The 63,806-nt window shown below is 42.5% G+C and overlaps 1 protein-coding gene across 4 annotated transcripts; it reads right to left on the bottom strand.

Annotated features, from left to right (window-relative positions):
- Positions 1–29,952: 29,952 nt before the first annotated feature.
- On the bottom strand, positions 29,953–59,668 carry asip1 (agouti signaling protein 1). Of its 4 annotated transcripts, XM_030092123.1 has the most exons (5): positions 57,605–57,760; positions 45,272–45,347; positions 32,145–32,316; positions 31,971–32,017; positions 29,953–31,340 (listed from the first exon to the last, which is right to left on the bottom strand). In XM_030092123.1, exons 3-5 carry the CDS (start codon positions 32,308–32,310, stop codon positions 31,176–31,178), a joined length of 378 nt encoding a protein of 125 aa, XP_029947983.1. In that variant the 5' UTR covers positions 32,311–32,316; positions 45,272–45,347; positions 57,605–57,760; the 3' UTR covers positions 29,953–31,175. The 4 variants fall into 4 exon arrangements, with proteins under 4 accessions (XP_029947983.1, XP_029947984.1, XP_029947982.1 ...); XM_030092124.1 differs by lacking the exons at positions 45,272–45,347; positions 57,605–57,760 and adding an exon at positions 59,612–59,668; XM_030092122.1 differs by lacking the exons at positions 45,272–45,347; positions 57,605–57,760 and adding an exon at positions 57,909–58,012.
- Positions 59,669–63,806: the final 4,138 nt, after the last annotated feature.

A 63,806-nucleotide genomic window follows, 5' to 3' on the forward strand; every position in this document is an offset into this window, starting at 1 on the left:
TGAAGTCTCCTTTGAGAGGACTGTTTAGAAAGCTTGTTCTGGGGAGTTTGATGTTTAAATGCACCCAGAGGACAAAAAGAAACGCTGACGTTCATATCTGGTTACGCTGGAGTCCATCTGATGGATTGAAGCACAGTGCGGGTTTTTTTTCCCTGTGGGTTTGGATCTGTTTTCACCTCCTCCCCGGGGAAAGTATGTAACACTTCATCAGATCTCGTCCGGCACCAGCTGGTCACTGATCAACTTTCTGTCCAGACCTGACAGTGAGTTCAGGACGGGACATGCTTTCATAACCTCTGTGTTTTCTTTCTCTGTGTTCTTATTTAGAGCTTCTCCCATGTGTCAGAGGAAGACAGACTGTAGTTGCTGCCATTTTATTAACTCTCTCATCCCCAATAAGCCAACCGTTTCCCCCTCGTCCAAAACAAAGCGCTGCCTTGAATGAAGCGTTCTGTTTGAACACTGAATCAGGTCTTCTGCTCTACATTAACACAGTTGCACAGACAACACACCCACCTTCACACCTACCTGCACTTCAGATTCACCAATTCCGGTGAGAATGCAAAACTTTTGTAGTGTTTTGGGCGTCCGTTGACACAACAGCAGCGCTTGGCGACGCTGAAAATGTCACTTTTTGAAAACTGATCCCGAGGTGGAACTTTTGGAAAACGCTCCAACTGTCTCCATGGAAACAGGCGAAGACGCTACTTTCAGGAAACGCTCAGGCTCCATCTCCACTCAGACTAAAAAAAACAATCAAACAAACAAAAAAACAGACTCCATGTCCTCATTCTGCTCAGTAGATTTAAAATAAAAACAACACTGTAAAAAATGTCTGTAAAAAAAATACAGTAAAAACTGTCAAAAAGCAACAGCAAAGCACCGTCAATTCAAAAATTGTGTATCACCGTAGGAAATAAACTGAATTTCTGTAAATCAAGAAACAGTGCACAACTGTAATTTTACAGGTGCAATATGTAAAAAAAAAAAAAACCACAATTTTACTGTGATTTCTTCAAATAACTGTAAAATTTATGAAAAAAATACCATAAAGCCAAAAGTGGATTATAAGCCTACAGTCTGCAGTATTATTCAGTATAAATCACAGATTCCACTGATGTGTACAGGAGAAAACCATTAATCATTCCGCATGATGTACACTGTCATTTCTACAGAAAAAACATGTTCAGAATATGGTCCACATATTGCTGATATAAAGAAAACTGATATTTCACAATGACATAATATCAGCCGTTGTTATTTATTGATATCGATTGACTGTTTGGAGCGCAAGGGGAGCGCGTACAATGCATGAGCGTATCCTAAAACAGCTAGCTAAAATTGTGACAGGCCTCATGGTAGCACAGTGGTTAGCGCTCTTGCCTCACAGCAAGAATGTCCCAGGTTCAAATACCAGCTGGGGCTTGTGGCCTTCCTGTGTGGAGTTTTTATGATCTCCCTGTGTGTGTGTTGGATATCTGGCTCCCATATCCAAAAACATTCATGCCAGGTTAATTGGTGATCCTAAATTGCCTCCAGTGAATGTGTGTGAATGTCTGTCCCTATTTGTCAGCCTGCCCGGTGGCAAAATGATGAAACCTTCCCCTCTCCTGAAGTAGCTGGGATTGGCTCGTCCTGTGACTTGGAAAATGAATGAATATTCATTCTCAAATTTTTGAAGTTCCATAATAATAATATATATAATATAGTTACTGTTATGTTTATTACTGAGATAGACTGCAATTTTGACAGGAGATTATTATAAATTTTATAAACAGGTGATACACAGGTATAAACAGGTTTATGTTTTCACTGTTAATTTTACAGCAAACTACTGTAAACAAATAACAGTTCTGTACTGCAAAATTAACAGTTTTTTAATGTTAATCCAGCTGTGATTTCATTTCCTGTAAATCAATTTACATATTGTGTCGGTAAAGTTATCTACTGTGCTGCTGTATATTGTACAGGAATTATCTGGTAACCACAGCTGCCAGCGTTTTCCTGTAAAAACAAAATTTTTGTTTTTTTTTTTTACAGTGAATGTTTTCCCCCAGAGTGTCATGACTCCCAGTCCAGATCCTCCTGGTCCTGGTCCTAGTCTTGGTCTCAAGTCCATACTCTCCTGGACTTGGTCGTTTTACCAGCACACCTGAAAAAATGGAATCTCGTGAAAAAAGTTCAATATGTTTTGTCAATCATTTTAGAACGTGCAACCTAGATATTATATAGATTCATTAGATAAAGAATTAATATTTCAAGTCTTCATTTCAGATAATGAAATAATAACGAAAAAACAAAAATTAACCAATCTCAGAAAATGTGAATATTAAGAATAAGTCCAGTCTCAGAAAGTCATGTTGTGATGTGACACCATGACAAGAACAACCAGCATCTCCATGACTGGCCAAACATCATCTCTACATTGTTTTCAGATTTTCATCCACTCACACAGTCACAGTCGCTTTTTCTACGGGCCGAAACATTTAGGAAAAATTGCATTTTCTCAAAATGAGTTGTGCATTTTTAAAAAGTTCAGCGGCTCTGTCATGTGAACTGTTACTCAATAAGATTCCTTTGGAAATATTGCTGTGTAACCGAGGCTGTAGGGTCATAAGAACATCTCTTCCGATTCTAATCAGAAATATTGCCTTTTTAGATCCATACGATAGTTGATTTATTGAGTGTAAATCCGTCCCTCAGGGGCCACCCAGCCAGACCAGGACCCGAAATGAGGACTTCCTGTGTGCAAACCGCCATGCAGGTCACAACTTGTGAAATTTTGTTGTGGGTTTGCAGTTCCAGATGATTGATTGTGTCCTTGCAGTTGTTCCGGGAAAACGCTGGATTGAAAGAAATGCTGTTGTTGTGGTTTTGGTGGCGATGAGGCTGTGCAGTGTGTCTGGAAGTTCCCATCTTCACCGTGTCTCCGTGTATCTGTCACACATGCTTCTGGAACCCGGCTCTCCACCTATCACTGTGGGAGTTCAGACGAACGCGTGTCTCATGATGCCTTCCAGCGTGAGAATGATGAACTTCAGTCCATGAGCCCTTTAGTTGAGGTTAAGTTTCCAAATGTCATTATTTTGAACTTGGTTAGAAAAACTTTAGCGTGTGTTGAAAATGCATTTTCACATTTTCCAGCTGTGGTTGGTGTTCTTTAGTGTACAACAATATGTATCTCCATGTATCTCCATTTGCCGAGGACTGTTTCGAGTTCGAACGCCGAACTGTCTGACAGATTTTCTGATTTATTTATCCAGAAAACAAAAGAGTCACCAACGTCCAAAGACAACAGCTGGAAAGCATAAACAGGAATGAAGTGAAGCATCCGGGTTAGTGGATCGGGTTTGCTGTGTTTGCTGACGGACTGACTAAAGGTTTCAGTGGATTTATGTAACGGGAATGCCTGAAAACATCCATCCATTGTGAAGCCCACTTGATGAAACTGCACACACACACCACTCGCAACTGCTTTTCAGATACATTACAAAACTATTTATCAAAAGTTTTCATCAAAACATTTGGGAAATCATGTTTAGTGGTTTTGTTTCAGTTTGTGACGCCGCCTATATATTGGTGTTGTGGCTTTTGTCGGTGTCTATCTGTTCATTCATCCATCTTCTGTCCCTGTTAGTCCACTTGTGGTTAAGCTGGCAGCGTGGAGAGCAGAGGAAGGCAGACATCCTGTTATCCCCCAACATCCTAAATCTCCTTTAGGACAACAGCAGAGACTCTCAGAGTGTCCCAGGACCCTTTCAACCCACGATGCAGCTAATAACTCCTAAACTTTCAATTTTTCTGACTGGAAGAGAAAAAAGACGAACGAAAACATATCATCAAAATGTCTTGGAGCAAGAAAGATAAGATATGTGGGTCTGGTAGCACTTTATTTGAAGCCCCCTGTATAACACATAAGTACATTTATAAAGCATTATAATGCCATTATAACACATGTAGCTATAGTTATAAACATTCATAGATGATCACAATGCCAGGACCTAACCCTAACCCTAACCCTATGCTGTATAATGAGTTATAAAGCATTGTGATCATGTATGAGTGTTTATAACTACTTATAATGTGTTATACCAGGTGCTTAAAGTAAAGAGTTACCGTGTGTCTCTGTTTATTTGAAGAGAAAATCATTCAAAACGATGCAAGAAAAATATTAAAAAGTCAAGTTTGTCGTTGGATGCAAAAATCTCCAGCCACAGAATCAGGGATTAATCTCAACAAGCAGGCTGCTGAACCCACTTCTGGCTCCAGGCTGACTGCAAGCTGTCCTGTGAGTGACTGCAGTGAGATTCTGTGGGCAGGAGTCCAGAAGAGTCCGTCCAAACACGCTGGACTTAGCAGAATTACTATTGCAGCAACACATCATCAGTAGGGTAAAACTAACCTGTCTCACGACGGTCTAACCCAGCTCACGTTCCCTATTAGTGGGTGAACAATCCAACGCCTGGTGAATTCTGCTTCACAATGATAGGAAGAGCCGACATCGAAGGATCTGCTTCTTTAAGGAGCTGCACCTGAACCCGTGCAGGATACAGATCAAGCAGAAATTGACACCAGCTGACAAGGAAAAATGTGCTGCGATGTGTTGGCCATTTGAAAACAAGATGGAAGAGGATCCAGACTGTCTTGATGATGTTTGGTTCACACTTCTTGCTCTCTCGCCACGTCCGAAACAAGAGCTATATGTTTTGGGTGCGTGAGTCCCAGACGCTTGCACCACACGTCTAACCTGGGTGGCTTCTTCAAAATAGAATGTTTGTGTCCAACGATAAATGTGTCTTTTCTGCAGATAATTATTGAAATTTGGTTTGATCTGCTGTTTCCCTTGTGCCATTTTGAACAATTCTGTCTGCAGTTAGTGAGACAAAAGAGCTTTCGCCTAACTGCTCCAGTGTTGATTGATCAGCTGACGTCAGTGTCTCCTCTCTTCGGATTCATCATCAGTAGTCATCATCACTATTGACAAGGTTATCCTCTGCTGCATGGGTTGCAAGTAGTTTGAGACACGCTTTATAATCTATTAACTGGAATGGAAGAAAACCACGGCTCAGCATTTAGGCCTCATTGACACGACAGTTTTCAAGTGAAAATGCAAACGTTCTGTTGTGTTTTAGTTTTCCGTTTACATGACAACAGCGCTCAGGGACACTGAAAACAGCCGCCTTTCAGGCTGGAACTTTTTGACTCCTTTTCTGGGTAAAATGCAGCTTTTTAAAATTAATCAGGCTTTATTTCCATATAGGCAGAGGAAAATACAACTTTCTTTAATTCTGCTCCTGAACATGAGCAGCACGGTCACAGGAAACACCTTTTCTACAATAACGGTTACCAGCACTGACCGTAATAACAATCCAGCGTCTGTCCATATGAATGTATATATGTTCGTCCATAGTTAATTTTTAGAACTTTGCAACATGTTTGTGATTTCATTACTTGAGCAAACACACGACTGCACTTACTGTATAAGTGAGTGAGAATGAGATGAAAAGGCCCTAAAATCGAAATGCAATGTGGAATCTGTGAGAAATCTGTTTGAGAAAAAAAAATCCTCTTTTTTCCGTTATTTTCTGCGATATTGTTGAGTGAATAGAGGTACCATCATATTTTCAAAGTATTTCCATAATACCACGATTTAATACCATCCCCATAAAAACTTAGCGCAATGATGTAAATTTTAGCTCATATCACACACCTGTAGAATTAAGATTAATCAAGATTAATTATTTCCATGATGGTAAAATTCATATTCTTCTGCAGATATCATTGGTAATACTTACAAGGAACTGTGTTTACCCTCTGTGTTACATTTCACCCTCTAATTTATAATTCTGTAGATCATATTTTACCTCATAGGGCCATTCTGTGTTTTTTATTGAAAATAGCCCTGGACATTAAAGGTGCATTAAGGAGTTTTACAACCTTAAAAATACTTATTTTCCACCATAAATATGTTACACATTTTTAATGATGTGTACAATGTGCCCTGATATATTCATTACAAGTACCTCTAACAGCGCTAAATTGTCACTTGAAAGTTGCAGTGCCGGTCCGGCACCAGAATTTTTTTGGGGAGAATTTGAAAGGAATGACGTAATGCGCGCTCCGGCTGGTTAGGTTTCATTTTGTCCGCCATTACTCCGCCAGATGCTTAGTGAGCAACAACTGAGCAGGAGCTTCCAGAAAGTAAGAACAGACTGGCTTCTAGCACTGCCACAGCTCCACACAGACTCCACCAGGTAGAAGAAACTTACATCTTACTTGAGCGCTACTAAACGAGCGAAGACGGAGTTCCCCTCTTCCGTGCACGCGAGCCACAGGGACCAGTTTTTTACTAAGCTGCGTTACGCCCAAGGCCTGCAGGGGGCGCTGTTTCGCATAAAACGTGCAAACTCCTCAATGCACCTTTAAGAAACAACCCACTGTGTGGGCACTTTTATTTTTTCTAAGTAGGATTGTTTAAGCAGTGCTTCTTTTACTTGAGTTTACATTTTTTGCTGGTGATCTGTACCTTAACTGCAGTCGTACTGAGCTTCATTCTTCCTCCACCTCAGGCCACTGAACGGCTTCACCAGCTGCCAAGGTGGCTTGTTCAGACCGGGGCCGTCTGCTCCGTGTTGCGGCTTTTCTACTCCTGTTGTACTTTTTCTGCTTTTGTTGTGGGCTTTTTGTGTTATGGCTTGTTCATTGTGGATATCTCTCTCGCCATAATCCCTGGCTTCAGGGTTATAGTAGAACGAGTCAGTGATGAATGTGAGAAAGTTCAGATTCTTTCTCTCCATTGTTCCTGTGACAGCTGGATAGATATGTTCATTCTTTGATCTTCGACGATCTACTGTGTACTGCCATTTTTCTTCAGGTTTAACTGTCTTCACCGGGTAAGCCGAGCATCTGTGCTCACACTGGGATTCCAGTTTCAAGATAAACTGTGGCAGAAATACACACATTCATCAAGGCGGCTTAGGTCCAAGTGCTCCAGTGAAAATAAAAACTTGGTTAAAACGCTCAGTTCTTTACTTAATAAAAATGAAAAATGAGCCTTTGAACAGTGCTAAAGCTGCAGCTCTTTGAAGAGTGCAGTGGAGCAGGTGGTTGAGCCGGTCATCTGCCAATCCCAACGTTAATGGTCCGACGCCCACCACTGCTCATGGGCAAAATGGCCCCCGAGTTCTATTTCGTGTGTGTGTGTGTGTGTGTGTGTGTGTGTGTGTGTGTGTGTGTGTGTGTGTGTGTGTGTGTGTGTGTGTGTGGTGTCTGTGTGTGTGTGTGTGTGTGTTTCATCCAAGCCTTTACTTATGATTTGATAATTGATGATAATTCGGATTTATTAAACCTCACTGAAACCTGGTTAGTAGGGAAGAATAGCTTGACTGAAGCAACCTCCACTCCACATATAATGACCATATGGAGAAACGGTTCGAGGAGGAGGAAATGGCGTCCATTTACAGCTCTAGTCTCATTAGTCCAAGAAATAAAACCAGCCAAAAATCCTTTTAAGTCCCACTCTGGTCCGCATGAACTCCGGATGGAAAACACAGAAACGGGTTCTGTTCCAGGGTCGGAATCCCGTCCCTCAGTCTGTCTGTCCTGTCCTGTCCTGTTCTCTCTTTCTGTCCACTCACCACAGCTGGAATAACAAAGTCTCCTCTGAGTCTGGTTCTGCAGGTTTCTTCCCTCTGAAAGGGAGTTTTGCTTTTGTTATTGAACTATTGAATTGCGGGGCTCCTGGAAATGTCTGTTGTACCTGCTACTTTATAAATAAAGCTGATTTGAATGGGATCTGCTTCGCCCTCAGCCATGTGGCTTCCCATTCTGTCCATAAGAGAGAATCCACCCTGTTTATCAAACAGCCTTTTCTCTGAGCTCCAGCCTCCATCGATTAGCCCTGTCATAAGATGTTTGCATTTATTCATTTTCCATTTGCGATCCATCCACATATCCGTTAGGACTCTCTTTTCAGTATGTTTTGTCCATTCATTAAATTTGATGACTAATACTACGAGTTGGCTCTTTTTGTCCACAGCCTACAAAGTATTGCCAACTTCACGATGCTCCTTTGACTATTACTGAGCGTTCACGCTGAGGCCCCAGAACAGATGACAGGCAGATACTTTGACCATTTCATGAACATGTGGTTGTAATCACCCTGGGACCGTCTCAATTTCAGTGGGTTTTTTTGAATTCTTGAGTCCTCAGTTTTCACGCTTCTGTCTAAGGACGATGACTGATTTTTTTTTCTTGTTTTGTTTTCCCTTTTGTAGATTTGTGTTTTGTGTGTGTTTTGGACACATCTGAAATGAACAAAGAATTGTATACTGATACCAGTGTGGGGTCCAACATGAGCTGGAACCCTCAGTCTACAGTCTACAGCTCACATAGCACAGCTCTTTGTAAGGTTTCCCAGGCGAAGCAGCTCGGCCAGGTCGAGCCAGGAAGCAGTGGAGCAAGCCCTGTGCCCAAGGCCGCTTTAATGCACGGGCTTCCCTGGGCTGAAGCGCAGGGGCCTACCAAGTTCAGGGGCCTATCAATAAGCTGGAGAAGTCGCATTGTTTTGTTACTTGTCAAGTTTTCTGTCAATCATTTTACGCTTCACGTTTGTGGCTGCTCGGAGTGGAGACGCAGCCCCGCAGCACTGTCACTCAGTGCCGCGTTTGTTGTTGTGCTTCTTCTTCTTCTTCTGTGATATTTTACGGCAGCTTGCATCCCGTTGGTTACATTACCGCCACCTGCTGGTCATTATGATTGGAGCTTTTTTACTTGCAGGTTGTCATTTGTTTTAAGAATTTACAGAAAGAATCTGAAGTCGTCTGCATTATAATTATAAAACTGTGCAAATCGTTGCGCCGCAGCCGACATCAGCTCCAGGATTTGCACAGTTACAATTATAATGAAAGGCGACTGGTTTGATCAAACGCCACCTGGTCACATGATCTGGTCACGTGACCAGACAGCCGCTCGCGCTGCGCGCTCGTAGCTAAGCTACTCGGTTCAAACAAGACGTCAAACATGAAGCTCCAGGTCCATTCTCCACCTCTAACCTGTCAGTCACCATCATCACACAGTTTGTCCTCCAGTCCCCCGCCTGCTACGTGAGGAGAAGTGACGCAGCCGGCACGAAAAAAACTGCAAATCGTCGCGCTGCAGTCGGCATCGTTGCACTACGATTCCCAGAATGCCTTGGGGACCGGTCACATGACCAGACAGCCGCTAAGTGCTCGTAGCTAAGCTACTCGATTCAAACAGATCGTCAAAAAACTGTGCAAATGGTCGCGCCGCAGCCGCATTGTGATTTAAAAAAAAAAAGAGGCTTTTGGCCGAGTTGGTAAGCAGCTTACAGTCAAGTCGGCACCGATCAACTCGGCCACTTGAGGGTCCGTCTGTCCGTTCCCCCCCCCCACCCCCCCACCCTTCCCCGCGAGGCCGACTTGGCTTTGATGCCGACTTGACTGTATACTGGGGGCGGTGCCGAGTTGGCCAGGGCCGACTTGGATTGATGCCGACCTGACTGTAATCCCTGGATAACCCGAGCCCTAACCCTAAATCCCAAATTGCTACAAATACAGAATGCAGCTGTGAGTTGGACCTGCTGATATTGTGTCTTAATCTGTCACAAGCTGAGACCAAAAAGACAAAAAAAAAATAAAAAATTGTGCCAGTAAGTGGGCTGTCAACCACAAGACTGGATCTAGTACAGATGATATTTAGCACTGTGACCATCGTGAATAAGGCAAAGTGTCACGCAGATCACACAGAACAGCTGGAGGAGTTTAGACTAACATAGAAAGGAGGTGAAAATTGTCTCAGTTTAGCAGAGATGCTCCTGCTGTTGTGGTGAGAAACATTTTTCTCATTTGGCTCCCCACAGCTTTCATTGGTGGACTTCCTTATTTGCATCTTTGTACCACTCCTGATGTCTGAAGTCTCTTCTGCCTCTCGTGCGCTTCACTTTCCCACAGCTGTCACTTTCATACTCATCTGCCCATATTGCCTGCTTTTGATCTTTCTTTGTCCAGTTTCCAGTTTATTGACTGGAACATCAACAGTGAACTGAAACAAACTAATAGAGAAGCAACAATCTGTGTCCTGCAGATATTTTGTATTCTTGAGTAAAGAAAGTTGTGCTTTATTGATCCCCTTTTCTGCATTTACCTCATCCTATCGTTAACCTTAACTATACCACCTTGGGACAAGAGTTTTTTTTGTACATTTTGCATCAGAAGTTTTCATTAAAGTTGGCTTTATGTTGAGATGGTAGTCATTTTCCATAGTAATATCAACATTTTCATCATGTACACTCTGCTCCACAGCAAATACAAACTTTAAACTCTGAAATTAAAAGTTGCCATAGCAGGTTTTTACCGGTCCGACCTACTCAAGATGAAACTGGGCTGAATGTGGAGCCTGAACTAAAATGTGTTCGACACCCCTGAATTAGATTAGTCTGTTTAAATCAAACCCGTTTTATTTAAGCTGTAGTTATTTTTGCAGCAGTGGGTTTCTTACTTTGGCTATGATGGATCTGCAGAAAGTTCCCACAAAACCCGATAAATTTATTTCTCGGCTCTGATAATCCTTCATTTCCCACCTGGCAGCGCAGAGTACAGCGTCTATAACAAATGTGCTGACAAATGAAGAAGCAAAGGAGGCGAGCCGTCCGCCAGATTCCAACATGGCTGTTGAGGTTACAAACTAATGTACTCGTCTCAGACCATGAAATCACCTTGACATTCTAATCCCCACAAAGTCCTCACTTCAGCTTTGCATTTAGAGAGACCACGAGCCGGACGGCGGCGATTCTGGCATCAGATAACCTCGTTTGTAAGAGAAGAAGAGGGGAGGAGCAGGAGAAATGAGAAGACAACAAATTCAAACATTTCCAGCCGAACAGATTTGATTTACACACTCGATGTGTTCACAGTTCATCATGTCCAGCTGAACGGCAGTAAATCTGAGGAGGATTCTCGGAATATTTGAAAATGTTTCAGGTTCACTTTCTCAGGCTTTTCATGGTCTTTCACATCCATCACTGTGGGCCGAAAAAGGATCGGTTTAAAAGTGAAAAACGCTGCGATTTTCTTTAGTTTTGGCAGGTCGGGATCTGGATTTATCGATCAAACACTGGAAGAGGTAAACATGAACGGCATGTCACTCAAACATAAAAACAAATACTGGAGACGGGAGTGCTTCACACTCTCAACAACAGAGTGTGAATAGCAGAGAGTGGTCGCACCAACAACCTTTACATGATGCCCAAAACCTTCACACTGTGCTCCTAATGAGAAAATTGTGCGAGCGCCCACTTTTCAAAGAAAACAAATGTGGAAATCCAGATTTAAGAGCAGACAGAAACTGGACTCCAGCTGTTTATGATGGACTCTGCTTGAAGCTGTGTGGTTGTTAAAGCTTTATTGATTTTTTTTTTCCCCCCATCAGTGGGTGGACAAACATGAGGTGTTGGCCTCAATTACCACCATGTTGCTCCGACCCTCTGTGTTTCCAACATACCAAAACAAGAACTTTTTTTTATTTCTAAAAATATGCAGCAGATGTTTCACAATTGGAAGGTCTTTAATAAATGCTCAGTCCATGTGTGCAGGTGTTCATGAATACACGAGGAGAAAGCAGATCATACTGCTGAGATGAAAGATTAAATATCTTTTTAAGACTTTTTCCAGACTTTATTTTTTTTTTTGTCTAACTGGTAAAGAACATTTTTCATTTGTCAAAAGATTCCATGTATGGAATAAATTGAAAATGATTCAATTTCTGATTTATTTTTTTCTTTCCTCTTTAAGGTGAAATTACTGTTTAGACATTCAAGTGACACTCCTGCAGAAGACATATTCAGATAGCACAACTTGTTTTGAAGAAAACAGAAAACAAATCCGTGATTCTGCATCACAGGTTTCAGGCTTTACAGCCAATTTTTGTACAAAAAGTTCAAAAATTATGGCTCAGACCTCAGAGGGTTAAATACACAAATACATACAGGCAGTGGTGGAGGAACCATCATGCGGTGGGGCGGTATCTGGTACCGGAGGACTGGCCGGTATCACAGGAATCATGAAAATCAGAGAAGTATCAAGAGGTGGTAGAGCGAAGCGTCCAATCCAGTGTAAGGAAACTGGTCTGAGTGGAAGATCGAGAGTCCTCCAGCAAGACAACGACCCTCAAAGCAGACACCTGAAAGAATGCAGGAATGGTCCAAACGGAAGAATTCGACTGGTTTTGAAATGAGCAGTAATGAATTCTGATGTCAGTCACATTGGAAGTCTTTGGACTGAGCTGAAATCTGTCATTGTGGCAAAATCCTGCAAAACATTGAAAAGTTTGAACAAACTGCAAAGAAAATATGGGAGAAAATTCCAAAACCATGAAACCACACTCTAAAGAAGGGTGTTTTTATTACTGCACTGCTGTGTTTAAAATTATAATATGGAAGTGGAAAAACTGTGTTGAATCACTTTGGACCTCCAATTAAAACATTTCTGAGGACGTCATAGAGGTGATGTGAAACACGAAGAGATGTGAGCAGCACTGCACGAACTCGCTTCAGTCTGAAATCCAGCCGTATTTCAGGCTTCGTGATTTGAACCAATCCTAGAATCTGATTTCAACCTCAAACACATCAGTCGGTTTTACTGTCTCTCTGTGTCAGTGCCGTTATGCAGATGTATCGTTGATCGCTCGTGCGTCGTCCAGGTGGCACACAGAAAGTGGTTCCTGGTCCCTGTTGCGCCATAACAAAAGCTGCGCTCTGCGCTGGATTTTCAGATTCAGAACTCTGCTTACGGCTGCTCTCGGCTGGGATTTTACCTGAAGTCAGGACTCCTGCAAAAGAGACATAATGAGTAATTCATTAGCCTGCCTGCCTGTGTGTGTGTGTGTTTAATGAGTGACAGCCTGGGCCCCTCCTCCTCCCCTTTGCCATTTGTTCACATTGAGAGGTTAGCAGCCGTGTCGTAAAGCAGCTGTGTAACAGGGGCTACCGGCTGTTTATAGGGGGAATGTGTCTGGGCCATGTTTTTGTAGTAATAGTTTTATGTACAACAACCTCCGCTTTGAACTTTCTCGACTCTACTTTGCGTCTGAATGTTCTTTCAGGAGTTTACCTGTTTGCCTTTCTGTGTCTCAGGTGCAGATCACTGTGGAGGAGGAGGCAGTGGACAGAGAGACAGAGAGAGAGAGAGAGAGAGCTGTGGACAGAGACAAGTGGATAACAGCAGCAGAAGACCATCAAACAGCAGGGAGCTGAAAAACACTCACACAGGAAAACCTTTAAAACACACAGCAGAAAGACAGATTTGACACTTTGAGCCACGGGAAGATACTAAAACAGCAGGTTACTGCCAGAACACATCATAAACTGATGAGTTACACACACACACACACACACGCTATGAGATAATGTTCAAACACACACTGCTGCAGGCACATGGTAAAAACAGCAAGCTGTTGTCAAAGCACTTTTTAAGTTGACAGATTTTACACACACAAACACACACGCACACACACACACACACACACACACACAGAAAGTTCTGCCGTTGACAGCAGCAGTGTTTGGGAAAGCCGAAGTTCCCGTGCTGCCTCACAGGACTGAAAACGCCGACACGCCGAGCCCGCTGACTGAGAACTTTGGTGAAAACGTGACCTTTCAACCGCAAACTGCTGCAGAAGCTCCACAAACATCTGAGCCGCTCTTCATCTGGGACTCTGCCTCAGCGGCCCTCAGAGGGGGGTTCAGGAGCGAGGCTGCTGCTGCGCCCCGGGTGTGTTTTCACCGTGATCACTGTTTTCTAAACACTGGTGATTTCATCCGTCCATCTCTTCCTGTCTTCATCCAGCTGCTTTTTCAGATGTCAGTCTGTCCCTTCGTCCATCTTTTGTACTTTTTTTTATTCTGGGTTGCAGCCGGTCCAAAGTAAAATGGGTAATAGAGCAGCCAACCCCCCCTCCCCCTCCCCCACCCCACCCTGACGGGGTTCCATCTGTCCATCATGGCCAGCTCAGAGTGGCCACTGACCCGTACACAGAGGAACACAAGCAGAAAGACCTGGAACCTGGGATTGAGCCGGTCAGAAGCCTTTTCCTGTTACACCAAGTCATGAGTTCACCCGGTTTAAGACTGGAACGACATTAAAGGATCAGTCCCACTGAGGTCAGAGGTCAGCGCCACGTCCGGCACTCAGCGGGTGATTGACACAGTGAACGCCGTCAGGACACTCACTCCAAATTCCACTTGTCCAGGGTGCCGAAGCCGGTCTCGGCTGATTCCATGCAGAATCCGGGTCAACGTCGCAGCAGAGCAGGGTTTTTCCAGCCTTCATGACCAAAAGAACCGTTTTCCTGATTTTCCAGCGAATAAAATTTGTCTGGAACCACAAACCTTCTTTATCTGGAATCAAGAAAAGTTCGTTTTCAGGTTGCCTCCCAGAATTGTCAGTTACAATTCAGATACACTTTATTACACTTTAAAGTTTTGTAGACATTTTGTCAAACTTTGTCCTGATTTTTCCTCTTTTTTTTTCCCACAGATTTTACTCCTTTCGTCGTTTTAGCTGTTTTATCCGCTTTACCTCTACAGTCTAACCTGTACTCTTTTGTTTTTTTGTTTTTTTTACGTTTTTCTTCTTTCCAGTCTGTTTTTTTTCATTTTTCACCATGCGGCCCCTAATCATTTTACTTTGATTCGCTTTCCTGTATTATTATTTCTTGAATAAGTAATTATTTTATCCGTTTTTTTTTTTTAGGAATTCCAGCTGTTCTGCTTGTTTGACTTAATTTCCTGGAAATTGAACCATTCTTTAAAGTCAGTATGGAAGGAAAATGAAACAACATAAAAATGGAGAGAAAATGTTCATTTATATTTACTATTTTTCACATGCAGCTGCAGACCAGATCTCTGCTTTAGACTCAACTTGTCTATTTAAATTAGACGTTTTAGCATTTGTGAGTTTGTTGCTCGGATTTTAGGCCACAGCTGGACGAAGACTCGACCGACACGTCAAATCCTCTTTTTTAGCACGTTCTGATTTGCAGAAACTAAATAGAGACATCTGCAACTGCTATGAGACCAGCAAAAAGTGTGAATTCTTTTTTCTTTTTTTAACACGTTGAAAGGCCAGGTGGCACATTTGCGGGGCTGATCTGACGAACGAGCGAAGCTGTGGGAACCGAGGCTTCAGATATTTGGGAAACTCCTATAAAATTGATTCATTTCCTTTTAGTGGAGGAAGACGTTCATTCATTAAATTCGCTTCGCTGGAGCCTCACAGAGTCTGCTTTGGCTCGGCGTTATGTTGTGTGAGCTTTAAGATGCCGCTGAGGCTGTGAAAACCGCCACATTCACACCAACATCTGTTCAAGGGTTTCAAGACCAGGATGACCCACGATGCCTCCTTCCAAACCCCAGAGACCGAAAACAGAGACCAATGTTGATATCATGGTTTATTCGGTTCTGCCTCCAAGAGAGTGTCTTCTCTTTGAATCCACCTTACACACCTGGTGAAAACCACGCCTTCAGACCGACGGCGTTCAGGAGAAAGAAACGATCGAGGTGTATTCACAGGTTCTAGAGAGATTTGTAACAATTTTGAAAGAAGAAAAGGTTGAATTCAAAGAGAAATTTGAGTTTTCCACCTGTTTACAACTTGTATTGGTCGAGTGACTCTGACTTTGTCTTTTCTTTTTCCATGTTTGAGAAACCTGACTGCACTCTATCCACCTGTCCTTTATCTGTCTTTATCTGACTTTTATCACTTGTTTTTCTCATTTTTTTACTTCCCTATGAAAACTTCCCCTATAAATCATTTCACTCGGGTTGCCATAACTACTCAGATTCTTCGCTCGTATAAAGGGATTGATGTGAAGAGTGGCTCAAATCAAAATTAAAACCACAGGTTCAAGTTCTTGAACCTTTTTCTGGCGGTTGTTGAGCTACAGATCATGTGCACGGACATGTATCTCCTCCACGTTTCACCCTTTAAACCGTGAATCGAGACGGAAAGGAAAGAAATTAATGTCAGAAACATAAAGAACCGATCACTGTTCTTGTGGGGAACTCCTATCGATTCGGATTAATCGCTCCAGATTTAGCTGGTCATTTTTACAGCTTTGTGTTTCTATGCGGGGATTCTGCTTCAGACACCGCGAGGCTCCTGTTTTTGCCTGAGAAGTCGGCCGACCGCGCTCTCTCCCCTGTCCTCCTCCTCTCCCCAACCTCGCCCCCTGTTGTTCCTGTTGACTTTCTACATGCTGATGTTTAAATAGGCTTTGCTGTTATTTTTAACGACTTGTGCATACTGTATGAGGAAGCAGGCTCCTCTGTCTGCGCTGAGCTGGTGCCAGAGGCCTTTCCAAAACCTGTAAATATTCAAAATGCCAATTAAAAAAAAAAGTTGGAAATTGTAATTGTTGCCTGATGACCTCTCTCTTTCTCCTGGTGTCTCTCCACTCACACAGCCTTTTCCACATCTTCGCTGTGGCCTTTCCATCTTCAAAAATCTCCTCTTGCACCCAATAAATGTGTTACATAAACAAGTCTTCACACGCCTCTCACACATGCAAACAGTTAAGCTTCTTCTGTTCCCCAATCTGCTTTGGTTCTCGCTGAGACTGGTGGAAATGTGAAAGTTCACCGCTGTCATCTTAACGGCCTGACTGATGTACCTGCTGGACGGACCGGCGAGTCGGCTTCGGCGCATCGGACGCTTCACTGCGGCTCATTATAATTGGCTTTTTGAGGACGGAGTTCAAATGGGAGGCAGTCTGCGAAGGCCTCGACCCCAAACGCCTCCAATCCTCTTACAGTCTGACCTTCGTCTTTTATCTGCTTGCTGATTGCTGGAAATCTACTCCAACTTCACAATGTCGACTCCGTCACCCGGTGAATTCCAGAGCGCGAGAGAAGCGGATTAATGGCTGGAGCTTGTTCTCTGGGATCCTGTTGTTCTCATATGTTGTGTCGGGCCCATTAAATTGACACAGTAACTAACAAAACTAACAGTACTTTCTTAATCTTTCCCATAATAATCAATGTAACTGAGAAACAACTTCCTGTAAATGTCGGACTACAAGCCGCTACTCGAACCTGCAGCTTTAATGATGCAGATTATTGATGAATCTCTACGGTTCATGCTTCATGTGACTTTGTGCCTCAGGGTGTCAGTGGTGGTCGATATCACTCTGGATGAAGCTTTTCAGGTAGAAAGACGAGACGAACACGATGTGTTGAACGGGTGAGCGTGTGTGAAGGTAAAGCCAGCAGAGTTCATGGTGCTTCCTGTGTAGCGGCGAGCAGGAGACTTAATGACAACTTCAGCCACATTCAGACCCTCACAGACGGTCGAGGTGATTCCAGATCCGACTGAGAGCCAAAATAACGGCCGCTGAACTGGAGATGGAGAATTTTATTGAGGACCATCATGTTATCTCAGATTTGAGGAGGAAAGGCTCAAAACACTGCAAAAAGTCAAAATTTTACCAAGAGTTTTACACCTGTTTTGAGTGAAAATGTCTCAATTTACTTGATCTAAGATGAATATAAAGTAAAATTCAGCAAGATAAAACCACCTGTTTTAAGACCACTTCTATTTAATCAAGACAATTTTCACTTGTTCTATTTGCAGATTTTTTCACTTAAATTAAAGCACCTTTACCTGGAAATAAGTGAAAAAAAATCTGCCAATAGAACAAATGAAAATTGCGCAGCTCCCTCCGAACTACGAGAAAAAGGTTTCCTACGTCCTCAGGTTCACTCAGACCGAGAGAGCGAAGCATTCCACTGCACCACAGGACTTGGTCAATATGGACGAGGTTCAGACGAAGCATGTCTGAGGATGTTCAACTCCGACATGGAGAGTTTCAATCAGGGCCGGCCCGGGCTTCTCATGCGCCCTAGATGAGCCCGAGACGAGCGCCCCGTCAGAGTGGGCGGGCGGGGGGAGGGGGTTCAGAGCGGCGCGGTGCTCACACGGCACACGCAGCTTCGGGGCGCCCCGTGCACGGCCACGGCACCCCGCCCCCCCCGCCATACCCTGCGCCCTACTCAGCTGCCTACTTCGCCTATGCCTAGAGCCGGCCCTGGTTTCAATGGTTTCAGCATCAGCAGGCTGATGGTGGCGATTGACGACTTTTCTGGGAGGCTGCTGTTTTACATTTATTTTTTACTGAGACAGACGTTTGTTAATGTTCTGAAAATCCTCAAGGGCCTGGACAGCTGCACCGTATACCCAGGTGTGGTGAAATATATGTTAAAAACTTTTTTTTAATTAGTGGGTGCTGCGAATAGTCTGGTGTGCTTAATCATCCAACATTTATTCATCCATTAATTCATAAATTTTTACATTAATAAATGTAATCAAGTAGTGATTTCCATATCATTTGAAGACTACTGCCAAAATTCTTTCATTCTAAATACTTTTTTCATAATGTGTGTATTAAATCATCCCTTGCTTTCCTTGGAGATTTTCCGTTACAGTTAAACTGTATTTTATTCTGAAACAGAGAAATAATCCAGAATTATTCTCAATGCATGTGAGTTAATATTCTGGGTAAATTCAGCCAAACGAAAGACTCCACCCTCAGGTTTCTGTGGCTGTGTCCTGTCCAGTTTCTATTACTAAAGTAAAAAGTCATATATATGTGATATGAACCTGATCCTGCTCCTTTTCTTTCCCACAGTAATGCTTTTGAACTGGAGCACATCTGTTGCCGGTTCGTCCTCCTAACTGTTTCCACCTGCCGCTCTTCACAGCACCGGCGACTCGCTCCACCTTTCACGACAGTTATTATCAAATAAGCTCCGATATGACCAAAGATGTCACGCTTTCGGCCCGACTCCTGACGCCTGAGCCCCATGCCCGGCTCCTGGCTTGTTTGTAACAAATTCATAATTTCATGGCTGGGAGCGCCTCGGGTGCGGCGGATCAAGCGGGATGCGTCTGATGGTGCGCGGGCCCGAAGCATCTGGACACAATGTACCCGCAGTCGCACCGACTGCCTCGTGTTTCTGAAGTCGCAGCTTTAAAAAACTCAGTGGAAGTGGCTTCAATCAGAGTCCGCCAGGCAGGATCTGCTCCGTGCGCTGTGTCGAATGTGGCGTCCTGCGTTTGGACGCCAGCCAAAGAGTCAGCCCAGCGCTCAGAGGGAGGCTGGTTCTCAGTTGATAATCAGAAGCCATCGTTGTGCACCTTGGTGGAAGATTAGCCTTCGGGTTAAACAAGCTGTGCTGAGAATGTAAAAGGCTGTTTTCACTCTCAAACACCTCTTAAAAAAACCTTTAAGTTCAAATACTGATCACTGAAAAGTGAGGCAAACTCAGTGAAAACGGAAAACCTTGAATTCTGTGTTGAGTGACGACACGACCATGGTGCTGTTCACTGCATGCGTGTGTGTGTGTGTGTGTGTGTGTGTGTGTGTGTGTGTGTGTGTGTGTGTGTGTGTGTGGTTTCAAGACAGAAACAAACACCAGTTTTTTCAGTCGCTGTGGTCATCAACCAAAAATAATCCAATTAAATTGCCTGAACGGATTAAATCAGCACCATATAAACTCTATGGTCTGATTATATTTGCTCCATCAGATTGAAACGACGATCAGATCTGTCCGATCATTCCACGTAAACAGCACTGCATGTCTCAAACACCAAGTGTCACAGTGCAAAGCACTATGGGATTGATCCACTGACATGAATCGGGTCACATCCTTCTTTATTCTTAGTTCATGTAACAATCTGATCCTGAAAACAGAAAAAAATCAATCAGATTGACCAAAAAACATTCTATAAACTCAGTTGCTGTTTCTGCTGTTCTTGTGTAAACGGACATGGTTTTCAAAACGTTGTCATGTCGATGCAAAACTTCTCCGAAAGGAACGTTGCCAAAAACCGGCATTTCTGTCGGCACGCAGCACATTCTGATTCCAGAAGTCAGATTTGAAACAAGAACCAAAGACTCGCAGGCTTTTCTGGGCTTCTCTTCCTGATCAACTGAAAAGATGAAGCTATTTTAAACTTTGTCCGAGAGCCTGTTCTGTCTGACCTTCTCCAGCAGCGGTGAAATTAAACCACATAAACTGAGGTTCAGTGCTGCAATCTTAGCTCCCACAGACCTCTAGGTCCTGTGTGTGTGTGTGTGTGTGTGTGTGTGTGTGTGTGTGTGTGTGTGTGTGTGTGTGTGTGTGTGTGTGTGTGTGTGTGTGTGCAGGAGAGGCTTATTTGCAGTCCTTCATCAACATATGGCTTTCAGAAAGTACTGCAGAATCTGAACCTGTAACCTCGACACCTGTGCACATTTAAGAGCAGATCCAGTCAGCGTCACTCTGCACCCCCCCCCAACCCCCCCCCCCCACCACCACCACCACCACACCCCGCTGCTCTGACTCTCCTCTGTGGATCATTTGTCCACTAGGACATTAAACATGTATTTCACAACTTGAAGACCTTCTCTGAGCTTTATTTTTCAGCTCAGGGATTAACAGTTTGAACTTGGTCTCTCTGTGCTTTATTTGTTTTCAAATTCTTGATTTGACTTTTGATTTTTACCAATGTCCATTTCCAACGAATCAAAAGACGTATGAAGGACACGGGACTCTGATAGCATCAGGGAGGGATGGCCATGTCGCCACTCTATGTTAGCATCTCACCACATGAGCAGTGACGTCAAATTTTTAAAAAAAAATGCATTTACACAACATTTCAAGTGAAAAGCCTAGTTTGTGTTTTCATTGCAGAAAAGTGGTTTGGTCTGCTCTCCTGCCTGTAGATCAGTAGATGTGTGTCGGAATAGACTCACAGTATGTAGACATTCAGCAACGATTCTCTTGAAATGAGGAACACTTCTGTAGTTTTGATCCTCTCATTAGGTCAAACTTAGAACAGAAGCCAAGAAACTGGTTTGGACTTCCACACTTTGACAGTTTGTGAATGTACTGTCAAAACAGAGAGCGGATTCATCCTGGAAAGTTTTCCACTTCAACCTCTCAGAGCTTATCAGACAGTGCAAAACACTCCAAATCCCTCATCCAGAATCACGTGTTTGAAAAATGAAGCTGTGATTTAACAGGAACAGTGTCGGATTAATGACTCAAATTCATCTTTAAATCCTCTGCAATTATAAGAATTAAGTTAATCCAAAAGGATCACACCTGTCTCCTGCGATGTGGACTCATCGCTCTTTAGTGGTTTGGTTTGTTGCACCACCAGCCGCAAAGGTCTGCAGAGAGTCGAAATAAAGAAAAGTCCAGAGTGTTTCCTGCACTCAGGGCTGTGGTAAATCTGGAGACTCTGATTCTCCCTTAAGCTGATCGTACTTTAAAACTGCTCATTTTTGGTTGAATGGCCGACTTCAGGTGGTTCATACTTTTTGCTGAATTGGAAATTTCTTGTATGTCCTGATGTAAAGGCATTGACTGGACTTGCAAATAATGAATTTCACTCATGCCAACAGTCACAGAATTTTACACTTTTAGACCCAGTTTAGATGCAAAACAATTTTTTTAGTGAACATGGGGCCTTTTTGAGGGTTTTGCATGACCACGTTTAGAAAACTGACGCTCTCTGATTTGGTTGTTACCAAGTACCGACTTTTCTTTTGACTTCCAGTTGGTCAGGGGGTGTTTAAAAATGGCGCCACCCGCTGTCAGTTCAGAGTTCTGCCTGGATCAGCACGCATGGTACGTACGGGCTTCGCCCCCGATTTTCCTGGTCATTACCTTTGTAAGCTTGGCAGATATTAATATGACTTTGCTTTGTGTTTTCAGCGCACACAGTCTGGAAATAACGTCCCATCACAGCCGTGTTTTGGCGCCATTGGTCGGCAGAGTCAGGCACTGGTCACACAGGCAGTAGCTCTGAGGCAGGAACGTCAGCTGGAGCATCAGGAACAGAAGAAGAGGAGAACAGCTTGAGGTGGAAGCAGAAATAGCTGCAGCATCTGCTAAACTAGCAATCCCCCAAGCTGCAGAGTGTTGAAGTGGCTCAGGAGGGGTGAACTCTCATCTGGAAAAGGAAAACCCGCAGCCAACATCCAAATATGTCAAACTTTTGGAAACGGACAATGAACCGTCCATATTCGGTGCACAGCCAGAGGAAAACAAGTAAACTGCTCACAATTACAACAAGTCAAGATCTCAGAGGAAACAGCTTTGCCACCAAAATGAGTCTGGATAATAATGACTTAGCAGCTAAAGGCAAAGTTGCAGGGAAGCAGAGTTTTAATGTGTGTAGCTCTTCAGCAATCAGTGGACGAGTGTTCACAGCCGAATACGAAGAAGCAGTGGGAGCAAATCAAGTCTCTATTGGAGAAAGAAAATTGTTTTGACTTCTATGTTCTGGACACATGAGCAAGAATGGCAAAAGTGTAACTTGCAAAAGGTGTGGCAAAGATAATCCCACTGCACTAAACATTATGGAGGAAAGAGGAAGCACACATGCAAAGCAACTGCCAGACAGTGATGAGTTAATTTATCCAGGAGTTCATGGTTCTACAGGGGCTGGAAAGAAGTACTGTGTCCTGTCAGTCCTGCCTGTTAAAGCGATACTTCAACATTTTGGCAAATTGGCCCATTTAGCACAATTCCTTAGTCATTTCGAACAGCACACTTACTTTTTTTGTGAGGGTGAGCTGTTGTTTATCCAGAGGCGAGTCGGGGAAGGTTTTTGGGACGGACAATGGAAGTGGACGGTATTTTTGTTCCCCCTCATCAAACTCATCAAATACAAAATCCAACAACCCCAAAACACTTTGGTGGACACGTTATAATCCGCACATTCACTATGCTGTGAAATATTAATGCAAAATTACGAGATCACCTCTGAATAAGCAATATCTCGCCCTCACAAAAAAAGTAAATATGCTGTTTGAAATGACTATGGAATTGCGCTAAATGGGCCAATTTGCTAAAATGTTGAAGTATCGCTTTAAGATGGAGGCCATACAAGGCCATGACACAGCTGAGGCAGGCCGTTGCTGCAGTAAATAGGATCTCTGTTTGTGAGCTGAGGGAAGTGCTGAACAGGAAATACCTGCATGACCTCAGTGAGAGGGCATGTGAGGTCAAGAGAAGACAGCAAATTCATGGAAATTGAAAGTCAGCATGTCAGCAAACAAGGTGAAGGAAGAGCCGGAGTGGGTGTGAGATGAAAATGTCCCTTCTGATGAAATTCAGAAAGCCATGAAAAGGAAAAAGAGAGCCAAATGGGCTGAAATTAGAAATACTTGATATGGAGGTGCACAAGGTAAAACTGAAAATTAAGAAAAGTGCCTCAAATACAAATGGTATAAATGCAAAGAAGAAAGTGAAAGAAATGTTGCTGTAGACCTTGTCCTGCACGCTGTGGCCTCTCGTACATGTAACATGCTGGTGGAGGTTCGGAAGCACAGATTGATTTCAAGGGTATCAACAATGTGAATGTTACCTTGTGCAGCAATGTGTTTCTTTCCTATTCCTGCCTTCAGTTTGACTTGTGATGCTGTACTGGCAACACCCTGTACTGGCTGCCTCTCCCTTGCACAACAGCAGTTACTCTCAGTGGGACTTTCTGGTGAAATGAAGGTGAATCGAATGAGGACAATTTCATGCAACTGCTAAAGTTTAAACAAGTACATCGCTTGCAGAGTGAGGAACCCTCCAGAGAAGACATGATCGGTTTCTCAGGGGCCTGGAAAAATGCTCAACTTCACTAGATAGGTTTTCAGATACATATAACTCCTGCACCCCTCCATGAGAGTCATGCCCCCCACCCCTACCTCCAGCTTCTGCCAGAGCTCCTTCTAACAGATCGTATTCCTCTATTCTCGTCACTGTCAGCAATGAAAGGTTAACCAGGCTTCAGTCAGGAATATGGAGACTCACAATGTTTTCTCACAAATCATTTGAAGTTATCGTGTGCTGTTATTGCTCCTAAATGTTATTAGTTCCGCAGAGGCCTGCCTCATGTGAAACCGGCTTTTCAAAGTGTTTGAAATGCTGTCGTCCCGAGGCGCTCTCCAAACGGCCCCTCTGCTCCTTGCTAACAAGCTTTCTGCACTCATCGCCTCTGGCTCTCGATGTGGAGTTTGTTTCTGAAAACCTCTTCGGGATCAGACCTCCGAGCTGGACTCCACCTCTCACTGATGACTGACTGACTGAGGTTCGGCACCATATAAATCACACAGAGGATTCAGGCCTGATTCATTATAACACATGTTCAGTGTAAAGGACTGAAGCTGGTTAGAGCACACAGAAAGCAAGTTCTGTTCACAAACAGAACCATATTCCACTAAACTGTCTCTTTAAATTCTGCATTTGTTTGATATTTATCACCTTCAGGAGGATCCGTTACGCAGAGTGATGGTGATCGATGTCAAAGTGGAAACGCTATGAACCACTTGCAGCAATGGTATTATCAGAACTCCTAATCCATACACATACTGAACATACATAGTAGTGTATTACAGTTTGTTTTTTTTTTACCAGGGGAAAATGGAATAGACACGTAGGGAAATATGATAGAGAGAAAAATATAAAAGTACATGATAAATTTGATTTTTAGAAATGGTTGACTTGTTGAAAGTAGGACTGAAAAACGGTCATCATGTTCATTCATTAGGGATACATGCTATTCAGCACTTTGTTTTATATTAAATTACAGCTATTCTATTACATTAGTGACCAGTTATAACATTATTGGTTTATTGAATTTAAGAAGGATAGCTGTACTGTGTAATTGGCCATTATTACATTATTGGTCACTTAAACCAGGGATTCTGGGATGAACAGCTATTATTTTGGTAGATTTAAAGCCGATTATGTCCATCCATCCATCCATCCATTTTCAACCGCGTTTCTCTGGGACTGGGTTGCGGGGGGAGCAGCCCAGACTTTCTGTCCCCAGACTCTTCTTCCAGGTCTTCCTGGTTCCTGGTTTGGAGTTATGGGCCAACCCACTGAGTCAAATGCTTTTTCTGCATACTCAGTAAAATTGCCCTAGGTTTTTCCTTCTTCATGTGTTCAATGATATGAAGACGCCTCCTGATGTTATCCTGGGTCTGCCTACACGGGATGAAACCAGTCTGATCTTCATCAATCAAGTCGGGCATCACCTCCTCCATTCTTTTTGTTAAAATAGCTACAAATATTTTACAGTTCTGATTCAAGACGCTGATGGGTCTATATGAGCCGCATTCTGTTAAATCCTTTTGGAATTTTTGAGATGGTAGCCTGTAACACCTGCCAATACGTAATATATTTTCCACAAACGTAATAGCCGCTGCCTACTACAAACATAACACGCAATTTCCCACAAATGTAATAACTGTTACGTTTGTAGAGATTTACTACGTTTGTGGAGAAGTGAAAATCTTCAACTTTCAATGTTGTAATAACTTCCCACATATGTAATAATTAGAGCTGGGCAACGATTAAATTTTTTAATCGCGATTAATCGCACCCCAATCCTGCAGTTAATCGCGATTAATCGTGATTAAAATGGCTCATTTGAAGTCTGCCGATTCCATTCAAAATAATTTTACAATTCATCAAATATGATTTATAATAGTTTAAAATACCAAGTCTTTACCAAGATTGCCCCCCAACACACACACACACACACACACACACACACACACACACACACCAACAATAGCAGAGCAGATGAAAAATAGAAGTTTCTCATGAACGCTCACTTCCTCAAACTTCATCCTATCTCCAAGACAGCCTAAATTCAGTCACGCCGAATTTTGCCTCATACTTACCTTTATTAAACCAGATTGTGTGTTGAAGGGAAATGTACTTTATTTTGCGTGTTTTCAGCACCTGAAAAACGCCCAGCTGGCCGAAACGCTGCACCGACAAAACACGCAATTTAAGTTTCACTTTCATTTTCTTCATATTTGCGCTCCTGATTTCAGTTTGTGCCTCAGACCAGCATTTTCCTCGTGATTTTTCTGATTATTCGGCCGAGTTCAATATGTCAAATAATGAGGAATGGACTGTGATTCATCGCTAAAAGCGCGTGTGTGTGTTTTTGATGCTGAGCTGGAGCGCGGTGTGACTCTCGGGCTCGGGGCACAGGACAGATTAGATTAACGGCGACATTTTTTTTTTCTCTCGCGATAACGCAGCACTTCATCGCCGTTAACGGCCCAGCTATAGTAATAATGCAATGAATAATGGTTGCTGCTGCTGTTTGATTGTTGTTGTTCTTACCTACTAATAGCCTACTGACCATGGGTACGGAAAAGCTCTCTCTCTTTGGTTTCAGTGGTAAATAATCAAATTAGTAAACCTTGAAATTCTTGCCTAGACAGATAAGTGGTATTTTTACTAATGATAATAATTAATGATTGAATCAAATTTTCTTCTTTTTCTTTCATAGCTGATGAGGGTTAACCCTAACCTTGAAATCTGGTTAGTCAAAAACAAAAACAATGTCAAATAAATAAATAAATACATAAATAAAATGGGCCTACTGAAATGTCAAGGTTGCCACATACAACATAGCAATATAGGCTAGCTAACACAGACACACATGCCTGTAATGAATTTGAATTGAATTGAATTGTGTCAGATCTTTCCTATTTAGGCTATTTATAAGTGTTGTGTTTGCAATTCATCGAGATTTCTCAACATCTTTATTGAAAAAAATGGATGAGCGAATTATACGCTGGCGAGGGAAGGTGTCTTCAAATTAACTCCCTAAACTGTGGAGACACTCAATTAAATGTGCCGTTTGTGGTTTATTACGTTTGTGGGCATTATTACATTGGCGGGTGTAACACAGCCTCCCTCCACAATGGTGGGAGAACTCCCTCTTTTAGGATGTAATTGAAACGTTTCTCAAATAGTGCTACCAGTTGTTCTCTGAATGATTTGGGAATCCATCAGTAACCGGAGACTTGCGTGACCTCAGGGAGGAGATGACCGTACCAATTGCTATTGGAGATTTTTCTTTAATTTATCATTCTGTATTTTACCAAGGAAAGGCAGGTTCGACTGGTCCAGAAACTCTTCAACCTTGCAGGCATTAAATACTGTAGTTTGAGTATACAAAGTCTGGTAATATTTCTCAAATGATTTTTGTATTTCATTTAGTTTGTAGGTTATTTTTTAGTAATAGGGTCTCTAATTTTATATTCCGTGCTTTGTGTTTGCTGTTTTTTCAGTCGCCAGGCCTTCGAGCCTGCCTCATAATATGTCTGTTTTAAAAAAAAAATTAGCTTCCTCTCCACTTGTTGGCAGTATAGCTTGTCAATTTCTTGTTTGATTGGTCTCATTTGTTGTCCCATTTTGGGTCTTTGTACTGTGTTGTGTCTGCAGGTCTAGGAGTCTTTTATTTCAGACATAGTTTTGTTGGTTCACAGAAAAACACATTAGTGAGAAGTCACCTGAATTTAAATTCAGTCAGGAGCTGAAACTTCAGGCTGCCATTGTCTTCGTAGTGCCACTGGAAGTCCGCCTTCAAGTTGATTTTTAGATTGATTTATTGTGACAGGGAAGTCACAATACCATACGTACCTCGATATGCTTGTGACAATACAATGTTTTCCCTGAAACAGTACAATTCAGTTTGATACATAAGAGTTTATAATCCTCCACGAAGCCTCATCATCGGCTTATACATCTCATTGTTCTGTAAAAACAGTTGAAAGTCAATTTGATTAATTCTGATGTTCCACTTTGTTGCTGTTCATACAAAGTTAACATTAAAAATACACACGTTTTTTGTTGTTGTTGTTGTTTGTTTATACAGGCTAAAAACCTTTTATAAGTATTTTGTATTGAAGTTCATGCCCAAACGAAAATGTGTGATACTCCCAGAAACACAACAAAGTTGTGTGGTGTTTGCTAGGGATGAGCGAGTACACCACTATCTGTATCTGTATCTGTTTACCCATCCAAATTATCTGTATCCGTATCTGTACTCGGAGGGGGCGTGGTGTAAACCGGAAGTGGGTGTGGTTTAACTAGAAACGGCCTGGGGCAGAAATTGGTGCATTATTTTAAGTCTGAAATTGATATGAATTGCTCAGAAGTTGCTATATTGATTCTTCATTTGAAAACTATTTACAGAACAGTCTCAGTGATACAATGTACAGATTTTTGTTTTTTTTTAATTTTAGTCAGAACATGAATATTTTTAAAGTTATATAAATGATTATTTATTCACACAAAACCCTCAGAAATAAAATTTGAATATTTTTGGTCACAATAGTAAAGGAACTATTTACAGAAAAAGTATTTTTTATTGAGTCAGAACGTGAAGATTTTAATTGTATGAATGCCTCCCCCCACGATCCCCACCGGAATCTCCCCGGCGTCCAGGGAAACCTCTCATCCGCCCCTGCTGAGCTTCCTGGTCATGTCCGCGGCTGCAGCGCCACGGACATGACCAGGACGTGGACCTCGGTCCAGTTATCATCTCTCTCCCACAGATCACAGCCTCCCAGTGGAGCACAAGCCCAAATTATTATGAAAAAAGAAGAGAAAAAAGAAGAAGAAAAAACGCGAGGGAAAACGAAACTTAAAAAACCCCGAAAAAAACCCCCCGAGCGTGCACAATCGCCCGACGTTTCGACCTTATAAGGTTTTCCTCAGGCACAATGCACGCTACAAAGAAATAAAATACCGCATTTTATATTTATCAGGTCCGATTGGCTTCTCTCAAAAGGATCCTGTCGTCTCGGTGGAGCACGGAGCAGAATGAAGGACCAATGAGGATCTCCCATCAGCACGAGGACGAATAATGACGGACAATGCTCGGGCTGTACTCGTATTCGGAAAAAATGCATTATCCGTAACGAGTACTCGTTTAAAACGAGTATTCGGCTCATCCCTAGTGTTTGCCAGGAAGGGCAAAACTTGTGAGGGACTGAAGAAAAGCAGAAAAACTGTTACTGTGAGGAAAGAAATGAAGAAAGGCTGAAAGAACAACGGCCAGAGCTGAGGAACAAATCCACACAAGGTTCTGGAGCAGCAGGTGTTTTCAGGTTTGATTTACTGTCATTGCTACAGAAAGTATTGAGTTCCCTCAGAAAGTCCAAATCAAGTTATTTCCGAACGCACCGTGCCCAGTAAACTGAAAAAAAGATGGCAAGTAACATCCAAAGGCACGGTGTCAGAAGCTTCACGGCACACCTGAATGTGCCAGAGAGCATCTCCACACTCCGCCTTTGATTTGTGGACCAACATCATGGATATCAGTGGATCACACAGGATAAAGTCAGTAGAAGTTATGCGGAGCCGTCAGAAAAAAATCCACAATCCGAAAACATCCACACAGCCCGTAAAGGCAGCTAAAATGTTTGAAACCTTGATGACTCAAAGAGCCATTTCAATCAAATAAAACTTGTCTGGATACACAAAAAAAAGACTAAACATGTTCACATAATTTTCCCCAATATTATGTTGTTTTGTTTTGTTTTTCTATTTTGTGAAAATAATTAATTAAATCTTTGATTTTGGACTTGTTGGTGAATGTATTGATGTACCACTCACTGACTGGTGAAGTTCTGATCCAGTCTGCAGAACCGACGCCGTTATCATTCCAACAGCAGAACAAATCCAGCTCTGCGGCGTAAACTCAACCACTTTTGTTTCGTAGTAGGTAAATGGATTCATCTGAGTTTCTTATTTAACTGCTGTTTGACTGAGATGTTGCTTTTTAGGGAACAAACTGGATCCACACAACTCAACAGATAAGAATCAGCAGAAAGAACAACATGACCTGAAGCTTTGTGAATTCTTCTGGGATTAAGAGGAAACCATCTGGATAAGTTAGAGGCACGGACTTGTTTAATGTTGGAGTTGAAAGATAGGTCCTTCTAGTTTGGCAATTTGATCAGTGTCATCTGGTTTACATCAACTGATCTGTGTATCATCTGCATAACAATGGAAGTTAATGTGGAAAGAATGGAATTCGCAAAGTTTCTACAGCCTTAAAAGTTTATTGATGAATCTTTATACATGGTGAGAATCAGTATTTCAAAAGCAGCATTTTTTAATTTGCACTTATACAGTTTTTTATGGCTCGGTAACTAGAATCTGAAAGGAAAGCAGATATTCAAATACACTGTCAGGCAGCAGAGAAAGCAGACACAAACAACAGAGCAGAGTTACAAAGACAATGTTTACAGAAAAGAATGAGACCAAACTGGAAGCAATCAGGCAGCTGTGTAATTGACTTACTTCATAAAGTTGTTCGTGTAGACTCTTTATTGCTTTGTACTCCTACAGTCCAGACAGTTTGATCCAATTAAACCCCATCATCATCATCGTCATCATCAAATCCAACTTTGCACTGCCGTAATCAGCCAATAAAAAGCAATAGTCACCACTTAGAATCACATTTTCATCAGTGAAGAAAAGACATTTTTTCTCCATCAGCGGTCAGACAGTGACAGAAACTCGAAGCAGGAAAGAAAACAGACTATTGAAAGGCTGAACATCTGATTACACGTGATAATAACTGTTTAAAAAACAAGATAGACATGGTATGCATCCTTCTGGTTCCTAAATAACAGGAATACAGTCAGATGATGTTCGCTTTCTCGATGGACTCAGTTCCTCTCACCTGCCGACATTCATTCATGTTTACTCACCAGTCGCATTAATCTACCATAAATGAACAGAGCAGCTTGTTGATGAATCCTTGTGATTCTGCTTTTATCACCAGACTCACCGTGGATACGTCTGAGGGTTTCCAAGCCTCTGAGCCTCGACTCAAAGTCACCAAGAAGAGTTCAGAAACTCACAAAAGAGCTAAAGGTGAATATCTTCTCTTTCAGTCTCTGGTGAATTTGAATGACAGAAAAGTTAAATGCTGCTTCCTCGTTTAAAATCCCAGATCAATACATGATGATTAAATGTAGTTAAATTATACTGTTACACAGTCAGGTATTTATGTCATAAGATTGTGTATAAAATTGCTCAAGCAGCTAAATCTTACATGAGAGTGCTAGTAGTAGGATTGAAACAGCCTCCTTCAAGGCAGAGCGCTGATTAAAGCAATACACCCTGTAACGTTTTAGCAACCTTCACTGCTGCGCAGTCCTCTGTAATAAAGTGCTTTCATGCAGTGAATTTTGGTCAGAATTACAAACCAAGGCCAAGGAGCGGTTGACCTTTGGCGGTGTCCGCGGCGGGCAGGCGGCCTCGGCGTGGCGTCCAGCTGGCCGGAGGCTCAGCAGCGAGGGTTGCCCATCCGGCAGTAACAGACAGTTCTGAAGAGCCGGCACTGGCAGAAGGCGCAGTGATCGCAGCACACGTTGCCTTGAGATTTACAGCTTCCCCACAGGGAGACGCAGTTAGCGGGAGGAGGGGGGCGCTTCTTCACACCGAATTTGTTCTGAGAGAGAAGGAGACACAGAGCAGAAGTTCATCTCACATCGCTTTAACCCAACACAGGTGAGGCTTCATGAAGATTCAAATAATAAGCACAGAACGCGACTGGGATTAAAATCATTGTGAAAAATAACAGCTACTTATAGAAGAGTCTTACTCCTGTGCTTCATTTTAGTTATTTACTTATTTCACCTTTATTCTACCAGGTAGACCAATAGAGGAGCTTCAAGAAAAACATAAAAATAAATATATACTGTGTGTGCAGACCCAGATAGAGGAGTTCTGTTCTGTTCTGTGGATTTTAGTTTTCATAAACGGTTCGTGTGAATGAAATGTGACATCGTCAAGGTAAATTAATATAAAAATGAGTGTGTGTGTTGAATTTGCTTCATTCAGATCAATTAAAAATAGGTGGACTTAAAATGGACTAAACATTTTCAAAGTTACTGACATCTGTGAAACAAATGCAACTGTTAAAAGTTCTATGTGCCTGTAATTAAAAAAAACCGTACATAAAAACTGTACTTAAAAATCAAACCAATTAAATAAACTCTGCAAATTAACTGCGTGCATTTCATACTTATTTGAACACAATAATAACTGGATTTTTTTTTTAAGTGCCAAAAAGACAAACCTTTTTGTGCTTCTTTGATTTCTTCTTCCTGGTGGATTTTGGCAGCTCTGAAGCAGAATATTAGAAAATAGAGTTACAAATAAAAAACAAAATATCATCAACGTACGTGTTTTTTTTTTGTTTTGTTTTTTTTTTTTTTAAAGTGATTGCAACAGCTTACACTTACAAACTCACCAACAATCAGAACGGCAGGGGGGCTGTTTTCCAGACTCTGGGACAAGGCGTTGGATGCGATGGCCTCGTTGGTGGTGAGTCTCTCCTCGGGGATCATGTGGGCGGAGCTGAGGAAGTAGTCGGTCGCTGCCAACACGAAGCAGCCGAGCAGCAGGACGCCGTGCATCTTTCTCTGGAACAGAACGTGCAAATGTTTGTTTTAGCGCTTCAAAATCACACTTTATCCACCAGTTCAGAGAGCGGACACTTTAGTCTCCTGTTTGCTTTTCTTTCAGTGAGCAGCTCTGAACACGTCTGACCTTCTCTTTCCAGAAGCCTCTGTCTCCCGTATCGTCCTTCCCCACATCACTTACTTCTGTGTCTTTCTTCATGACTTTTTCTTTACTCTTATCTGAGATCTACATCCTGTAATCTTTCCTTCAGACACTTCCAGGTTCTCCTCAACCTGCTTCCTGCTGTCAGTACAGAACACTAACCTTGCTGGCAAGCTGAATTCTCACGGTATTTGTTCACACACACCACGAGAATCCATCTTGTACCGCTCGGGCTAATGCGCTCGGCCTTGGACTTTTTTCCGTCGGACCAATCGCGCGTCATTTAGGGCGGGACATAAAGCTTTGACGAAAGCAGGAAGCGAAGGACTGCTAATAATATTAGCATGGTTAGCGAAAACAATGGATATCCCAACAGCGATTAAATCTGTTTTGGATGAATCCTCTATTGCGTCTTTGAAAAACGATCAGCAAGAGTTTTTTTCTTTGCGGTGATTGGCTGAAACCAAACATGGTTCGGCGGGCGCACTGTGTCCTTCAGTGCAATGAACGCAGAGTTCTACAGCAAGTCCCTCCTTCCCCGAACGGATTCACCGAGTGAAATCCCAGATGGACATGATGAGCAATTCGTTGCTGAACATGTCAATATGGCTTTTGCCAGGTTAACAGAACACAATATCATCTGCAAACACCAGACGAGAGAGTGTTGTTCTCCCGTTCACGTTTACAGTGTGTTGTTCTCTGCAGCATGTGTGTGTGGTTTCATTGTATAAAAAATGACATATTAATAACGACTGATTCAGAAAATAACTCTGTTTCCAATATTTAACCAACATGACTCATAGCTGTCAGTATTTCTGTGAATGCCCGTTGGACCAACATTCCTGGAGGTTATTCAAACGACACAGAGCTGGAGTTACGCGACGAGAGCGCTCCTTTCCGGTTCTTTCTTTCTCTCCACAAATGAAGTTGAAATGATGTCATTATTTTTATGAGAGTTCCGACTTGCCGGGCCAAAAATTTCATTCAATCTCCTCTGTCAGTTCTTTTCCTCTCCTCTATCATTATCGTTTCATCAGCTGCGGGAATGACGGCGAGGCCATTAAAAGTTGGCGTGTCGAACGTAAAAACATCTGCAGGAAAACAACATATGTGCAGCTTATGTGCAGCGACTGGGAGGGAAAGTGTGAGAGGCGCAGTGAGAACGCCTGAATGAAGAATCAGTTACACAGAGGGCAACGCTTAACGCCGTTCATTTAATTATTTTTCAAAGGATGGATGGAGGAAGCATTACACTTAACTATAATATAAAATATTATGCAATCACGACTCTGTGGACGTGTGTCTGGCGCTTCAACCGAATCGTTAACAAAAATGATGAAGCAGATTAAATACTTTTTTTTTTCATGTGACTCTAAGATTCAGTTCGATCTCAGCTCGTTTCTGCCATTAACACCGTCGTATAAATCATTGACTGCAGGCTTCACAGCAGCCGTCTGAATTTCGCTTTTCCCCCCAATAAAACAAGACATAAATACATCTACTGTCACTTAGTCCCTCCAAAAGTCATGCAGAAGCTCAGATCTCCTCATCCAGCTTCCTTTATTACAAATGAACAACAGGACAACTCCGAGCGGCTTCCAGACTTCCAGAGCTATTTATCTTGGAGCCACAAAGACCCACAACAGCGTTCCGTCATCAGGCTCCCGCTCGTGTTTGTACTATTTTTCATTTTGACTCCTTTCTTTTCCGCCATTGAGGTTCAGCTGAACTAGCATCTCTTTCCTGGCTTCTCCTCTGTTTTTGAAATTAGATCATCTTAAATCGTCAATCATCTGACAGTCGAGCAGCATCTGGGTCCACTTTGAAAGCAATTAAAAAAATTGTTTTTAATAGTGTGTGTGTGTGTGTGTGTGTGTGTGTGTGTGTGTGTATGTGTGTGTGTGTGTGTGTGTGTGTGCTGCACATGTGCAGTGAGGTATGAGTAATCGGTTGTACTCATGGTTGTGTGATTATATTGTAAACATTGATGAAGTTCATGTGTATATTCATCTTTATTTACTCTTGATTTACATTTTTTTTTACTTATTTATTTACACACGACTTTGTTCTGAAAGTTGCATTATTGAAGAGTTTTTATGCTTTTGTAGTAAAAATGTAGCTCATCATGCAGTAAATGTCATCTATCATCGCTTATCATGGACGCTCATTTGGAGAAAGTCAATATATCATCCAGTTTTTACAACACAATGAACAACATGCACTTTTATTAGCTTTGGCATTTTAATAAAATGTTTGGACGGATGTTTGATTTGGCATAAAGATGTTTCCAGCCTGAGCGCTTTCCTGTTTGAGGCTGTGATCGACAGCCAGGATGATGTTTCAATGAAAACAAGCTACTGAGCATGTGCAGAACGCGCACACGTGCAGTAGCAGCGTTTCCACTGTCGTTTCTAAAAGGTTGTGTTTTCAGTGGCTTCGAGCAGCGTTGTCATGGAAACAGACAGAAAAAAATGAAATTGTTGTGTAATCGAGGCCCCAAAACAGGAATCGGGGTGTTTGAGCCAGCGAGGAATCAGCGTGACTCCAAAATCTGAGTCAGCATTCCCTAAATGATAGAAATCAAATGTGGAACACTCTCCACCGTTCTCTCAGTTCTCTGTTTGACTCCCAGCACCCGCTGCGCTCAGGTTCACTAGAACGTCTGGGCTTCTTCTTCCTTTCTCTGACCGTGCTGCGGCTCCAACTGAAATATGAATTGGCAGCATCGGCGCTGAAGCAACACATGGTCAGCTTTCGCTTCCCTCCTCACGGTGATCGATTGCTGCTGGGCCGGCGCTGTGGGGGGACGCCGCAGCGCTGTGGGGAGGGCAGCTTCAGCTTCTGGGCGGGAGAGCCAGTGGTGCAGCCAGGTTTTATATCGCAGTGGTAGAAGAGGTAGACGAAGCCCTGCTAAGGAACGTCGTGTCATTTGATGGACTGGACTGGATTTCAGGACACAACAGTAGATTAAATGACAACCAGCTCAGCTTGTCCTGTGAGGGGCCTTTCCTTCAAGGCTTTTTTTTTGAGGGGGGGTTCTTCTGCTCCGAGGCATCCGATAAATTGTAAACACTGACGTAGTCTGTGTTGAGAGTTTGCATGTTCTCTGTCTCAGCAAGGGTTTTTCTCTCTTCTGCCACAGTCCAAAGACATAACTATTGGAGTTACTGATGGCCTGAGGTTTTGGGCGTTTGGATGAGGATAAAGAGGGTCAAGACAAAGTACTGGTGGATAGTTTCTGAGTGATCGTAATGAAAGGCCTGGCTCTGTGGTGAGTCATGCAGTGAAATCTCTCCACACATGTTCAAGAGCTGCACAGCAAAGTAAAAGAAAGCTGAAATGAATCAAATGCTCTTGTTTGTCACGCTGAAAAAAGTCTAATGCAGTTATTCGGTGAATATGTCATATCTGGGAATTCCAGACATATAGGAATATATTTCTTTTCTGTCGTTGTGGCCTCTTTTCCTGCTTGTCTTAATCATTTTTATACTCTCTGGCAGAAATCTGGGTGAAACCCACCTCTGCTCAAACAACTGTGAAATGATTCAATTACTCAAAGAACACAATGGTGAATCACATTAAACAGTCCACAGCCTGTCACTCAACCATCAGGCTGACAGCTGCGGTAAAAAAAAAAAAACAAAGAAAAAACACGATCAGATCGACTCTGCATCGGGGAAATGAGTCATGTGGTTGAATGAAAAGTTACATTTGACATATCAGTTCCGAGTGAAATACACAACATATGTTTAAAAAGTTCTTGAATCTTGTTCAAAAATATGACTGAATATAGACTGTTTATGTGGATTTAATTGTTTTTTTGTGGATGAGAGTTAACACTGTAAAGCCTCCAAACCTCCCTGGATCTCTGCAGAGCAGCTGGTCTGTGTAAGTCCACCTCCCTCTACAACTCTACCTGTCTCTACAACTCTACCTCCCTCTACAACTCCACCTCCCTCTACAGCTCCACCTGTCTCTACAGCTCCACCTCCCTCTACAGCCCCACCTGTCTCTACAGCTCCATTTTCCACTGCAGCTTCACTTAATTTGGATTAATCCATCTGAGATATTATTGAATCATCTATAATCTGAATTACAGAGGCTCACGTCACAGAAAACACAAAAAGGAACAAAACTATTTGAAAGCGATGTATCCACCTCTGCCAACATCAGAATGAAGGGGGTCGAACAAACTTACCATATATCATTAAAATATGGATATGTGAACTGAATGTAATTTAACAGGGAAGACATTGAAACATTTAAATGTTGATCTTTTTCCCACTCAGCCTTCTTTTGCACCATCATCATAGTTTCTGTCTTAATCGTGCAAATAATTTGGAGGGTTTTTTTTTTATTCATTATGTACAACTAGAAAAAAAACACTAAAATTATAGAAATTCACAAGGTTTGTCACCGTTTTCAAAAGTTCTGTCTCAGGAGCTATTTGTAGAAGATCGTAGCGCCTTTATCGTGTAAACGTGTTCAAAATGTGTAACTGAGGCTCTGTTCCTCATTTCACATTAAAACAAATGCATGTGGCAAGAAATCTGAAAAACTGTGAAAAGCAGTTTTTAGGTCATAAAAGAGTAAACATGTCAAAATAAGAACATTTTATGGTTCCATTAAACATCGCTGTATTTCAGAATGAAAGCCAACAGGAAACCCGTCATTCTCACTCCTTCATTATGGTTTCATTTCCTTGTCATGATGAGAGAGAGATGTGAGTCATGCTCAATGTCTGTAAAATATCGGGGCACAAAATCAATCTTCAAGTTGTCAGATTTAATGTTTCAGCCGCAGCTACTCTGTGAAATGAGGCCAGCTGTGCTCTGCAGTAACTGGCGATCTGGGAAATGGCCTGTTTTGACATCTCATTATGTCATTAACGTCATTATGTTCATTAAGTCATTTTTCAGAACCTGCTTGGAACCCGAGTTCATCCAACTGAAAACACACAGAGCTAAGCGTAGTCCAGGAGTGTGAAAATACACACGACATGACAGTCAAAATGAAGGAGGCTGGCTGCAGCGGGGCTGTGGATCAGTAAGGAAAGGGAAACGTTAAAGCATCCAGGTGATGAAGAGTCAGTGATGATCTTCGAAGAGGGAGTTTAGTGTTGCGATTTTGGGTTTTCCTTTCAGAAAGGTTTCTCCTGTAATGTTTTGAAAACGATAGTCCACTAGATGGTGCAGTTTTTACTGTTTTTGTTACTTATCAGCGTTTCCATAGAGTACTGAGCCCGAGCGTTTCGAGAACGGCTTGTTTTCCCCCATTTACACTGCAACGGAGAATCGGGCAGTTTTCGAAAAGTTCCACCTTGGGAGCCGTTTTCATAAAGTTGCATTTTCAGAGGCTTTAAGCGTCTTTTTCACCTATAAACTGTCTTTCCAGGTTTTCAGGCACTAAGTTAGTGTCTTTGTCACTAAAATTCCATAAAATCATTCCCTGTACCTGAAACCACGGTGTTTATTTTCAAATCTGTCGGAAGTTAAATTTATTATATTTGTTCGTGAATAACACTTTTTTTGTAATGCAGCATAGATTATCTTGGTGAGGGCCCAAAGACCAGATGCAGACAGAGATGCAGTTGGTAGAGTGATCATCTTCCATTTGGAAGGTTGCAGGTTCATTTCCACATGTCGAAGAGGCCTCGAGCAAGACACTGAAACCCTGAATGCTTTGATGAATAAAGTGGATCCACCTCTTAGCAAAACCCCACTCTGATCCTTTAGCAGATGCATTCATGTGCTAATACCGTAAACTCAGCCACTCAAACCTCACAAAAATCCTTTAGCCAATTGCAAAATGTTAATTTTAAACATGCTTCATCATTCAATCAAGACAAAAGAAAATCTCCAGAGCTTTCACAGAATCTGACCAATTCCTATTCGAACACTGAAGTTGTTCAGTGTGCTCTAAGTCAGTGTTTCTCAAACTTTTTAAACCGAGCACCACCTCAGAAAAAATTAGGCTTTCCAAGTACCACCATTATGACCAAAGTACAAAAAAAAATTTTAAAAAAAACTCTTCAAATGAAGACAACACACAGGAAGCAGGTATATTTCTAATAGTCTTAGTCTTTATGTTTTTGTTTAATTCAGTCAGCCACAGTTAGCAGAGGCAGAACACTGGAACTGTCAAACACACAAAGGGGCAACTCTCCCTCTCACTTGCATCCTCACATTCTCTCTCTCTCTCTCTCACACGTGCGCGTGCGCGCACTCACGCAGCGTCGTTTGTTGCTAACGCTAGCAATGCCGGAGACGCTTCGGCTACGCTGCTTAATTAGCCACCTGATAGCCTCGTGTTCGCTTCACTGTCGTCAACTTCAGTTTCAGCAGGGCTGCTGGTTCTATTCTCCTCCTGTTCTGCACCTCTTTTCCTAATAACTCCTGTTTGGAGCAACATTTGTGAAGTTTTCGGACCTCTCATTACACTGCTGCACGCTCATGACAGTGAAGCTAAGCTAGTTTAATCGTTGATGACGTGTGTGCGCTACGTGACTGAACGCGACCACGTCGCAGTCCAACACATATTAGAAGAGAAAAACTGAATGTGAATTACAGTTGATTTGACGTGTTTTAATTTGAAATTGTTATATATTTTGGTGGTAATATTTATTTCTGAAAGTTTTGACTTTTAACTAATCTTCAAAGAATATATACATTTCTGTGATTCCCCCGCGTACCACTAGATGGAGCTCACGTACCACCAGTGGTACAAGTACCACAGTTTGAGAAGGCTCTAAGTGATGCCTGAGCTTTAACCAATTTTTGAAACAAACTGCTTGAAAAAGACTTGATGATCTCTAACATACCATGAACCAATGAATTTAAAGGGCAACTCCGGTTTTTTGACACCTGGACCTTATTTCTAGGTGTGTCATGCTCATATACTCACTCAGACAAACATCGTGCAGCAATGGAGCTTTAGCGCGGGACATAATCTCTGCAAAATCGTTCATTTCGGCTATATTTCTTCATCCATCGCCAGTGGGAAGAGGAACTCCAACGTTCCCATCCGAGCTAATTGTGGCTAAGTTAGCGAAATCTGTCAGCTGACTCACCTGAAGACGGTAGACGAGCTGACTTTATGATAACACTGGCGATGGATGAAGAAATAAAGCCGAAATGAGCGATTTTGCAGAGATTATGTCCCGCGCTGAAGCTCCATTGCCGTGGCCCCCGCTGAGTGCGGCTAAATCGGTTGGATCTAAATAACTTCTGGAGGACTCCGAGCTGCACAATGTTTGTCTGAGTGAGTATATGAGCATGCACACACCTAGAAATAAGGTCCAGGTGTCAAAAAACCGGAGTTGCCCTTTAAAGATTTGACTGAGATGCAGAGAAGAAGCTCTGAACCTCACAGGTGACGGCGGTGAAGTTCTGCACACAGGACACCTTCAGTCCAACCGGCTGACTGACTTCCGCAGAGACCTCCTCACAAAAACTGTGATTTCCCTGCTTGACAAGAAGCAGGGAGAGCCCCAAGGTCAGGCAAGCACTTCTTCTGTTATTGCTGTTTGTTGTTGTGTGATAAAAACAGTCTCTCCAGTGGTTCAGTGGTGCTGAACGGAGAGCTCCTCATATCTGTCCACAAACTGCAGAACTCAGGGAAACACATCGTGCCTTGCCAAACTTTCACGTAGAGACGTCATTAAAATATCAAAACGTTGGAGTTTTTGTCCTCTATCCAGATGTGAAAACCTCTTTTCAGTATCTTCTACCAAATTTAAACTGTGAACTTTAAAGTGTGGTAAGATTATTACCGGTTTTTGGAGTTTATAATGGGTGTGTATGGGAGAGGGCAAGAGTGCGAGAGACTCTTGATTTAAACAAACAAAAAAGTGTTTCTGTCATCCCCACGGCCACATATCTTCACAAATTATACATCAAAATGTAGGTATAATCCATGTGATTCCTAAAATGTATCAATTTTTCCTCGATCTCCAACAGTTCTCTCTCCAGATGCATTTCAATCAATCAGTCAATCAATTTACTTTTGTATAGCCCAGTATCACAACAACAGTTGCCTCAGAGGGCTTCAAGATGTTACATTGGTTGGTAAAAATAAAAACAGTGAATAAGCATAATGTTAATATGTCAAATTCACAGTAACGAGACAAAACGAAGCAACCACCGCCTTTGACCCTCACATCCGGCAAGAAAAAACTCCAAAAACCCAGTGGGAAAAGAAGAAATCTTGGGGAGAACCACAGTATGGAGGGATGAGACAATAAGAAGTAAAGCCTAGGACTATGTTGAGTACAGTCCATTGGACGGTCCAGCACAAGAACCACGGATCCCAGAAGTAGAACCGAAGCCAGTCCGCGGGCAGGACCGACAGGAGTGTCCTCCCGGTCCGGACGGAGCTTGTTCGTAGGCCCTCGTAATAATAGAGTCAGCAACTGAAACTGGAGAAGACTCCCCCTCGAAGGGGGGGGGCAACAGGTGAAAAGCAATGAACGGACTAAAGGGAATAACATTCAGACATTAGAGGATAGGGTTCAGTGCACCGTACTTCCCACAGCATTCTAGCTCCTAGGGCAGCTTTTAATAATGATTGTTTAGAGTCCATAGCTGACCTGATCATAGGCTGCATCGAAGAGAAACGTCTTGAGCCTAACCTTAAATGTGGAGACTGTGTCTGCCTCTTTGACACCACTTGGAAGCTGGTTCCATAAAAACGGTGCCTGATAGCTAAAGGCTCTTCCACCTAATGTCCATTTAGAGACCCTAGGAGTCACCAGTAACCCTGCATTTTGAGAGCTTAGTGCTCTGATTGGTTGATAAGGCGTTAAAGCATCTTGGAGATATGTCGGAGCCATCCCATTTAGGATTTTGTAAGTGAGGAGAAGGATTTTAAATCTAACTCTAAACTCGACAGGAAGCCAGTGAAGAGATTTTAGAACGGGAGTAATGTGTTCACGTCTTCTAGTTCCGGTTAATAATCTGGCGGCCGCATTTTGAACCAACTGAAAGTTTTTTAATACACTTTTTGGGCAGGCTGCGAGAAGGGAGTTGCAGTAGTCCAATCTAGTAGAAACAAATGCATGGATGAGTTTTTCTGCATCACTTCTAGGTAGAATGTTTCTTATTTTAGCTATGTTGCGCAAGTGGAAATATGCTGTTTTACAAGCCAGGTTGATGTGTGCTTTAAAGGAGATATCCTGATCAAATAAGACCCCGAGGTTCCTGACAGCAGAGGAGGAGGATACACTGACGTTATCTAAGGTGATAATCTGTTCAGATAGACACTCTCTCAGTTTATGGGGGCCTAGTATAATGACCTCTGTTTTGCCAGGATTCAGACGGAGATAGTTCGTAGTCATCCAGGATTTAATTTCTCTGATACAGTCACTGAGTCTGTCTATTTGATTAGTTTGATCAGGTTTCATAGATAAATACAGTTGTGTGTCATCTGCATAACAATGAAAATTGATATCGTGACTTCTAATTATGTTCCCTAAAGGAAGCATATATAACAGAAATAAAATTGGCCCGAGCACGGACCCCTGAGGAACCCCATAACTGACCTGGGAGCACGGTGAGGACTGTTGGTTAACGTGAACAAATTGGTACCTAGTAGATAAATAGGATTTGAACCAGCAGAGGGCTTTTCCTCTGATTCCGACCTCACATTCTAACCTCTGCAGGAGAATATTGTGGTCGATTGTATCAAAAGCTGCACTGAGGTCTAAGAGAACCAGGACTGAGACTAGACCTGCGTCAGCCGCCAATAGCAAGTCATTAGTGACTTTAACTAACGCAGTCTCAGTGCTGTGATAAGCTCTATATCCTGACTGAAATTTCTCAAATAAACTATTGTCCTGTAGGTGGCGGCAAAGCTGTTTAACCACGACTTTTTCCAGGACTTTTGAAATAAAAGGCAGATTTGATATTGGTCAGTAGTTGACTAGTATATCAGGATCAAGATTAGGTTTTTTCAGCAGTGGTTTGATTACTGCGAATTTAAATGACTGTGGCACATAGCCAATTTCTAAAGATGTAGTTATTATAGTTATGATCGTATTTAAGATAACTGGAAGAATATCTTTGAAAAGCTTAGTTGGAATTGGATCTAGGAGACAGGTCGAAGTTTTAGAAGATATCACAATCGAAGTAATCTCAGCCCCATCTACTGATGAGAAACTATCTAGTATTTCAGGTGGAGGCAGTGGCTGGATTCCCTGAACATTTATTTGAGGAGAGTGCAGAATTTTCTACCATTCGCTCCAATGCATTTTGGAGAGAGATTTTCTCACTCAAATCAAAAGGTCCCACATTTTTACAAACTCACTGTGGCTATATGGATGAGCCTACAGAAATGAAAATTTCAGGATAAATCCACGAAAGGCTTCTGATGCTCTCATTAAAAAAAAAAAAAAAAAAAAAAAAAATCAATTTCACCTTTTGGTTCTCGAGAAACATTTCTTCAACCATGCAAACTATAAAGAGTGCTCTATGGTTGGGCTTCCTTATCTGACTTGTTCCACAGTTCTACTCCACAAACTGAAATACACACACTGAACAATGAACAATGCTTTGTTAAGTCCTCTAGAGTCATAATGCCATTCACTGTCAAAAAAACATTTTTTGAATAATTCCCAGAAGTAAACTTTTTTTTTTTTGCCTCAAACATAATACAAGGACGCACCCAAAAGAAACCGGAATTTGGTTGTAACTTTTTATTTCTTACATTTCAAAATAAAATACCACCGTCGCCTTCAAAATAATCTCCATTCGCATTGATGCAACGCTCCAGCCGTGTTTCCCACTTCAGAAATGTGTCGGCAAACCTGTGTGTAATTGTGCCTTTAATGACCTGCTGCGGGTTTTTTTTTTGCACGTCCTCCACGTCTGCAAACCGCTGTCCCTTCAGCTGCTTCTTCAACTTGGGGAACAAGAAGAAGTCACTCGAGGCTACATCTGGCGAATAATTCGGATTGGGGAGGAGAGTCATCCCATTCTCCGTCAGAAACTGCGTGACGCGCAGCGCCGTGTGCGCACCGTTTTGGCAGAGACCCGGCGCAGCCCCAAATCCTGGCTTATGATCCTCTGGCAGGAACTCCAGGAGACCCTCGTCAGATCAGCCACCTCTCCAACGCCCCGGCGTCAATCTGCCATCACAGCCGCTTCAGTTTACCAGACAATTTGGGCTGTGCGGGAGGTGGAGGGTCGTCCTGATGTGGGCTGATCCTCAATGGACATCTGGCCCTTCTTAAACCGCCTGAACCACTCATGGACCTGATTCTTCCCCAGAGCATCATCCTTGTAGGCTTGCTGCAACAAGCTGAGTGTTTCTGCTGCTGTTTTTCCAAGCAAAAAGCAAAATTATAATGTTTGCGCGCTGCTCCAGCTTTTCCAGTCAATGTCGGCATTGTGGAGAAATCGCAGAGGGGCGCGGCACTCTGTTGCTATAAATAGCGCGTGACAGACGTCAGTGTCACTCTGGGAGCTCAGATTTTTCACAGATATGCACGAGGCTTACCTGCAGCACATCTGATGGCCAAAAGTCAAAACTCATTATTAGTATTTTATGACCAAATTCCGGTTTCTTTTGGGTACCCCCTCGTAAGTGCCGTTTTAAATTTGACATCCACATCCTTTAAAAAGTGTGCAAATGTGGTCCTGAAACATTCCGTTCAATCCTGATTGTTTTGTTATAGTATGAATAGTGGCTTTAAATGGCTTTTCTGTGTGTTCCTCAGACCGCCACACAGCAGCTCACACATGGTAAAACTAGTGTACAGTAAATAACATACAGAGATTTCTGCTCCAGAACTTCAGACACATTTTCAACACGAACATTATCAATCTTGATTTTAACTTATACTAGTCTCTACTATTCAACGATCTTCTACTATTTCCAAATATAATAAATTTTGTGACAATTTGAAAGGAAAAAATCTCCAATTTTTTTAAACTTGACATCTGTCATGTATGTGTAAAGCAGACTGTTGTCTCTTGGGGGCAGAAGAATTGAAGGGAATCCAGATGTCGCTGAGCACATCAGTTTAGAGGTCAAGTTGCAGAATTTCAGCTGAAGAGTCTCCACACACGGCTGCTTTCTGCCTGCAGCCTCTGACTGATGATGTGGGGGTTGAACCGGTCCAGCTGTGGTTTGCATTACCGTGACAGGTGAAAGCAGAAGAGGCTCCTGCCGTGGGGACCAGCGCTCGTGATAGGTGTGATGGAGAAACACACACTGACCTCAAATCAGCGCTGAAAGCACAGGCAGCTGTTTCCAACATAAACTCAGGTGAGTAAAATACGGTTTACCTGCAGGAGGATTTTACTCTGAGCCGTGCTAACATGCTAAAGCGTTCCAGAGATCACACACCAGCGATGCTACATGCTAAACATGATTAAAATCTGACTGGTACACTCGGCGAACTCGGTCCCGCGGTCTACAGTCTGAGTGCTCGTAGTGCACACACACTGCGCTGTGCTTGACTTCCCTGCGTGTTTTCAGCTGTGTGGAGGTGATTCACAGCACTGCATAGACCTCACATACTGTATCATTACGTTTGGAGTACTTTATGGAATTTAATAAGTATTGTACTCGGTATCTGTAAGGTTTGCACTCGTCCTTTAAAAAATAGTACTGGTGTGTCCCTGAATTAAATTGTTTCATCATGTCACCTGCAGATTTGAGTTGAGAGGCGTTCCTCTGACCCGGCGGACGAGCTCAAACTGCTGCAGGAGTTCACGCTGCTTCTGCCGGAAAGTTCCAGGATATAGAGTCTCTGGCATACGAGGCATCAAAACGATCGCGGATGACCGTGATGTTTCACAAGTGGCTGATTACCGTTCGTTCAGGCAGTTTCTGCAACGTGAGCGTCCCGGCGGGAGTCGCAGTGGTTTGTCTGTGAAGATGATCAGGTCTGTGAAATGTGAAAGAAAAGGAAAGGTGTGTGAAAAAGAGCCGAGACGAGGCAATCAGCGAAGGAATGCGAGTCTCTGCGGCTCTCTGCAGCGTCCACACTGCTGCTTTGTTGGACAGAACAGTGTTTTTATCTCTGTACTTATCCTCACATCGTGTATTTTGTGTTTTCTCTGTACAGAGATCCACTCCAGCTTTCCGCCTCAGCTTCAAAGTGAAGCTCCCTGGAGAATCGCGTTTCCTCTTCAGAAGACAACACACACTAGAAATGTGATGAGGATCTGCTGCTCTTTCTCCTCCACCGCCGGGTTGTGTTTCCCATTCTCTGAATGCTCCTTCTCTCACTTCTGCTCTGTTCACTTTTTTTCCAACTGAACTTCAGACTCCAGTAATTGACGACATGAGTTGCACGACATCGGCCGTTTTCTTCCAAGAGCAACAAATCTTCCCGAAGCTTTCCCTGAAAGCTAAAGGTGAACTCGCTGTTCAGAGAGTTGAAGCATATTTACTGAGATTTACTGAGATTCCTGCAGAAAGTGAGCTGAACTGTGTGCTCACACAAACACACCGGGCATTGGGTTTGCACCGAGTTTTGTTGGTGGTTGACGAAGAATAACACCATGTGTGACAGATATCGGACACAAACAGAAGCATGTAAATCAGGATTTCACATGATTTAGACCAGAGGTCTGCAACCTGTGATTTTCCACCAAATCCAGTTTAACACATTCAACCTTTGAAACAAGGCTCATTTAAACATTTTCAGATGTTTTTCTATCTGATTTTACTGATTTTATCTTTTTGAACAACATTTTTCAGACATGTCTCTTTTATAAGCAGTGTTGCTTGTTTTGTTAGACTTTTTTTTTTTTATTATTGGGGGGCAAAGTTCATCATTTTAGGCTTCATTAAGCCAGTGTAGCTTTTTTGACTCTAGTGTATAAATAGAAGAAAACATAATAAAATATTTTTTCTGCTTAAGCTTTGGGGAGCTGCAGCAGAAGTGCTGAAGAAATGGGGCCTCGCTCACTAAATAGCTTTCTTCGACAGTATTTCTTGTCTTGCAGCAGCTTGTTTGACCCCGTCCTCCGCCACATCTCCACCTCATCCTTCACTCTGGTCAATTACTCTCTCCAACATATGGTTTTCTCCCGGTTCGATTCCCGTCAAAATCACTCTCTCAGCCTATTAGGCTCCTCACAGCCGGGCTCCATCATGTCTTAAAGAGCTGCTCGTCCCGGAGGATCCAGCAGAACACTTGGTTCTCAGAGTGCTGCTTGCTGGAGGGTTCTAGGTTTTCTAAAAGTCGAATGGGAGGCAGAGCTGAATGATGCCTCTCATAGTGTTATCATCAAGTGATCACAATCAATTACTACAATCAAGACGACAACACCTAAAAAGAGTCACAATCCAGAAAACACATCAGTATAAAGTCTGCGAATGAAAGCTATTTTGAGCCAGCTGAGGAAACGTCTCAATAACAGCAGCTCCTCGGCTCGACACCTGCTTGTTTTCAGACGCTGTAAATCATGTTTTATCTCATACATTCTTCTAACATATCATGAGGAAGGATTCTCCCTGATAAAAGTTTCTTTTTGACAATCAACAAGTTTCTCTCAGGCGGAATTCTGGAGTTTTAAAATTTCTGAGTGTGAAAGGGCCTCGTGTCGACGCCATGCTGGATGAAGAAACCTGAGTTGAACTGATGTAGTGCTTCACTTTGCTAGAGTCTAAGATCCAAGATGCTTAACATCGTTATTATTATTCAACCTGCTAACTGCATCAGTTTCAGAACGTTACCATGTGAACGTGAAAGTTTTCTGAAACAAAAATTACGCATTTTCACTTAAAGCTAGGGTTGGCGATCTGAATTAGATACATTTTTTTAAATACTGGTTAAATTAATCTTTGTGACCCGATGGGAAGCAATTCATAGCATGTTCTTAAAGTAGAGCGGAAAATATCCGCTATCTACAGCAGGAGTAAAACAGGAAAAACAGCAACCAATAGTCTTGCCGGGACACCTTGGTTGTAAACCAATCAAATCCCTTCTTTCAACCTGCCCCCTGCCCGTACATTTCAATGCCGTGCACTGACCCTGGTTCAGTGCGCGCGTTGCCAAGCTGAGAAGGACGGAGCGTCGTTGCAGAATGGCGGAGAAGAATGTTTGGGGGTTTACTTACCGTTGAGGGCGCCATAACTTGGCGTAGTGCAAATAAAGAAAAACAAAGAAGCGAAGCGCTGAGGACAGGTTAGTACTGTAACAGCGGTGCTCGTGCATGTAAGCGGGTACATCCCAACGGGAGCTCCTCCAATGGGGTGGGAGCTGGCTGGGAGCTGGGTGGGAGCTGGGCGGAGCCTTGGGGAGATGCGACATTCGAATACATGCTAGTTTTCCAAGATCGCCAATACTAGCTTTAAAACATTGGAATGAAGGCATCAGAAGGATAAACTGTGTTTTTTTACCTCCGCCAAGGAGGTTATGGAATCACGTCGGTTTGTTGGTTTGTTGGTTGGTTTGTTAGCAACATTACGGAAAAAGTAATGGATGGATTGTAATGAAACTTTGTGTCTTGGGCTAACTTAGAATCCTCAAATTTTGGTGATGATCCGGATCACTGTCTGGATCCAGGAATTTTTTAAGGGATTCTTTATCATTGAGCGATAGGGAGTCTTTCACATAGTTGGGCATAACTGAACAATAAATGGCAAGGGGGCTCAGCAAAAAATTACAGTGTCAGTTCTTCAATGACTCTAAGAGATAGCAGCTGCTGATCCAGATCAGGAAGTATTCCGGATACCAGGATCCAGAACAGACACAAATAGGGGGATTCCGGAGTGTCAGTCACTGTGAGGAAACACACTGAGATATGAACAAGCAGCAAACAGCTTTCTCCCAGACATTGTTTGTGTTGGGGAGAAATAAAATGTTTTCTTTTTATTATATATGGTGTTCTTATTGTTGTTGGTGACTGATTTGAGCTGTGGCGGAGGTCTGTGCTCTCTGAGTGCCAAATTCTAGTTTTTTATCTTTTAACATGAAGATATTAAAGATTGTGAAAGTTCAAGAATGTATTGTGCTTTTTAAAATGAAAGAGTGTGTCAAATTTCCATCTTTGATACAAGAACTTTTCATCACTGATGAGAAGAAAAATACGAGCAACATTTAATTTTCACAGCGTGAGGACTGGGCGTTCTTGGAGAACATTTAGCAGATCCATTTCACTGCCTGCCTCTGAAAAACAACTGCTGGAGGTGTTTCTCCACAGCGACCGCTCCACCAGGCTCATTTGTCTCACACACACACACACGGACGCACACACACACGCACGCACGCACGCTCACACACACACACGGACGCACACACACACGCGCACAAGAAGCAGCGACCAACACGATGTGCAAAAGTCAAGAGTTTAGCAGGACTAAAGAAATGTATTCATTAGAAGAGGAGAGCATCAGACGTGTGTTTTAGAGGAAATGTTTCCAGCTCCTCTGCTGTGAAAAGCTCAATGAGGACGAAGCAGTTTCAGTTCCAACAGCAACACACTCTCAACACAAACTCCTGATACAATAATCATGCTGGTCACACTCGATGTTTGGCTGATAATGTGACGTATTTATCAAAAATAAAGCACGACACACCATCTGGCACCATTAGAAGTCGACACATGGCGTGGCGTCTTACAGGAGGGACTTCTAGTCCAGAAAACACGGCAATTCACGAGGAACAAGAGCAAAACCAGTAAAACAATCATGCTACTTTTCAATAAACTGTGTATATTTTCAATAACTTGTACAACATGGAGTTCAAGTCTATGAATAAAGTCAATAAGATGGAAAAAAGTCACTTTTGTTTTAATTTGTCCAGACAGTCTGACTGAGAAGCATTCTTACGTCAAGTCTGTTGAAATGAGGCTTTAGTGGCCACAAAGGACAGAAACCCTGATCGGCACCAGGTGGAAATCCAGCCTCCTCGTTTCTAAATGTATATCTATCATCTAAAGCAGCATGTGGAGGAGGCGGCGGTGGGAGAAGAACATCAGAGCGCCGCAGAATGCAGCCTGCTTCTCGTTTTGAAGTCATTCTCAGTCGTTTCCATCGCGGCGGAGGCCAGCAGTGAACACACGGGGTTCCTTTTTTTTAATCGATCTGCTCTTGGCTCCGCTCTGGCTCATTATTTATCTGCTTTTGAAAAATGAATGAAAGGCAGCGGGGAAACGCACAGACCGGCCGGCAGTATTTCACCGGGAGCCCGATCGTCCACTGAAAACAAGCAGAGTCCTAAAACAACACGGAGCGAAGCCGAGCCGCTTCCACTCAAGCAATCAAAGCACCGCCAGTCCAAACTACGCTGCAAACACGGCAGCTACACGGCTCCTGGGAAATATACTGCCGATAGACAGTAAGAAGTCACTCTTTCTGTTTATTTAGAAAAGAACAAAATACAGTCTGTTGGTGATAATCCACCTTTTTTCTGTCTTCTTCTACATTTTACCCAATAAAAACAAAATGATCTTAAGGTTTTTTTTTTTTTTCAAATATTTCAAGTGTTTGTACTTGAGCTAAATGTTTCTCCTAAATTGCAGCATTATTCTGAACTACTGTGTGGTCTCTATCAAGGAAGAAATATTGATTAAATAAGACACAGTTGTCTTCCACTTTTATTGTATTGAGCTTTGTGTTTGAACCTGATGTTAAGTGTAAAAAAAATGCTTATTTTGAATATTTCATTTTTTTGCATCCACCGTTTCCAGGATGTTTAAATATTCCTTATTGTACAAATGGAGGGCGTCAAACGGGGTCTAAAATGTTTTAATTTTTAAAAAATCTTTGCAATTTTTCAAAAAAAATAACCAGATACCTGCAGTGCTGCTCCCCTGGGGAAGCTGGAAGCCTCCTCACATTCAAATTTGTGAAAACCTCAAAGCTTCTACTAATTTCTTTGCCTTTTCATTGAACATTTGGTTTAAAAAACAGCATTAAAATGTCAGTCCTACTAATTGAAAACATTGTAGCCTGCAAAACATCAGCGAGCAAAGTTCATTAAAAACTGATTTACCTCGTTTTATGTACATTTCTGATTCATTCTCCAAGTTCGATCTTATACTAAAACAGTTTAATACATTTTTTAACAGCCTTGGCATAAAATAAAAATGTAGAAAACACGGTCCGTACAGATTAAATGCACCTGTGTGTTTGATATCATAACAAGTGAAGTCAGTTTTTAAAACAAAGTGATTTACCTGAGAAGAACTCAAAGTACTGCTTGAACCATATGGACTGACTCACTGTGGAGCTCAGTGAAGGATTATAAAGCGACGCGCGGGTTTACAAAGCGACGTTTGCCGGTGTGACCCTGACCAAATGAGATCATTTGGGACTGCATGTTCTTCCCGCTGTAGTGGAAATGTTTGGTTTGGTCCTCCAACAGGTTTAACCGTCTCACTTTAGACGGATTCCTGTTTCTCTTTAATCAAACGAAAGGATCGCCAGGCAGTAACTGCAGAAGACGTCGGTTTCACGTTTCATCTGAAGGGATCCTGAATGCAAAAAGCGTGAACATCAGAGTTCCATCAATGAAGCGGTTTCTCAGATCTGATCAGCCATCGGAACACTTTCAGGACGCTTTAACGCTGCAAACATCCAACCGTTCTGTCAGCTCATCTCTAGTGGGAAACACCATCTGCTGTGATTCCTCTTCCCTGGAATCCGGCGATGATTGACTTTCATCACCAAAAAAAAAAAAAAGAAAAAAAGAAAAAAAGTGAAACATAAAGTCGGCGAGGAAAACGTTCCAGCGGCTTCATTCAGCAGGACGCTGCGTCCACACCCAGCTGCTCTCAGATGGAAGTCTTCCTTTTGTCTCCCTGAGTTGATCAGTGGGGAAAAATGCGCCGATGGGCAACAGAAAGCCGTCCAGTTGGAAAACGTGCAATCAATCCAAAACAACAAGGTACAGCAAAGCCAGACAAGAATGAACTGCTCAAACCTTACTTCAGACGTCAATCAGTGGCTCATCCATTTGATTTAAGAAGAACGGAGCATGTTTGAGTGGCAGAAACTACTATTTACCCAAACAGAAATAACTGCATGACATCCAAATAAGTTTCTCCCAATTAGGTAAATCCAGTGAGCAAATCAAACCTGATAAACTGACGTGTCTAGATTTAGGATTTAGGCTACTGAGTGAAGGATAATGGTTGAGTTACTGAGTGTTTTCCGTCATGGTGAAGTTGTCGACTCAGCTTGATCAGAGTCTTTGATAAAGATGGACTCGTTCATCATAAGGGAGTGTAAACAGCACAGCAGTGGTTCACACCATCAGCATTCAGAGAACACGTCATTATAGTGTTTTATTAAATCTTGGGTTCACACAGTAAAGGACATCCGTTTCCATGGAAACCAATGTTGTTTTTATGTGGAGACGATCGTGCATTCTCTTGTTATTTACTTTAACACTGGCAGAGCAGCTCTTTACTCCTGCCGTTAAGCGCCTGCACGGCAGCAACATTTCAGAAAAGTTTCCGTTTCCATGGAGACGGAGTTGGATTGTTTTCAAAAAGTTGGGTTAAATAACAGTTTTTTTTATTTCCTCTTTAACCTGCATTTTTGCAATAAAGTCACAATAAATATTATATTATTACTATATTTTTATTACTATAATATTCAATCTAATGATTTAAAAGGAAAAAAAAAACCCAGACGTTGAAGTTAAAGCTTTAAACTGGTCATAGAGAGAGTTTCAGGAGGAAATCAAACCGAGCTAATATGAAAAGACAAAGGGCAGACTGATGTTTGGGATGTTGTGAAGCGTGTTGAATGTCTCCGTCACGTCGTAGCGTGGCGGACGCAGCTGCTTCGATTCAGGAAAAACACTCTGGACATCATGAGGCTCAGCTTCATTCAGCTTCACCACAGCGGAAGAAAGCCTGACTGAAGACGCGTCCCCTCAGACAAACGGATTTTTTCTTTTGACGTTTTCTTCTTGCTTCCTGAGGCTGTTTTTTCTGGGAGCTGACTCCGTCCGGGGAGAAGCTTTCATTTTTCTTCTATGTGAATTATTAAAAAAATAACTGATCTCAGTATGTTTTCATGAATACAATCTGCTACATCTTTGGTATACTAACATTTTGAAATGACTAAAAAACCGTATGAAATTAAATATCCTAAGCTTTTTAAAATCTTTAGAGTCTAGAACTAGAGTCTAGTCTAGAACTAATATTCAAGGAGAAGGATATAAATCAAGAACAAAGACTTTTTTGAAGTTTCAGGGTTATTTTCTGTGGATTTAGGGAACAATATATACTATGAACCTAAAAAAACTATGAACTAACCTTTCAATAACTCACATAAATGTTGATTTCTATGTATTTTTGATGTGTTTCTTTATATTTTCTGATTCCCTCATTAAGTTTTTTTTCTTTCATTACACTTTTTAATTACTTAATTTGTCAGTGTGAAGACATAATTGATTTCTTTTTTAGAGAAATCAAGTCTCTTTAGCTTTTTTTAATTAAACGCCTCCTTTAAAATTCCTACAGCGACACATTTTCCATCTTTTTGCTTTTCTCAGTGAAGATTTGTGAGGATTTCCTTCTTCAAATTAAAAAAATAAATAAGAAAACCTGCTTTGTTTTCATGAATTCAAATCCAAATTCATGTCTTTTTTCCATAATTTCTAAAATTAAAACAGGGATGTATAAACTTCATTTCATGCTTTTAAGTCCTTTTAAAATGCACAAAGCAAAGTGTGTTTTCATGATCACAGACTTCTGGTTTCTGCCTCCTAAAAGCTTCCAGACGTCACAGGACGGTGGTTCAATGAAAAACGCCGAACTCCTGATTTCAGGATGAAGCTGAATCGTTCCTGCGTCTCATCTGTTAAAACACTGCTGCCTTCTGAGTCACAACAAGTTTATGCTAATTTGAAGCTTCACACACTTTAATAATGTCCTGTTTCTGTGATTTTGGTTCTTTTAACATGTCGTCCAGCTCATTAAAGCAGGAACTGCTGTTATTTCATTTGCTGGACATCCGGATTTCAAATCACCTGCACAGGAAGCAACTATTGAAAATAAATAGAGACCGGCGACAGTTGACATAGTCAACCCAGAGAACGACGCTCCGTTCGACCTTCTGTCACAGCGTGGGGAGAGTCGCTGCGGTGATCCTCCACATCCAAGCGCATCAAACTGGCGCCTTCGCCCGATCTCAGCCACTTTTCAATCTGTTTAACATTTTCTGACGAATCCGTGAAACATCTCAGCTTCTCTGACATCATCCATCTGCTGCACACATTAGAGCGAGACGAACGCAGATTAACGCAGCTCTGATAAAAACACCTCGCCATCAGGATGGTGCAGGATGGATCTTTACAAGAGGAATTCAGCGACATTCTGAAGAGCAGGACAAGGTAGCTTGAAATATGGAAAACATGCAGCTGGAGGATACGAACTGTACCAGGTTGGATGTATTTTAATATATAACATAATTTTTTTTAATAAATTCATTGTGGATAAATATATAAAATACAGATTTATTAAAAAAAAAAACCCATTGTACTATCTTGAATCTGTCTGTCTATCTTTCTATGATGTTAGCTATATTTCATCAGTAATCTATGAAAATATTAAATGTATAATTACTATAAATATATTGTGAAAGTACATTGACAAAATAAATCGTTTACATCTAAGTATAAACACACACGAATAGCACATATACCTAGTTCGACATGTCTGAGAAGGTAAATAAGTTATTTAATCTGATTCCTTCTCCAATAATCAAATGTTATGATTACCCTGCCTCCTTCAGACAGTTCGCTCAATCCCACTGCGTCTAAATGACCTCTGATATGCCTTTTATGTCGGTTTCAGTTCATCTAATTTCACTAGACACTCTAAAGTATCCAGTAATTCTACACTGCATCGGTTCAGTCAAGGTTCTTTGTGAGATTTCAATGCTGGAACGTTTTCCATCCTCTTTCTCTGGAAAAGCGAAGCTCTGTCAGCTCCAAATGAACCCGTCTGTCAAACATGATCCTCCTGGACTTTCTGGATTCAGTGTAAAATGGAAGCTTTTGGTTTTTTTTTCCCCCCACAAACTTAATACAACTTATTATGACTGCTGCGTCCATCAATGTCCAGAGACATTAACGATACTCTCACTGCTCCTGGGCAGAAGATCAGGGTGTCGTCTGCATAGCAGCGGATCGAAGGAGGGTCTGAACAGAAACCACACCTGGGACTGAAACCAGCTCCAGGATCGTAGGGAGGCATGTTCAGCTCTGCTTATTATACTTAAATATGAGATCTGTGTGTGTGTGTGTGTGTGTGTGTGTGTGTGTGTGTGTGTGTGTGTGTGTGTGTGTGTGTGTGTGTGTGTGTGGTCTTTAAATGTCTGAAAAGGCAGAAGAAGGAAGGAAAAATGATGAATTACAGAAGCAATACATCAAAGATCCACTAAAACATCACAACGATAAATCAAGATTATTTCCAGATTATATAAATAATGAACCAGTTTCAAATCACCAACTCAATCATTTCTTCCAAATAAGATTAACATTTTCTGCCAGACTTGTTTTAATGTCTGCTACACACAGCTTATCTCTCACTGACGGATCAGACATGGAGGGAAAAAAAGCCTTGTCGAGTGTTCTCGAGACATTTCATGTAGAAAGAGGGAAATCGGTGCACATTCTTCAAAATGCTCAGACGCCAAAAGAACCAAAGCAAAAAAAAAAAAAAACAAGAACCACGAAGCCATCCATGGACTATCATCCAAATCAAAGAAATGACAGAAACTAAAACTGAAGTCTTGATATCAAGTTGTTCCTACATATTGTAGGATATTTTATTAATGTCTAGAATAATTTAATGCCACTGGGATCACTCTTTTTATTGTAATAATTAAGTTTTAGGTTTTTTTCATGGAAATACTAAAAGTGAAATTATTCTTGTTATTTATCAAGCAAGTCTTTTTAATGGTAAAATACAACAAAAATAGAGAAAAAGTAGAAAACATGCCAAGTCTGGAGATCTCGGGAAGAAAAGTAGAGCGTGTGCATGTTTGTGTAAAGCGGCAGACAGAGAAGAGCAACCAGGGGAAAATGTTTCTGTCGCTGTGCATCAGAGGTTTGTCCGTGAAAAGAGGCAAACGTTTGAGCCCAACTAGAGACTATAGCTATTCAGATGATAAATAACTAAACTCAGTTTAATCAACCACAAATTACTTTTTAAAACGTCATTTAACAAAACTTTTCGCTGTAATGGCTCCTTAAGGTCAAGTTTTAAAGCATGAGCAAAATGAACCACGTCAAACAAAACCCCCCAAAAATGTTAAGTTATTACCTGAAAACTGACAAATTATCCTGGAAAAAACTCTGCAGCTCAACCTTTAAATCACTTCAAGTTAAATTCTGACTCCACGGAAAAAACACACACACACACAAGGTGGGCTAATCCCAAAGAAATTAAAGGTCTTTTCCAGAGACAACTCCCGAATGACTTTTGTGTGTGTGTGTGTGTGTGTGTGTGTGTGTGTGTGTGTGTGTGTGTGTGTGTGTGTGTGTGTGTGTGCGCAGAACGAGGGAGAGAAGGTTCTACATTCACATTAAGATTTACTGTCTTTCCCAGCATGCAAACAAAAAAAGTACATTATAATTGATATAAAAACCTTATATTTACAATAAAGAATAAAAGCACACAGCAAATAAAGGAAACACAACTTTAAGGGGGCTGCAGTGACACACGGGAATTGTTTTTTTTTTTTTAATTAATCTCAATTAAACTACATAGTTTAAAAAAAAAATAAAAACTTCTATTAATTTCTTAAAAACATTGATGAAAAGCTTCTCCTTTAAATGCTTCAGAAAGCTCTGGTGTTTTTACAGTTTTGTCCTTGTGCACGCTGACATCTGCGTCTTCTGCAGAAACGAGGTTATGTAAGCCTAATCTGACCTCTGGAAGGTCACGGGAAGATCCCGGCCGCCCTCCTCCGGCTTCAGCTTCTCTACTCGCAGAAGAAACAAGTAGAAAAAGCTCTGACGTCTTGTTTGGATTGATGTGATTGTCCTAATAGAGAATAAATGTGGGTTTGGTTTTTTTGTGCCTCGGGGAGACGAATGCAGATTAAGCTTATCAGATTTCTGAGAAACGACTTCAATCAACCATCAAGTCGCTGATGAAAATGCTGTTTACTGCTGGAATCCTTCTGGCGACAGGCGAAGCCGCTGAGGGCCGCAGTCCTACTATTTACCAACCCAGCTCAATTATTCACTTAGCTGGAACTGCCTATTAATTAAAGGTATTATTTTTGACCTCAGATGTTTAATAATGCCAAGAGGGAGACCTCAAACTAAACTTTCAAAGTAACATTACAATTCATGTACTTCATTGACTCTTAATAAAATAGTTTGTTTTGTGAAAGTCTCCATTACTGCCTGTAGCTTTACAGCTTTAATGGTGTTTGTTACTGGTGCAATAAACTGAGTGATGCAGCTCGGAGAGCACGAAGCCGCTCGCTCATACTCCTGCCAGGTGTTTTTCTTTTTTCTTTATAAAATCTGCCAATAATTCCCAAACAACAGCACAGCCGGCTCCTGGAAAAAAATCTGAGGAACAGACAAGAATTCCCACTTCTCTTTGGCCCAGTTTATTTATTATCTATTCTCTTTTATATATTTATTTATTTATTTATTTATTTATTTTCCTGATGAAAACGCAGCCGATAGATGGAGCCCTGATAGCGTTGGGCTTGAGGGAAGCGGTGAGTTTTATGGACACACACGTTCCAGCATGTTAAAATGTCAAATTTACAGCGGCGCAGCGAGCCCGGGCGTTCGGTCGTGCTTTACGACCCGATCCGCCTCGTTCCAGCGTCCTTTGAAGGCGTCACGGCATCGTGGCATCTGCTCATTATGACTTCTAATTTGTTTGAGCACACTGGGCCCTGTGTTTGCTATTTTTGTTTTTTTCTTGGTAATATTTTGAGCGTGTAATTTGAAATGTACCCGTTTCCTTTTACAGGCCACAGCTGGAGGAATCCTCCCAAAGCTGCTGGCACACACAAAACATGTTGAGGAATTTCCTAACAAGCCCAAAAAGGATGATTTCCACCTAATCAGCCATTGTTTTCTTCATGCATGGCGGATTGAAGATCATTAAAAGTGAAATGAAAGACAGAAAGTTTGGCGAGCCTGGGCCGAGGATCTTTAAGTTGAAGCAGGGGCAGACGGAGGATCGACGCTCGTCTTACCTGTGGATCCCGTGCCACCGCAGGACTCTGTCACGCTCTCAGTGCCTCGCCGCCGCTTCTACTTTTTATTTCTCTCCTTCCTTTTTCCTTCACTTCACCTCTGGTTTCTGTTGCCTTTGCTCTCCTTTTTGTCCCGTTTCACGTCTTTCCTCTGCTCCCCTCCCTCGCTGTGCGTCCCCCCGCCGCCGCTTTCAGCTCGCCTCTTTCTCCACAACCTCTCCTCACCCCTTCCTTCCTCCCCTCGCCGTCTCTTTATCTGCTTCGGTAGCAGTACCTTGCCATGCGGTTGATAAAGAAGACTTACTTGGAGGATTGCACTGGAGGCGGGACCAGCGCTGTAATGGTTCCAGGGGGGCTTCGGGGGGTGGAAAAGGTCAAATTATGCAGAGGATGGACAGATAAATGTGAACCAGACCCAGGAACGAAGGGCAGCTCATGGGAGGTGTTACTCCTGTGGCTGCCTGCTATAAAACAGCCTCATATCGGCCTTGTGGGGGAAACCGCTGATGTTCTGTCACCTCATGTAATTATTATTACAATCCACCCCCACCCTCCTCCTCCTTCCCCACCTCCCCCAGCCTCCCCGGTGCTCTTTGACTTCTGCTTGTGATTTTCCACATTTCCTTAGAATAGCATGATAATCTGCACCCTGCTTCCAGACAACACCTAACTCCAAGCAGGTGGAGCGGTGACCAACGCGGTGCTGCTGAAGCAAAGCGGCAGTCCGGCCGTGCAGGAAATGAAGGAAATGGGATAAAATATACCATGTTTGGTTGTGTTACCAGCATGGAAAAGTCTAGATGGAAAGCACAAAAAAATAAATAAAAAGTCACCGCATGCTCTCACAGCTCGGCTCCATACATGTGGCAACCTTTCCTCGCTGGTCGAGGCTCTCTACTCCATTCAGATGTGTCAACCTGCTGGTGGTGCTAGAGGAAAACTCAAGGAGGAATTCCTGATGGATGGAAAAAGAGGAAAGAAACACTGAAAGCTCTCAAAAAGTCAAGTTCAAGTCCTGGACCAGAATACTGAAGGCTGATGAAAATCTCTTCAAGCTTGTTTTCATTTTTATTCTTCTTGTTGCTGCTGATGACAAATCTTGGTAGATAATACAGAGATCCTTGATCGCTGCATCCAATTTTCTTCAAAAAAAAAGTGCAAGACACAGAAAAAGTTCTTAAGATGCCACAAAATTCCCCCAAAACCTTCAGTCTGATTTACAGTAATCAGAGCATTTGGAAGCAGCCGCTCTGATTCTGTCTCCAGATAAGATGACAAATACCCAAAAATCCCGAGCAGACGTGTGCGAGGTGACCTGAACGCACCCTTCTGCCCCTCCGCTTCACCAAGCGTCGAATGTGTTCCCTTCAGCCGAGGCACAGAGAGCTGGATGCTCCGAGCCGTGCGCGCTCGCCTCGCAGCGCTCAGCCACACTGATGGGCAGATCCACCAAAGCAAACACACGCCTCTGGGAAAAAACCTCTGACCTGCACGTCCTGACTGCTCTTTAGACGGAGGGAAAACGACTTGGCTCAGAGGCCGGGGCTCAAAATCCCGAGACTGAATTCAACTATCAGACAAACAATCAGCCCGACGATGAGACAGCTGCTGTCCTAACGGACGAGACCCGGACAACCTGGAAGAACTGAAGCAATTAACAGCTTATTGGCTCACTACAAGACAACGTCTTCTCAAAAAGTTGAAACAGAGTTGTTGGTGGACCTCAGTGTCTGAAATGCATCCAGCATTCAGGAGGTGCAGCAGGTGGAAGAGTCTCCGCCTGCTCAATTCACATTTCCAACCACGTAAATGAATAGCACCATCGCTGAGAGGTTGTGTTTATGTGTGTGTGTGAGTATGTGTGTGTGTGTGTGTGTGTGTGTGTGTGTGTGTGTGTGTGTGTGTGTGTGTGTGTGGTTTTTTTCAAAGAAGTTAAACACAGCTCTTTACAAACTCCACTCTCGTGCTGTTCCCTGAGCTCGGTGTGATTCAGCAGGTCGCCCCTACCTGTGATCCTGCGGCTCCATGGCTTCAGCCGGCGGCCGTCGATCATCCACGTTTCGCTTCAGCACGTCGTCTGGTGGCCGAGCAACGGCAAACGCGTCTGCCTCTCGCCGCCCCCTGCATCTACCCTCCCTTATTGGCTGGAACCTCCGATTCCCGTCCTTCCTCCCCGGCTGGGATGTGCCATGTCATGTCAATCAAGTCGGAGCCAACAAAACTTCTGACGTGATAAGAGAGCAAAGCTGAAATCGTGTCACACAGAATAAGATCGCCTTGATTTCAGAGACGGAGCGAGAGATTCGACGCGCCGGAAAGTCGCCGCAAAGGTATCGCGCGATTGGCCAACATACCGCCGAAGCCATGTGCAAAACATAAACATCTCTCGCAGCAGAATAAACAGTAAAACTCTCTGTTGGACGTCTTCGCTGTGTTTTAGTGTTACTGGGCGTAGCGCAGAGCAGCCAGCGGTCGCTTGTGGAGGAATTCTCTGGCATGCTTCAGAATCACTCTCTGGATGTGACCACTGCAGTTTATGGGCGTGAAGCTGAGAAGAACAGCCAGCCGATGCTTTAATCTGCATCAGTTTGAGACTGAATCACCAATGAAGCCAAGAATTTGACCTAAACAGTCAATTTAGGAGCTCTTCAACAGCATTTCAAGAACTCTGGTTTGTTTCAGCATCAGATTTTTGATGTGATGACTGCAGTTATGAGCGTAAAGCTGAGAAAAAAGGCAGAGTTTTAATCTGCTTCAGTTGGAAAGTAACTCACCAGTGAAGCCAAGACTTTCACCTGAACAGCTACTTTAAGAGCTGTGCAGCATCAAAGCTTGACCGAAATTAGACTTGGAATTTGAGAAGTTCTCAGTAGAGTCGGACATTAACGCCCTTTAAAGTCGAACTCTGCACCCCGAGTCCTTGAACCTCTGCCAAAGATGCCCGTTCTTCAGTAAAAGCTCGCGTTGGTCTTCACACCTGACGGATCCCAGAGCGGCCGCTGCGTTGACGTGCTGATGACGCCGTGACGGCCGGTTTCTCGGGGTTGGATGAGGGTTGTGGGGCCTGCCTGCACTCTCAGCGTTCTCTCTCCTCGCTGGTGGCCACGCTGCATTCCTCTCCCCGAGAACAGCGAGCAGAGCGACGGCAGAGAGACGCGTTACGAGCGGCTGGCGCAGCGTGGAGGTGATCCCCGGAGAGAAAACACAGCTGCTCGCTGACGCTGACCTCTTGGGGAACAGCGGCCTGACGAGCGACCCCGGCTACGAGACGAGGCGTTTTCCTGGCCCGGTTCTGGTCTTTTGTTTCCTGATTTCTCGGCGTCACGTCAAGTCCAGACACCAACCTTGTGTCAGTTTGGTTTTGCAGATTGGTCACAGGTCACGGTCAGTGTCTGACCAGTCTGTGGAGGAACATATGCATGCGCCGGATTTTATGATATTCCTCAAAAGTCTTCACGGTTTGTTACCGGAGCCTCGGAGGAGATTAATGTAAACTGCGAGTTGACTGGCTCGTGGAGGAATGCAACCAGGAGGCAGTAATTCTAGTTATGACAGGACTCGAAGGTGAACACTCCCACAGTCAGGAAGCCCACACAGCTGGTCACAAAACGCTTCATTTGCTGGTTTACACCTTGGATCATGCAACACGCTACTAGATATTTAAATATTATTCCTTGAGAAATACAGCAATTACTTTTAAAGATACTGAAAATAAAGAAAATTATGAAAAAAAGATTTAATCTTGCATAATTGCATAATTTTTAATTGTCATCTTCATCAGAAAGTTCCTACAAATGCATGGATTATTGAAATGTATCAATGTATCAATCAAATGTATCAATGAGGAATTAATGTCATTTAGATTTGCATCAACTAGTGGGAGGAAGACGCTCTATATCTGAATGTTAGCTCCTCTTGAAACAAACACATTTATGAATGACGAGAAGGATCAGAGATAAAGCACCGACAAGCAGACATGTGTTATAATTTCTCTACCACATAAGCGTTAAGGAAACTGAAAACTTGTATATCGATGGTGGGATGGTGCAGTCTGCCTCCAGTTCGTCCCGTCCAGAGTCATGACAGGTGTGTGTAATCACAATAAGCGTAATAACAAACCAACCTGGTCTTCTGTCCATATAATACATGAACATTTTCTGAAACGAAACTGCATTTTCACTTGAAACGTTGCTGTGAAAACGGGGTCAGATTTTGCTCTGAACGGTGAATTGTGTGCGATTATGGTCAGTTTTCCACTTTACAAAAAATAAACACAAATTTATTTTAGTTTTTTTTTTTTTTGGTGAAAAGGCTGAGAATATGCCTCTACACAGAAGTATATTCTACAAGAGGAGTATGAACTCTGGTATAATGTAGGATCTAAATAAAAATAAAAATATCATCCGTATTCCTCTGCATTTGTTTGCATTGTGACACCGATCTTAATGTGTTTGCGGGTGTTTGTGTTGCGGATGCAGATCACAGCCTGAGGTGGGAAGTGTGTGTCTGTGTTTGACTCGGACACACCTCGTAAACTTCAGATCACACAACCTGGAGACCCCAGGATCTCAGCATGTCCCACTCAGTGGAGCCGCCTCTGGTTTTCACCTGAACGCCTGAAACTCCTGCCCAACAACGCCGATGTTTGTCTGATGATTGCGAGTACAACAGTTCAGGAGAGAGTCAGAGGAATTTACAGTCTGTCAACAGTTTAGTGGGCCAATGTCAAGGATTAGCTTTAATTTCTAAACAGCTTGTGCTGCCAGGGAGCACAATTATGACACAACTTCTCACAAATGTGGAGAAAAAAAAACCTGTCCAAGATGGTTTTGATTTCATCGCCCTCCATGTTCTGACAGTAGAAAACAATAAGTCTTCCAGGAGAAAGAATTCCCTGTCAGAACAATACCGCGAAAACTTCCTCTTTCTGCTGCCAAAACATTCCCTTAATATCTGTTCCGGCGCTCCTCAGGTCTGTGTGCATTATTCAGATGGAGACGGATGTTATTGTCAGACACGATAACGTATCTCCACGTTATCGTCAGGAGGTTCTCTCCCTGGAGAATTCCTCTGTTTGGAGAGTGAACTCTACTTTGCAGCCTCTGTTTATTTAGTTAGTTTTTTTTTTCCCCCTCCCTGCTGAGGTTTGATGTAAAACTCGGTTTGTGAGAAATTAAATGTAAACAATTTTCAGAGTGAGAGCGCCTCTTTAATTTTCCTGCTTCGAGTGAAAAAAAAATCCTCACTTTGTTCAGTTATTATTTGCACAGGTTCACTCGGGAGATCAGCTGACATTTCCTACATCCGCCTCCCCCACCGATGTGTCCGTCTCTGTGTACTTATGGAATGAAAAAGCTTTTCCAGGAGCCGATTCAGATGGTGCATGTGCTCCGCCGGGACAGAGGTCAGAGGATCGCCGTGACACAGACAATGAACCGCCTGTGGATTTATCCTCGCCCCTCCCACACTGAGCCCAACATTCATCTTTCTCCTGCGCAGACATGAGCAGTGGAAGAAGATCCTGCTGGCCGGGTCTGAGGTGCGACGTTACTGATGTCTGTGGAGAAGAAGAGGAGGCATTGACCCCGCTCCACCTTTGACCCCTGCAGCAGCACAGCCGTGGGTCATGTAGCGGGAGACTTGGGAGTCGACCTTTGTTCTGTACTTCGGTAATCCATCGAATTTGAAAACTTGTGACTTTCTCATGAGGAACCAGCAGTTCACAGGCCGTAATCGTTACAGTCGGCTGGTGGAAATAAAGTGAAACCTTCAAACCACAGTCAGCAGCTTTCCATCATTTATCTACGGATCAGAGGACTTGTTCCGATGTTTGCTCTTCAGAGTCCGTCAAACCGTGAAGAATCGTTCATCAACTCCTGTTTCCCTAACAGCTCCCAGCCATCTTCAGCTCTTTATTTTCTAAAAAGGAGAAAAAGCTCCCCTCCCCCAGCATTACCTCGAATTGGCTCAGGACCCACAAGGTGGTATGAAGTCGTTTAGTCGAACTGTTTTCAAAAAGTCCCACCTTGGAAATTGGACGAAGGTTTTTCATTTTCACTAAAAAAGGTCATCGTGTAAACGGGGCAAAAGTTTAAAGCATTCATTGAAATGAATGCAGAGAAAAATAGATACTGATTATTTTCTTCCTTCTATTTCCATCTTTACTTTGTCCACAGTCGGTTCCAGAAAACGTAGGAAAAGT

Source organism: Salarias fasciatus, chromosome 5 (genome assembly GCF_902148845.1).
Source record: "Salarias fasciatus chromosome 5, fSalaFa1.1, whole genome shotgun sequence".
In the NCBI taxonomy this organism is placed as follows: domain Eukaryota; kingdom Metazoa; phylum Chordata; class Actinopteri; order Blenniiformes; family Blenniidae; genus Salarias; species Salarias fasciatus.

Excerpts from the sequence above, each read along its gene's own strand:
- asip1 (XM_030092124.1), bottom strand. The coding sequence starts at position 32,310 with ATGCACGGCGTCCTGCTGCTCGGCTGCTTCGTGTTGGCAGCGACCGAC. Across the intron at positions 32,018-32,144 it reads CCCTGCCGTTCTGATTGTTG|AGCTGCCAAAATCCACCAGG; the intron begins GTGAGTTTGTAA and ends ATTCTGCTTCAG. Across the intron at positions 31,341-31,970 it reads AATCAAAGAAGCACAAAAAG|AACAAATTCGGTGTGAAGAA; the intron begins GTTTGTCTTTTT and ends CTTCTCTCTCAG.